The 51,198-nt window shown below is 43.3% G+C and overlaps 1 protein-coding gene and 2 pseudogenes across 1 annotated transcript in view; all 3 read right to left on the bottom strand.

Annotated features, from left to right (window-relative positions):
• The window catches only part of LOC115900300 (ankyrin repeat and SOCS box protein 13-like), a 25,322-nt gene extending 18,896 nt beyond the window's left edge, over window positions 1–6,426 (bottom strand). The window contains exon 1 of the mRNA XM_030940141.1: window positions 6,207–6,426. Within this exon, the coding sequence (XP_030796001.1) occupies window positions 6,207–6,426 (220 nt within the window). The remainder of the gene's footprint in view (window positions 1–6,206) is intronic.
• A 5,567-nt stretch (window positions 6,427–11,993) lies between these two features.
• LOC115900396 lies at window positions 11,994–37,897 on the bottom strand (annotated as a pseudogene).
• Window positions 23,393–24,261, bottom strand: LOC115900404 (annotated as a pseudogene).
• Window positions 37,898–51,198: the final 13,301 nt, after the last annotated feature.

Raw genomic sequence — 51,198 nt, 5'->3', positions numbered from 1 at the left:
GAAATGGATTCTACTCCAGATGAAGAAGCTGTGAGCATTGTGGAAATGACAAAGCATTCAGAATATTGTATACACATACTTAATTAAAGCGGTGGCAGGATTACAGAATTGACGGAGTTTTGCAATAAGTTCTGCTAGGGGTAATGTGCTATCAAACAGCATAATGTGAAAATATTTCAGGAAAGGAAGTGTCAATTAGTGCCGCAGACTTCATTTTTGCCTTAAGAAAAAGACATTGTCACAGCAGCTCCAACCTTATAACTACCCTAATCAGTCAGCAGTCAACATCAAGGAAAGACTTTCTACCAGCAAAGAGATTTTCCTTTGCTGATGGCTCTTTTGATAATAAAGTATTTCAAAATTAAGGTATATACATTTTCTTTAGACAGAATGCCATTGTAGACCTAATAGATTACAATAAACATTCTATGGGCACTAGGAATTCAAACAGTTTTTGCCACTCATTGGGTTATTTGCTTAATTGGGGTAGTCTGGAACTGGAGCTCTGCAATATCTAGTGTATGCCAATATTTAATGTCTTTTGTCACAGTTTTTGACTCAATTTTATTTTGTCTAATCCTAGTATAAATATCACAGCTCTTTGGGTTACAATTTCCATGGACTATCTACTTTTAAACTACTTGTCCTAAAATTTTGAGTTTCTTCTAGCGAGATATATAGTTTGATGCTATATTTAAAAATCTATTCTGCCAATTGATTTGCTTTTAGAATAGAAATTTAATCCATTTAAGCCCATGCCCCTCACAGACCCACGCGCCCCTCCAACCACCTCCCCCCTCAGATCAATGCCTGACTCCTCTTCTCCCCCATCAGACCCGAAGCCCCCTCAGTGGCCCTCCCTGCTCAACCCCACGGCCCTCTCAGCCCTCCCTCCTCCTCCGCCCCCTCTCCCGCTCCCGGCCCCACCCCCACCCCCACCCCCACCCCTCACCTGGACCCGCCTCACCACCTCCGCACTCAGCCCCACCTCCGCACTCAGCCCCACACACATCGGCCCCACCGCCGCACTCAGCCCCACCTCCCCTTCAGCCCCATCTCCCTTACCTGGACCGGCTCAGCCCACCTCCCCATCAGCCCCACCCCCCTCAGCCCACCTTCCCCTCAGCCCCATCTCCTCACCTGACCCGGCTCAAGCCCCTACCCTCCTCACTCAGCCCCACCTCCTCACTCAGTCCCACCTCCTCACTCAGTACCCATTCCCCACTCAGCCCCACCTCCCCACTCAGCCACGCCTCAGCCCCACCTCCCCACTCAGCCCCACAACCCCCCTCGGCCCCACAAACCCCCTCGCCCCACAACCCCTCGGCCCCACGACCCCTCAGCCCCACCGTCCCCTCAGCCCCACCGCCCCCTCAGTCCCACCTCCCCACTAGTCCCACCTCCCCACTCAGTCCCACCTCCCCACTCAGCCCCACCCCTCCCCACTCAAGCCCCTGCCTCCCCACTCAGCCCCACCTCCCCACTCAGGCCCTCCTCCCTCACCTGGACCCGACTGGGCCCACCTCCTCCGGCCCACCTCCCCACTCAGCCACCCCACCTCCCCACTCAGCCCCACCTCCCTCACCTGGACTGACTCAGTCCCACTCCCTACTCAGTGCCACCTCCCCACTCAGCCCCACCTCTCTCACTTGGATCTGCCTCAGCCCCACCTCCCCCTCGGCCCCATCTCCCTCACCTGGACGCGGCTCAGCCCCACCTCCTCACTCAGCCCACCTCTGCACTCGGCCCCATCTCCCTCACCAGGATCTGCCTCAGTCCGCTCCTCCCCACTCAGCCCCTTCTCCCTCACCTGGACCGGACTCGGTCCCACCTCCTAGGTCCCACCCCCACTCAGCCCCACCTCCCCACTCAGCCCCACCTCCCACTCAGCCCCACCTCCCCACTCAGTCCCACCTCCCCACTCAGTCCCACTTCCCCACTCAGCCCCACCTCCCACGCAGCCCACGGCCCTCACCGGGATCTGCCTCAGCCCCACTCCCCACTCAGCTCCACCTCCACACTCAACCCCACCCCCACTCAGCCCCACCCTCAACAGCCTCATCGCCCCACTCACCCCCACCCCCCCACTCAACCCCACCCCCCACCTCAACCCCACCCTCCCCCCCCTCCCACACCCCACCCCACCCACCCCCACAGCCCCACCTCCCCACTCAGCCCCACCTCCCCACTCAGCCCCACCTCCCCACTCAGCCCCATCTCCCACAAAGCCACGCCTCAGCCCCACCTCCCACTCAGCCCCACCTCCCCTTCAGCCCCACCTCCCTTACCTGGACCCGGCTGTCCCACCTCCTCACTCAGTCCCACCTCCTCACTCAACCCACCTCCTCACTCAGCCCCACCTCCCCACTCAGCCCCACCTCCCCACTCAGTCCCACTCCACACTCAGTCCCACTTCCCCACTCAGCTCCGCCTCCTCACTCAGCCCCACGGCCCTCACCTGGACCTGCCTCAGCCCCACCTCCCCACTCAGCCCCACCTCCCCACTCAACCCCACCTCCCCACTCAGCCCCATCTCCCCACTAGCCACGCCTCAGCCCCACCTCCCCACTCAGCCCCACCTCCCCACTCAGCCCCACCTCCCACTCAGCCCCACTCCCCACTCAGCCCCACAACCCCCTCAGCCCCAACCCCCTCAGCCCCACAACCCCTCAGCCGCACCACCCTCAGCACCACCTCCTCACTCAGCCCACCTCCTCACTCACCCCACCTCCCCACTCAGCCCCACCTCCCCACTCAGCCCCACCTCCCCCTCAGCCATGCCTCAGCCCCACCTCCCCATACTCACCCACCTCCCCTTCAGCCCCATCTCCCTTACCTGGACCGGCTCAGTCCCACCTCCTCACTCAGTCCCACCTCCTCACTCAACCCCACCCCACACTCAGCCCCACCTCCCACTCAGCCCCACAACTCCCTCAGCCCCACCGCCCCCTCAGCACCACCCCTCACCAGCCCCACCCCCCACTCAGCCCCACCTCCCCACTCAGCCCCCACCTCCCCACTCTCAGCCCCACCTCCCCACTCAGCCCACAACTCCCTCAGCCCCACCGCCCCCTCAGCCCCATCTCTCTCACCTGGACCTGGCTTAGCCCCACCTCCTCACTCAGTCCCACCTCCTCACTCAGCCCCACCTCCCCACTCAGCCCCACAACCCCCCTCGGCCCCACAACCCCCTCGGCCCGCCCACGACCCCCTCAGCCCCACCGTCCCCACGGCCCACCGTCCCCTCGGCCCCACCGTCCCCTCGGCCCCACCGTCCCCTCGGCCCCACCGTCCCCTCGGCCCCACCGTCCCCTCGGCCCCACCGTCCCCTCGGCCCCACCGTCCCCTCGGCCCCACCTCCTCACTCAGCTCCACCTCCCCACTCAGCTCCACCTCCCCACTCAGTTCCACCTCCCACTCAGCCCCACGGCCCTCACCTGGATCTGCCTCAGCCCCACCTCCACACTCAGCCCCACCTCCGCACTCAGCCCCACCTCCGCACTCAGCCCCCACCTCCGCACTCAGCCCCACCTCCCGACGCAGCCACGCCTCAGCCCCACCTCCCCACTCAGCCCCACAACCCCCCTCAGCCCCACCGCCCCCTCAGCCTCACCTCCTCACTCAGCCCCACCTCCTCACTCAGCCCCACCTCCTCACTCAGCCCCACCTCCCCACTCAGTTCCACCTCCCCACTCAGCCCCACGGCCCTCACCTGGACCTGCCTCAGCCCCACCTCGTCACTCAGCCCCACCTCCACACTCAACCCCACCTCCACACTCAGCCCCACCTCCGCACTCAGCCCCACCTCCCGACGCAGCCACGCCTCAGCCCCACCTCCCCACTCAGCCCCACAACCCCCCTCAGCCCCACCTCCTCACTCAGCCCCACCTCCTCACTCAGCCCCACCTCCCCACTCAGCTCCACCTCCCCACTCAGTTCCACCTCCCCACTCAGCCCCACGGCCCTCACCTGGATCTGCCTCAGCCCCACCTCGTCACTCAGCCCCACCTCGTCACTCAGCCCCACCTCCACACTCAGCCCCACCTCCGCACTCAGCCCCACCTCCGCACTCAGCCCCACCTCCCGACGCAGCCACGCCTCAGCCCCACCTCCCCACTCAGCCCCACAACCCCCCTCAGCCCCACCTCCTCACTCAGCCCCACCTCCTCACTCAGCCCCACCTCCTCACTCAGCCCCACCTCCTCACTCAGCCCCACCTCCTCACTCAGCCCCACCTCCCCACTCAGCCCCACCTCCCCACTCAGTTCCACCTCCCCACTCAGTTCCACCTCCCCACTCAGTTCCACCTCCCCACTCAGCCCCACGGCCCTCACCTGGACTTGCCTCAGCCTCACCTCGTCACTCAGCCCCACCTCCACACTCAGCCCCACCTCTGCACTCAGCCCCCACCTCCCCACTCAGCCACGCCTCAGCCCCACCTCCCCACTCAGCCCAACAACCCCCCTCAGCCCCACCGCCCCCCTCAGCCCCACCGCCCCCTCAGCCCCACCGCCCCCTCAGCCCCACCGCCCCCCTCAGCCCCACCTCCTCACTCAGCCCCACCTCCTCACTCAGCCCCACCTCCTCACTCAGCCCCACCGCCCCACTCAGCCCCACCGCCCCACTCAGTTCCACTGCCCCACTCAGCCCCACGGCCCTCACCTGGACCTGCCTCAGCCCCACCTCCCCACTCAGCCCCACCTCTGCACTGGGCCCCATCTCCCTCAACTGGATCCGCCTCAGCCCCACCTCCCCACTCAGCCCCACTTCTGCACTCAGTCCCACGGCCCTCACCTGGACCCCACTCAGCCCCGCCTCCCCACTCAGCCCCGCCTCCCCACCCAGCCCCTCCTCCCTCACCTGGACCCAACTCGGTCCCACCTTCTCCGTCCCACCTCCTCGGTCCCACCTCCTCGGTCCCACCTCCTCGGTCCCACCTCCTCACTCAGTCCCACCTCCCCACTCAGCCCCACCTCTCTCACTTGGATCTGCCTCAGCCCCACCTCCCCACTCAGCCCCACCTCCCCCTCAGCCCCCTCTCCCTCACCTGGACCCGGCTCAGCCCCACCTCCCATACCTGGACCCGCCTCAGCCCCACCTCCACACTCAGCCCCACCTCTGCACTCGGCCCCATCTCCCTCACCTGGATCCGCCTCAGCCCCACCTCCCCACTCAGCCCCACCTCTGCACTCAGTCCCACGGCCCTCACCTGGACCCCACTCAGCCCCGCCTACCCACTCAGCCCCGCTTCCCTCACCTAGACCCGACTCGGTCTCACCTCCTCGGTCTCACCTCCTCGGTCCCACCTCCTCGGTCCCACCTCCTCGGTCCCACCTCCTCGGTCCCACCTCCTCGGTCCCACCACCTCGGTCCCACCTCCCCACTCAGCCCCACCTCCCTCACCTGGACCCCACTCAGTCCCACCTCCTCACTCCGTCCCACCTTCTCACTCAGTCCCACCTCCCCACTCAGTCCCACCTCCCCACTCAGTCCCACCTCCCCACTCAGCCCCCACCTCTCTCACTTGGATCTGCCTCAGCCCCACCTCCCCACTCAGCCATGCCTCAGCCCCACCTCCCTACTCAACTCCACCTCCCCCTCAGCCCCATCTCCCTCACCTGGACCTGCCTCAGCACCACCTCCCCCACTCAGCTCCACCTCCACACTCAACCCCACCTCCCCACTCATCCCCACAACCCCCCTCAGCCCCACAACCCCCTCCACCCCAAAACCCCCTCAGCCCCACTGCCCCTCAGCCACGCCTCAGCCCCACCTCTCCACTCAGCCCCACCTCCCCCTCAGCCCCATCTCCCTTACCTGGACCGGGCTCAGCCCCACCACCCCCTCAGCCCCACCTCCTCACTCAGCCACGCCTCAGCCCCACCTCCCCCCTCAGCCCCACAACCCCCCTCAGCCCCACCGCCCCCTCAGCCCCACAACCCCCCTCAGCCCCACCGCCCCCTCAGCCCCACCTCCTCACTCAGCCCCACCTCCTCACTCAGCCCCCACCTCCCCACTCAGCCCCACCTCCCCACTCAGCCCCATCCCCCACTGAGCACCGCCTCCCCACTCAGCTCCATCTCCCCACTCAGCTCCATCTCCCCACTCAGCTCCATCTCCCCACTCAGCCACGCCTCAGCCCCACCTCCCCACTCAGCCCAACAATCCCCCTCAGCCCCACCGCCCCCTCAGCCCCACCTCCTCACTCAGCCCCACCTCCTCACTCAGCCCCACCTCCTCACTCAGCCCCACCGCCCCACTCAGTTCCACCGCCCCACTCAGTTCCACCGCCCCACTCAGTTCCACCGCCCCACTCAGTTCCACCGCCCCACTCAGCCCCACGGCCCTCACCTGGACCTGCCTCAGCCCCACTTCCCCACTCAGCCCCACCTCCACACTCAGCCCCACCTCTGCACTGGGCCCCATCTCCCTCAACTGGATCCGCCTCAGCCCCACCTCCCCACTCAGCCCCACTTCTGCACTCAGTCCCACGGCCCTCACCTGGACCCCACTCAGCCCCGCCTCCCCACTCAGCCCCGCCTCCCCACTCAGCCCCGCCTCCCTCACCTGGCCCCAACTCGGTCCCACCTCCTCGGTCCCACCTCCTCGGTCCCACCTCCTCGGTCCCACCTCCTCACTCAGTCCCACCTCCCCACTCAGTCCCACCTCCCCACTCAGCCCACCTCCCTCACCTGGACCCCACTCAGTCCCACCTTCTCACTCAGTCCCACCTCCCCACTCAGTCCCACCTCCCCACTCAGTCCCACCTCCCCACTCAGCCCCACCTCCCCACTCAGCCCCACCTCCACACTTAGCCCCACCTCCACACTCAGCCCCACCTCTGCACTCAGCCCCATCTCCCTCACCTGGATCCACCTCAGCCCCACCTCCCCACTCAGCCCCACCTCTGCACTCAGTCCCACGGCCCTCACCTGGACCCCACTCAGCCCCACTTTCCCACTCAGCCCCGCCTACCCACTCAGCCCCGCTTACCTCACCTAGACCCGACTCGGTCCCACCTCCTCGGTCCCACCTCCCCACTCAGCCCCCCACCTCCCCACTCAGCCCCACCTCCCCACTCAGCCCCACCTCCCTCACCTGGACCCCACTCAGTCCCACCTCCTCACTCAGTCCCACCTTCTCACTCAGTCCCACCTCCCCACTCAGTCCCACCTCTCTCACTTGGATCTGCCTCAGCCCCACCTCCCCACTCAGCCATGCCTCAGCCCCACCTCCCCACTCAACTCCACCTCCCCCTCAGCCCCATCTCCCTCACCTGGACCCGCCTCAGCCCCACCTCCCCCACTCAGCTCCACCTCCACACTCAACCCCACCTCTCCACTCAGCCTCACCTCCCCACTCATCCCCACAACCCCCTCCACCCCACAACCCCCTCAGCCCCACTGCCCCTCAGCCACGCCTCAGCCCCACCTCTCCACTCAGCCCCACCTCTCCACTCAGCCCCACCTCTCCACTCAGCCCCACCTCCCCCTCAGCCCCACCTCTCCACTCAGCCCCACCTCCCCCTCAGCCCCACCTCTCCACTCAGCCCCACCTCCCCCTCAGCCCCATCTCCCTTACCTGGACCCGGCTCAGCCCCACCTCCCCACTCAGCCCCACCTCCCCACTCAGCCCCACCTCCCCACTCAGCCACGCCTCAGCCCCACATCCCCCCCTCAGCCCTACCGCCCCCTCAGCCCCACCTCCCCCTCAGCCCCACCTCCCCCTCAGCCCCACCTCCCCCTCAGCCCCACCTCCTCACTCAGCCCCATCCCCCACTCAGCCCCATCCCCCACTCAGCCCCGCCTCCCCACTCAGCTCCATCTCCCTACTCAGCCACGCCTCAGCCCCACCTCCCCCCTCAGCCCCACCTCCCCCGTCAGCCCCACAACCCCCCTCAGCCCCACCACCTCCTCAGCCCCACCTCCCCACTCAACCCCACCTCCCCACTCAGCCCCACCTCCCCACTCAGCCCCACCACCCCACTCAGCCCCACCTCCCCACTCAGTTCCACCTCCCCACCCAGCCCCACCTCCCCACTCAGCCCCCACCTCCCTACTCAGCACACATAACAATATTTTGGTCAATGACAGACCACATATACAACAGCAGTTTCATAACTTAATAACTTATTTTATTGTACCATTTCCATGTTAAAATATATTTGGATATGTAAATACTATCCATTGTGCTATACTTGTCCATGCTATTCAGTGCAGGACGGTGCTGTACAGGTCTGTAGACTGGGACCCATATTTTTATTTTACAAATTTCTTTTTTGAGTCAGAGTGTCTCTCTGTTGCCCAGGCTGGAGCGCAGTGGTGTCATCTTGGCTCACTGCAACCTCCCCGGTTCAAGCAATTCTCCTGCCTCGGCCTCTCAAGTAGCTGGGATTATAGGCATGTATCACTATGCCTGGCTAATTCTTGTATTTTTAGTAGAGACAGGGTTTCATCATGTTGGCCAGGTTGGTCTCAAACTCCTGACCTCAAGTGATCTGCCTGCCTCAGCCTCCCAAAGTGCTGGGATTACAGGGGTGAAACACCGTGTCTGGCCCCATATTCTCTATCATAGCTTTAATGTATAGTAAGCTATGCCATCCAGGTTCATGTAATTATACTCCCTCATCTTTGTACAAAGATGTAATTGCCTAATAAAGCCTCTTTCAGAAGAGAGCCCAGGTGTGATGTGATGCACGATTGAATTAGTGACAGGGAAAATGTGACTTTTGCCATTTTCAGTTTTTCCTTTCTGTCTGTGGCTTTGTCTTTCATATCCACAGTTACTAATTTTTTTGGTGTGTATGATTTTTATGAGTGACATTGGGATTCCCATATGGTTTCCTCTTAAGTGAACTCTATTGTTACTTGTGGTTCCTGTGAGGATGACATACAACTTTATAAAGTTATAACAATTTACTTTGAATCAATACTAATCTAACAATATTTCATAAAAAACTTTCCTTTTCCACAGGGTTTCTCTTTACCTCACCTTACTTTTGTCAGTAAAATTATACATTATGTACATATTTAGTGTTATTTGCATACATTTATATTATAAATCTTGAGATAATTGGAGTACAAATGTGAATTATCAGAAATACATTTTTTTCATATTTTGTCCTATATATAGAGACTAGCAGTCTTTTTACCTCTTCATGGGTTTGAGTTACTGTCTACTTTTATTTAAACCTGAAGTACTGACTTTAGCATTTCTTTTTTTTTTTCTTTGAGATGGAGTCTCACTCTGTTGCCCAGGCTGGAGTGCAATGGTGCAATCTTGGCTCACTGCAACCTCTGCCTCCCGGGTTCAAGCGATTCTCTTCCCTCAGCCTCCTGACCAGCTGAGATTACAGGTGCATGCCAGAACACCTGGCTAATTTTACATTTTTAGTGGAGATGAGATTTCACCATGTTGGCTATGGTGGTTTGAAACTCCTGACCTCAAGTGATCTGCCCATCATGGCCTCCCAAATTGCTGGGATTATGGGCGGGAACCACTGCTCCCAGCCTCACTTTAGCATTTCTTATAGAAAAAAAATAGTGAAATGAGGAATTGGAGGTTATAGAATTTTGTTACATCCCATGTGTTACCAATTTAAGCTTTTAAAACATTCTAAGTAACTTTTTTTTTAAAATTTATTTATTTTGAGACAGTCTTGCTCTGTTGCCCAGGCTGGAGTGCAGTGGCGCGATCTCAGCTCACTATAAGCTCCGCTTCCCGGGGTCACGCCATTCTCCTGCCTCAGCCTCCTGAGGAGCTTGGGACTACAGGTGCCCGCAGCCACACCCAGCTAATTTTTTGTATTTTTAGTAGAGATGGGGTTTCACCATGTTAACCAGGATGGTCTCGATCTCCTGACCTTGTGATCCACCCACCTCGGCCTCCCAAAGTGCTGGGATTACACGTGTGAGCCACAGCGCGTGGCTTTTTTTTTTTTTTTTAATAAAGTTTTTGTAAAAATGAAGGATAAACAAGTGGAATAAGCCTGTAGCAGATTTACTATTTATAAATGACTGTTCTAATTATTGTTTCACATCTTGGGGAAAAAAATGTCACGCATGCTAAGAAAATCTGAAATTCTTTGGCATTACATACTTGACTAATAAGTTTAATTTTTAATTATGTCAATCAACTTGACAAGATGTGAAATAATCATTACTTAGTCTAGGAACATTGAGGTGGAACAGGAAGGCAGCAATCGAAATGAGCTTTGAGGCATGCTAAGTGTGAATGTCCATTAGGCACTAAGGTAGAGATGCCGTCAATATGATGATTCATTCTGAAGTTGTGGAGAAAAAGCTGAGCTGCAGATATTGGTTTGTGGTTTCTTGGCCTAAAGGCTGTATTTAAAGCCATGAGAATATTTGACATCAAGGAAATGAGTGAAGACAGAAAACAGTCCAGAGATCACCCAAGAGTTTATGGCCTCTTCCAATTTTAAGAAATAAATCATTTTAGGAAATATTGTAAACTAAGAAACTTGGCAGGATATTTCTCAGCTGAAATACGTGGCTCAAGGAAACCCCTCTAATGGGGTTAAGTCAGTGGAGGGTAAACGCATTGGAAATGTGCACAGGTCATAAACATCTGTCAGTCTCAAAGTGCTTTGGCCAGTAGCCCATGACATTGTCCCAACTTTTCAAAAAGTTGTCTGGAATGAAATGTTATGTTCTTGACTAACTGATTAAATTTGTACCCCTACAAACTAGATGAAGAATTAGGTGTCTTTGTAAGAATTATTCCTGAAAGTTACCAAAGTTTGAAAGCATCATGCTATTTTTTTTTTTTTTTTTTTTGAGACGGAGTCTCGCTCTGTCGCCCGGGCTGGAGTGCAGTGACCAGATCTCAGCTCACTGCAAGCTCTGCCTCCCGAGTTTACGCCATTCTCCTGCCTCAGCCTCCCGAGTAGCTGGGACTACAGGCACCAGCCACCTCGCCCGGCTATCTTTTTGTATTTTTTAGTAGAGACGGGGTTTCACCGTGTTAGCCAGGATGGTCTCGAACTCCTGACCTCGTGATCCGCCCGTCTCGGCCTCCCAAAGTGCTGGGATTACAGGCTTGAGCCACCGCGCCCGGCCGCATCATGCTATTTTACATACACTGTTTTCAAAAGATTTTTGAAATTTTGGATAATTAGATGTATTTGCAATTTTGAAATTAATTTGACAATAACATGTAATGGCTTTTGGATATTTTACATTAGTGTGCCTTTTTAAATGTACAAAATATTTCAAAAGACTGAGTAGAACAAATTAATAGTATACTTTTAGATGCTAATATTTGCTCTATATGGAGCTGGTATTCAGGAGAATGTGACCAGTCAATGGTGTCTTTGATGTCCTGCTCCACCACAGCCCAGCAAGGCCACTGCTGATACTGGGCACACAGGAGGTCAAGGCCTGGCTCTCAGCCTTGAAACAATGTGGGAAGTTTCCTTTTATGCACAAGACGTATTTTCCAAGCAGAGTCCTGCTCAACTCTCTTCTTCTAACCTCTCCCGTATCTGACTTCTAATTATTTATCCTGGATGGGTGCCCTCCCACCTCCCTAATCATGACCCCACAGGGATGCTGCATCCCTAGGTTGCTGGAGCTCCAATTTGCGATGATGGAGGGAGGCCATAGATTGTTGGTCATCCTCTCAGTATGGCTCGTGTTCAGGTTCTATGCTGTGTGGTTTCTTCCTTCTGAAAGAACTAAAGACAGACTAACCGATAAATACTGGTCACTTGCTCCTCCTCTAGAGGCTGCAAACTCCATCCACTCTCACCTCAAAAATATCTATAAAATATTTATCCACTCTGCCCCAAACTTATAGGCAAATCAATTTTTGGCCCTAATGAAGTAGATGGAAAAGAAACAACTGTGTAGAAAGGAGTAGGGAAAGAATCTTTAAGGAAAACATTCAATTACTTCAAGATAAAATTTATTTTCTTTGCTTTCTGGACTATGGATGTATCTAGCTAACTAGAGTTGCCAAGCAGAAGGGATTTAACCAGAGGCCATGTGTCCACCAGCATAGAGACATCCTCTGCATCACCATCCACACGCAGGGCCTTCTGCTAGATGTCGTGCAACACCCTCTATGCTAATATTCATCTAAAAATGGATAATCAGGGTGGTCCACAAGACTGAAAAGAGAAATGATGGTACATAATATAGATGAAATGACTATTAAAAAGCTGGTAGCAAAGTGCTTTCTATGACGCTGCCATTAGTGTGAAGTTTATTTTCAACTTGTAGAATCTGTCTTTCATGAACATGACTTTATAATGTGTTTTTTTTTTTCCCCAAAATAAGAGCATTTTCAACTTATATTCCCTTGCCTGGAATTTATCACACAAACTACACAGGGTCAGTTGTTCAAACATAGTCTTCCATATCTGTCAACAGAGCAAAGAGAGATTCTGACCTTTTCTATTTCAAATTCTCAATGAAAGCAGCAACTCATCCTGCATTGTTTTGAATAGAAATAAGCCAGCTATATGTTCATCACTAAGATTTGAGGGTTAAATGTTCTTGGTAGCAATCACATATCCTTTAAAGTATTCATTACTGACTAGCTACTTACCATATGGAAAATAGTTTCTTTGATTCAGACATGTAAACTGTCATATGTGATATGGGGCTCCATATCCAAAACTCTACAATATGCTAAGGGCAATCTTTAGGTGGAAATAACACAAAATAGAATGAATAAATGATTAATATTGAATAATTGGTGAGAATTACTGATGTTTGCCACTCTTCATTTCCTTTTCATGATTTCCTATTTTACTATTTTCCTCTAAACTAATAAAAATGTAAACAATGATATTTAAAAACGTTGAGTTTTTACGACGTGCTGCTGTGTTTATCCTTTTTAATACATTATCTCCTATTACCTGTTAACATCTCCACTGCAAGCAGTGACATAACTTGTTTTTTCCCCATCACGTGAGTGCCTTTCTGTGAATCCTAGAACCTTGGAGCATGTAGAAAGAGTAAGATCTTTTGTCAGCTATATATTATCCCCAAAGATGGGACTTTCCAACTCTTCCCTTTTTTTTTTTTTAAATGATGGAATCTTGCTCTGTTGCCCAGGCTGGAGTGCAGTGGCACAATTTCGACTCACTGCAACCTCTGCCTCCCAGGTTCAAGGGATTCTCCTGCCTCAGCCTCCTGAGTAACTGGATTTACAGGTGTATGCCACCACGTATGGCTAACTTTTGTATTTTTAGTAGAGACAGGGTTTCTCCATTTTGGCCAGGCTGGTCTGAAACTTCTGACCTCAAGTGATCCACCTGCCTTTGCCTCCCAGAGTGTTGGGATTACAGGCATGAGCCACTGAGCCTGGCTCTTCCCTTGACTTTTAATCTCTCTTCTCTAAAACTTCTTTATAGTCTGCATTTAGATTTCCATATTGCAAAAAACATCAAAGCCAAGAGTTCTAACGCCCACTAAGGGCAAACTTTCTGGAGGCAAAATGCAGTGTTTGGGTCATGAGCAAAGGTCTAAAGAGAAGGAAGAAAGAAATTTGAAATGGGTAAAGATACTGAATTGACAAGATCTAGTGAGCAATTACACATGGAAGAGATGAATTTCTGGCATGGACACCAGTGTTGTTGGAAATGTTTTTCTGATAAGGAATTGGGCAGATTTGGAAGAAAAAGCTGTAAGTACGGATTTGGAAAAACATGCAATCAAGCCATGTGAGCAATATCCAATTTGTCCACTAGGCCATAGCAGAAATGCCAGGCCAACATGAAAGGTGCAGATTCAGCAATAATATTGGCTGCTCTGGAAATTTTCAGGGAGTCAGGAGAGCAGAGGCACAGGTTGACCCATGCTGACCCTGGGCCCGCTCACCCTGTCAGAGAACAGAGCTCTGGAGTGAATCCAGAAGGAGAGTTCCAGAGTTCCTGTCTCACCTCTGACTCACATTGGCCTGTCTCCCTGGTATTGAGGTAACTTTTAACACCCATCTGACATTCCTCCTCAGAAATAAACTTGGCAACCCATTTTCCAAAGTTACTTACAAATCCATGACAACATATCGAAAATTTCTATTTAGGCCATCTAGAACTTTCATATCCTCTGAAGTCAACTGGAATTCAAAAACCTATCAAAGAAGTAGAAAATTTTTATTGGTAGATTGCATAATTGTCAACTTGGAATAGCCAAGTATATCAGAGCAGGGTGTAGAGGCAATATGTAAAATATTTGATGAGTTTCCAAAAGTTATGAAAGATCATCTCTAAACTCTCAAGTGATTAAAGAATATCAGGTAAAATATAAATCCATTCCTAGAATGGATATATTGAAACTGCACAAAACTGCAGACAAAGAAGATCTCAACAGAAACTGGAGATGGAATGAAGTTGACCTGGTGTGCGCATGATTGGTTCATGTACTTAGAAGATTTAGAAGAATCTAGAGGGAAAATTTTGAAACTTATAATTTAGACAGTTTGGTGGCGATACAGTTTGGATATTTGTCCCTTCCTAATCTCATGTTAAAAACGTGATTCAACTATGATGGAAGTGGGTCCTGGTGGGAGGTGTTTGTGCCATGGGGGCATCCTTCATGAATGGCTGGGTGCCCTCCCCATGGTAATGAGTGTTCACTGCATTAGGTCATATGAAATCTGGTTTAAAAAGGAGCCTGACATTTTCTTTTTTTCCTCTTCATCTCTTGCTATTTGATGTGCTTCCTCCTCTGTCACCTTCTTCCATGAGTAAATGCTTCCCGAGACCTCACCAAAACCAAAATGGTGCCATGATTTTTGTACACTCTGCAAAATGGTGAGCCAAATAAACCACCTTCTGGCATATTTTATCTGGCCTCAGGTATTTCTCTATAGCAGTGCACAATGGACTAATATGGAAAATTGTTACCAGGAGTGGGACATTGCTAAAAATGTCTGAAAATGTGGTAGTGCCTTTAGAACTGGGTAATTAGCACAGTTTGGAAGTATCAGGAGGGTTCAGAAGAAAATGGGAAGATAAGGGATAGTTTGGAACTTGTTAGGCATTGGTTAAATGGTTCTGACCAAAATGCTGATAAAAATATGGGCAATGAAGTCTAGGCTAATGAGGTCTAAGAACAACATCAGAAACTTATTAAAAACTGGAAGAAAGATCACCCTTGATATCCCTTAGGAAAGAACTTGGCTGCATTGTGTCCATTCCAGGACTTTGTGGAAGTCTGAACTTAGTGATGATTTAAGGGTATCTGGTGGAAGAAATCTCTAAGCAGGAAGACATTCAAGAGATAGTGTGACTGCTTCTAACAGCCTATGATCAGGTATGGGAGCAAAGGAATGACCTAATGTTGGAATTTAAAGCTTCCTGAAGCCTCTCCAGAATCTGGTGCTATGCTTTTTGTACAGCCTGTAAATTGTGAGCCAAATATAGCTCTTTTCTGTATAAATTGCCCAGCATCAAGTATTTTTTTTATAGCAGCACAAAACGGACTAATACAGATGGATATTGTTGGATTTCTATATTTGTCCCCATGACAAAAACACCTCCCACCAGATCCCACTTCCATCATTGATGATAACATTTTTTTTTTAAGTTCTAGGGTACATGTGCACAACGTGCAGTTTTGTTACATAAGTATACATGTGCCATATTGGTGTGCTGCACCCATTAACTCGTCATTTACATTAGGTATATCTCCTAATGCTATCCCTCCCTCTTCCCCCTCCCCACAATAGGCCCCGGTGTGTGATGTTCCCCTTCCTGTGTCCAAGTGATCTCATTGTTCAGTTCACACCTATGAGTGAGAACATGTGGTGTTTGAGAATGATGGTTTCCAGCTGCATCCATGTCCCTACAAAGGGCACAAACTAACCTTTTTTGCATTTTAAAATGAGATTAGAAGGAGACAAATAGCCAAACTGTATCATCATCAAACTATCTAAATCATAAGTTTCAAAGTTGTTCTCTAGATTCTTAATCTTATAAGTACATGAACCAATCATGTACACACAAGGTTGACTTGATTTCATCTCTAGTATCTGTTGAGATCCTCTTTGTAGAGTTGTACAGTTTCACATCAGATATAGAAATGCTGAAATCCAAATATATTCATCTGATTTCCATCTTCAATGAACAGGTATAATGTGAAAATTGTTTTCAACAAGATTCAAGACAGTAATTGTCCAAATCCTAACAACATCATGCTCAAAGAAAACAGGTAGTTGCTTGAAGAGGATCTCAGCATTCAAATTGGAAAGAATTTAAATATCAAAAGATGTCACTAATTGCTAGCATAATACTAAATTACTAAATTTTATTGGAATACTCTAATACAGAGAATAAGAGGAAAAGAGAATAAAAGTCATCAATTTAACAATTGAATCTAGGTAAGAAGCATTCATTGTATTAGAATATTTGCATAGATTAGAAAATTCTCAAGTTATCCAAAGACTATTAAAATTATAAGTTTTCTATGAATAAATCTAGGAAAACATACACAAATGCCTTAAGAATGCTATGTAACATAATTTAGACAGTACAGGAAAGTTAACTCTGAAAGAAGGGAAATGTCAGAAGTACTTATGGACACTTGATGACAGGATGAAAAATCAACATAGGTGAGCAAATATGGACTTTTCAATAATTCTTAGTGGGACATTTTAGTATCAAGTGAAAATTATATGTACATTTGCACCCTGATTTCACATATTAAAAATCAAATGATCCCAATTTATAAAAGTACATTAATACTTCTATAGGATATTAATAGAATATAGTATATTACTCTGTATTACTATATAATATTTTACTACATAATATGGTAACATATTGTCATGTTTCCAATATAGGAAAAGTCACGATATTAGCAACTACAAGACAATGTCATAAAGAATTTGACTACATTAAGAGTAGAAACTTTTGGCCGGGAGCGGTGGCTCAAGCCTGTAATCCCAGCACTTTGGTAGGCTGAGACGGGCGGATTACGAGTCAGGAGATCGAGACCATCCTGGCTAAGATGGTGAAACCCCGTCTCTACTAAAAATACAAAAAAAAAAAAAAAATAGCCAGGCGAGGTGGCGGGCGCCTGTAGTCCCAGCTGCTCCGGAGGCTGAGGAAGGAGAATGGTGTAAACTCGGGAAGTGGAGCTTGCAGTGAGCTGAGATCCGACCACTGCACTCCAGCCCGGGTGACAGAGCAAGACTCCATCTCAAAAAAAAAAAAAAAAGTAGAAACTTTTGTTAAAACTACCATAAAGATAATCAAAACACGGGTACATTTTGGGAGAGGCTATTTCAACAATACATCTGAAACTCTAAAGAATATCCAGAATACGAATTCTAGATTAATTCTGCAGAGCTGCCTCATTGCCCTGCACACACGTGAGACAGCCCAGCCAGGAACAGAAGGACTAGACTGAGTTCAGGTGGAGCTCAGGCTAAATTATAAACCATGAAATTGTCAGTTAAATAAATGGTTTTGTATTAAACCTCTATGTTTGAGAGGTTTTCTTTTTTATAATTTTACTTAGTATAATGTTTTTCTACACATAAAAAAAGACATGCAACCTAAGAAAAATACCCAAAGACTTCAACAGGCACTCAAAAAACAATTCTAAGAGAATGAATACATGAAATTTATACAGAATAAACGAGGACATGAGGAAAAAATCTGCAATGATTTGAAGACTAGAGAACACCTAACCCAACTCATTTCAGAAAATGAAGAAAAGGTGATGGCCCTAGCAGAGGGATACAGAGTAAGTTGTCAACTTTATGCCAAAATTCCTGGTTTTGGTCCCATCCTGATTCTCTCCACCCATGCTGCCCCTCCTATAGTAGAATAGAAAACCCTTATGATGCACACAAAGCATTTGTGCATAGGAAATGCCCAGGAGATGGACTTAGTCCAAGGGTGTCCTGAGAAGCTTACAAGAAGCACACACGTGAAGGACACCATGCAGGAGCCCGGACGCCCACTCAAATCCTCACCTGGACATTTTCTCTGATCCGCTGCTCATTGTAGCTCTTGGCCAGGACCACAACCCCACGCTGCAGCTGGTAGCACAGGGCAATCAGGGCTGGTTATCGTTTGTGTTTCTTTGCTAAGGCGCAAAGAACTGGGTCCTCCAAAAGAGCTGGGGAGTTCTGGTCCACCCTGGAAGGAAAGTCAGAAATGCTGAAGTCTTGAGGCTGGATTCAGTTTGGTAGGAGGCTCCCTAAACAGACTAAGGGGTTCATTCTGCACCAGAGCCTCTCAAGTGAGGCCCTTGAACAATAGCATCACCTGGGATCTCATCAGAAATGCAAATTCTCCCCATACCCTGATTCACTGAGAGTGAACTCCAGGAGACTGAGTAGGCTATAATTAAACTTCTTCATCAAAATGGCATTTTAGGTAAACTTCCTGTTGCTTTTATTACCATAGTTTATGTCGTTGGGTTCCCAGAGCACTGTGGGCAACCAGGACAATGTCTTTGGACTTGCAGAAATCCAGCAGTTTGCTCTGGTTGAGGTAAGGATGACATTCCACCTGTAGATGATCAAGATAGAAAAGCATCAGATAATTCAAAACATATGTTAATATAAAGAGTAAAATAAGCTGAACAAAGTATAACATTAAATTTGAACTGAGACTATTACTGTCAAGTAATGATCTTTTTAATAAAAATACATTTTCTATTGCTGTCCTAAAAGTATACATAGAAATGTGATTTCTGAGCATAAGCAACTCTATGAACCAGAGTCAGTTTCTAACAACCTTTGACCACTAGAATTGCACATGGCCAATTCCAGACTTGGGATAGGTTAAGATTCTGAACTTTGAACATCAAATGGTGCCAGAATGTAAGAATTTCTTTGACTTATGAGGTCAAGTTTAAAAAAGTACTGTTATAGGAATCTCAGTAATATTTGTGTATATTTGAGCATCAAAAACCAATAATGAATAAAATGAATAACAAATTATAGGAAAACAATCCATGTCTTCATAGTGTTGAGTGGTTAAAAGAGTGATCAAAAGTATTTGCCTTCACCAATGGTGATTGGTATGTCTTGGCTCTGTCCCCACCCAAATCTCATTTTGTAGCTCTCATAATTCCCACGTTGTGGAAGGGGCCCGGGGGTGATAATTGAATCATGGGAGTGGGTCTTTTCTGTGTTGTTCTCATGATAGTGAATAAGTCTCCCAAGGTCTGATTTTAAAAATGGGTTTCCCTGCACAAGCTGTCACTTTGCCTGCTACCATCCATGTAACATATGACTTGCTCCTCTTTGCCTTCTGCCATGATTGTGAGGTGTCCCCAGCCATGTGAAGCTGTAAGTCCATTAAACCCCCCTTTTCTCCCCACTCTTGAGTATGTCTTTATCAGCAGCATGCAAACGAACCAATATGGTAACCTCCTACCAGTAGAGTGGGGCGTTGCTGAAAGACACCTGAAAATGTGGAAGTGACTTTGGAACTGGGTAACATGCAGAGGTTGTAACAGTTTGGAGTGCTCAGGAGAAGACAGAAAAATGTAAGAAGATTTGGAACTTTCTAGAGACTTGTTGAATATCTTTGACAAAAATGCTGATAGTGATATGAACAATAATGTCCAGGCTGAGGTGGTCTCAGATGGAGATGAGAAACTTGTTGGGAACTGGAGCAAAGGTGACTCTTGTTATGTTGTAGCAGAGACTGGTGGCATTTTGTCCCTGCCCTAGAGGCTTGTGGAACTTTGGATTTGAGAGAGATGATTTAGGATATCTGGTCAAAGAAATTTCTAAGCAAAGCATTCAAGAAATGACTTGGGTGCTGTTAAAAGCATCCAGTTTTAAAAGGGAAACAACATAAAAGTTCAGAAAATTTGCAGTCTGGTGATGTAGTAAAAATTAAAAACCCATTTTCTGAGAAGAAATTCAAGCCAGCTGCAGAAATTTGCATAAGTAGTAAGGAGCCAAATGTGAATCACCAAGACAATGGGGAAAATGTCTCCAAGGCATGTCAGACACCTTTGTGGCAGCCCTTCTCATTGCAGGCCAGAGGTGGAGGCCTAGGAGGAAAAAATGGTTTCATGCGCTGGGCCCAGGGTCACCATTCTGTGTGCAGTCTAGGGACATGGTGCCCTGCATCCCAATCACTCCTGCTGTGACTAAAAGGGGCCAATGGTACAGCTCAGGCTGTGGATGCACAGGGTGCAAGTCCCAAGCCTTTGGCAGCTTCTATGTGGTGTTGAGCCTATGGGTGCACAGTAGTTAAGAATTGAGGCATGGGGCCAGGTGTGGTGGCTCACGCCTTTAATCCCAGCACTCTGGGAGGCTGAGGCAGGCAGATCACAAGGTCAGGAGTTTGAGACCAGCCTGACCAAGATGGTGAAACCCCATCTCTACAAAAGATGCAAAAATTAGCCAGGCGTGGTGGTATGTGCCTGTAATCCCAGCTACTCAGGAGGCTGAGGCAGAAGAATCACTTGAACCTGGGAGGTGGAGGTTGCAGTGAGTTGAGATTGTGCCATTTGCACTCCAGCCTGGGCAACAACAGCACTCTGTCTCAAAAAAAAAAAAAAAAAAAAAAAAAAATTGAGGTTTGGGAACCTCCACCTAGATTTCAGATTTCAGAGGATGTATAGAAATGCCTGGATGTCCAGGCAGAAGTTTACCACTAGGCCCATGCTCTCATGGTGAACTTCTGCTAGGGCAGTGCTCTGGGGTCAGAGCCCCCACACAGAGTCCCTGCTGGGGCACCACCTGATGGAGCTGTGAGAAAAGGGCCACCATCCCCCAGACCCTAGAATGGTAGATCCACTGACAGCTTGCACTGTGCACCTGGAAAAGCTGCAGACACTCAATGCCAGCCCATGAAAGCAGCCAGAAGGGAGGCTGTACCCTAGGAACCACCTCTTACATCAGCATGGATGTAAATGGAGTTCCATTGACTCCTGGATGTGAAACATGGAGTCAAAGGAGATCATTTTGAAGCTTTAAAATTTGACTGCCCTGCTGGATTTCAGACTTGCATGGGTCCTGTAGCCCTTTTATTTTCGCCAATTTCTCCCACATGGAACAGCTGTATTTACCCAATGCCTGTACCCCCATTGTATCTTGGAAGTAACTAACTTGCTTTTGAGTTTACAGGCTCATAGGTGGAAGGGACTTGCCTTGTCTCAGATGAGACTTTGGACTGTGGACTTTCGATCTAATGCTGAAATGAGTTAAGACTTTAGAAAACTGCTGGGAATGCCTGACTGGTTTTGAATTGTGAGGACATGAGATTTGGGACGGGCTAGGGGTGGCATGATACGGTTTGGCTGTGTCCCCACCCAAATCTCATCTTGTAGCTCCCATAATTCCCATGTGTTGTGGGAGATAATTAAATCATTGGGGCAGGTCTTTCCCGTGATGATCTTGAGATAGTGAATAAGTCTCATGGGATCTGATGGTTTTATAAGGAGGAGATTTCCTGCACAAGTTCTTTCTTTGCCTGCCGCCATCTGTGTAAGATGTGACTTGTTCCTCCTTGTCTTCTGCCATGATTGTGAGACCTCCCCAGCCATATGGAACTTTAAGTCCATTAAACCTCTTTTTCTTCCCAGTCTTGGATATGTCTTTATCAGTAGCATGACAATGGACTAATACAGTGATCATGACAGTAACTTTTTTCCAGGACATGAATAACTAAAGGGAAAGAGTTAAGCTTTTAGCATATCCAAGAGGAGTAATTGTTTTTTTTCTTGACTTAGTGAAAAAAATTTTTTCATAATAAAATGTAAAGTAAGAATAGTAAACTTGTAGTTAAAATTGAAAGTAATTACTTTAAAGCCCTCAGGAAAGAACAAATACAATAATAATGCAATACAAAAATTTAAAACACCATTGATGTATACTCAATCATTATGTGAAAATTTGCTGTGGAATATAACTTTCCCTTTTGATTATTTTCCCCCAGCAGATTACTAGTAATTGCAAAGGAGAGAACACGTGCCTCTGGAAATTAGATCTGGTTTCCACTTGTTTAACCAAGTGATCAAAATTAGCATCACTAATTGTGGGACAATCTGCCATTTCATGCTGCCTCCTGTGGTATAATTTCAGGGATACAGCAAGGTAGAGGCAGTTTCTCACCATAAATGTTGAACTTCTATGATATAAAGTATCCAAGTATAACTGCCAATCTACAGAAACTTACCTTCAAAAACTTGGAACAAGTTAACTGATCCAAGTACAACAAACTGAAAGTCACAACTGGATTTTTTTTTGTTTTCATGATATATCTTTTCTTTACTCTTTAACATTTCTCATTATTTTATAATTCTCTCTGTAGAGGTCATACACATCTTTTATTTGGTATAATTTCAGGTACTTAATCTTATTATATGGTATCTTTAAATTTTTTCATCTTCTATTTATGGTTAAAATAGAGGTATAAGAGACATTGCAATCAAACAATGGGAAATCCAAATACTGACTGGATAATCAATGATATGAGGGCATTATTGTTATTTCCTTACATATAATAATTACACTGTTACTGGGAGAATATCTTCATTCCTATGCCATGCTTTGAAAGGGCTGCAGAGGTGAATTGTGATCATTAGAATATATTTTGAAGAGATTCAACAAATACTACATGTACTGATGCAGATCTACTCATATATACCTATATATTTGCCAGGTTGGCAAAGTGTCAACAATTTTGGATGTAGATGGTAACATGTAGATGTCCTGTATTATCCCTTCAAATTTGTCTAAAATTGGAAAATTGTCATAATAAAACAATTGAGTAAAACTAATATTAAAACCACATTAATTCCTTCACTTTTTAATTGGAAATCAAGATTTTATATTATATTACCAAATACATAAATTTTAAATACTACATGTTTCAACTGTAGACCTGTACTCATTGACTCTAAGTAGTAAGAGTAAGTTAGAGAACAGAACTGTATGCAGAATAGATGCTTCTCAACAGTTGATTTGATGACAGAAAGCAAAGAGGTGCATCAAAATAAGATGTGGGCAGTCACAAGGTCGACTCAACGTTCTGCTAAATTTTCCTCAGTGTTGATTTCATCCACCACAACTAGTTATCTCCATAAATAGTTAACTCTCTTTTTTTTTCACTCTTTAAAGTTTTATTTCAACAACTTTGGGTCCAATTTCCACAGTTGTGTTCTGGTTAATTTAGTATACTTGCTTGACTTCCCAAAATGATAGTACTGAAATATTTGTGGGCTAGGGAGAAGAGACCACGTGAAGCATCACTGCATTTACTCAGCTTCCACAAAGCCACAGAGTTGGGCATCTGATTGTTCAATGAAACGAAGCTTTGATAGCACGCAGGAGGGCATACAGGAAAACCAGGCTGTAGACAGTCTTGCATTTGTCAAAATCAGACCAGAGGAAATCTATTCCACATATATAGAAAAGGTATCGTATTCATCTTTTTATATTACTGCAATATTTTTCTTTTCATTATCACATCATGGAGTTTCTCAAATCCTTTATTTCATGTCCTATGATTGCACAGGTAGGCTGCAAATGCCAAGGAGTTGATGAGCTCAGTTCAACCATTGCTAACAATTTCTCAATTTCTGAGAGAGACAAGTTCTTCGTTTCTTAGCACCCGTAAGTACAGGGACATCTTTATTTTCTTATACCCTATTTTATAAAGTTCAATTTTGACTTCTTCCATTTTTCAACATCAACAGAGTCCACAGCAAACACAATGCCATCTGTGCATCTTGCATATGGCTTTCTACAGTGTTCCTCATTTCTCTCGACCACCTACATCTCAGGAGTGAAAAGTGACTGTTTTAGAATTTTCTAAGGTTACCTTCATTTTTCAGTGTTAAATCCTTTGGTGGGTATGGTATTTACAAATTTATTGAATAGCAGCCTGTATAAGACAGTTCTTCCAGCACAGTCCAAACACGAAATAACAATGTGGAATGACTGAAATGAAGGGCAGAATGGATACTATGGTAGTTTAGTCAGTTAGTGCATTCCCCTATTTCCAGCTGCAAATAAGTGTTCCAAAATGAAAGCCTTTCTTTTTTTGTGCTTTAGAACTTTTCTTCCTAGGTGGTCCAGCTATAGGACTCCCGTTTTGGGTCTGGGTCTAAATGGGGCAACATTAGCAGGCTTTTCTACACGAGGCAAGGGTGGGGGTTAGCACGCCACGTCCTGTCAGCTTATCTCTCAAGCAGCTCTCATAAACAGGTAACTTCCTCTCCCTAACCTGGATGACTTTCACTGTTTCCAGTTAGTTCTTAGTACCTGCTCAAGAACTATGAAAACAGAGATGCCAATAAAAAGCATTCAGACATCTAAACTTTATTTAAACCCGTAGTACCTATCTTCTCTTATTCTCACTCTCTCCTGATTTATTATTGCTCATCCCATGCTTTTATGGCCTTTATAATTATACACATTATACTCCAAATCATCTTTACCAATCCACTCTCTGGTGGTCTTTTCAAACCTGAGAGATAAGTGCACCTTCTCCCTGAGTTCTGATTAACTACTTCAGTCCTCCTTGATGAAATTTACCTCCTCCAAAAATAGTATACAGAATTCAGCATGAAGGGCTCTGTACCTTTTTCACTAAGACTTCTCCAAGGAGAGGTACGATTAAGGGTCTTCCATGTTCTTCTAGACAGAGGCTTTGCTTTCTAGAATCTTCTATTTCACAAATGTAAGTGGAACAAAACAAATGGAAGCCAGGCAGTAGGACAGGAAGATGGGTATTGAAAAGAGAAAGGAGAGGAGCCTGAGGGCCCTCACCTGGTTGCAGATGGGCTTGTACTTGAGTCCTGGCTTGTTGAGGATCATCTCCAGCTGCCTGCGGTTGAAGTTTGACACCCCGATGGACTTGGCCAATCCTGCATCCTTACACTTCTCCATGGCCTGGGAAGGGGTTGTGAGGAATTATTTGTGCAGTTGGCTGCAGATTATGATAAATGCAAGACAGAACTGTTAAAGCAACAACTGTTAAGATATGACAATGAAAATAGCAGTGATTCTCAAGAGAATTACAACAGATAACAGAAAAGGATAGTGACAGCAAGAAGAATTTGGGTATCCTCTTTAGGAAGCTGGAGAGAAAAATACACATGGAGGGGGAGGAATACCTGTCTTCCTTGTCCCCAATTTATCGCCTTCATTTCCCACTATTCTATTTCAGTCATGTGTTCTTCCCTACCACTGAGGAAAACTTCCTTTGTCAAGCTCCTTAATTTCTAGTTCCAGTGGTGCATATTCCATTGGTTGCACATGAAAGCTGGGAAACAGGTTTACCTCTTGTCTTCCTTTTCTGTACTCTGTCCTCCTAGCACTTACCTCCCATATGGCACAGAGATCCACTGTGTCGAATATTACTTTTCCATTTTCATCTGTTGGTAGTAGCGTCTCACCTGGCTGAAGTAGAAGCAGTCATTTTAATGTCACAATTTAATTTCTCCACCCATAGGCCTGTTCCCATGTACATTTTAGGATAATACACCAGGTGCTGCAATGTTCTAGAAAGTGGTGTGGGCAAAGTGTCTCACGTACGGAGTTTTAAGGCATGTCTTTAGGAGACAGGCTTCCTTTAATCTCCTACTTCCATTATATATATAAACATTTTACAGGTTTTAATGGGGTTTCACAGTTGACTTTTGTTACTTTGATCTGCTCCTATAATTTTCTCTGGGGAAATGCCACTCTTTGACTCAAAAAGTCCTTGATATCCAGCAATAAGGGATTGTATTCTTGATCCAGGTGATACAATAAGAGTTCCTTATCCCCCTGAAGATTTGATAGTACATGAGCAGGATCATAAACCAAACATGGTCTCAAATGGAAGTTCTTTTCAATATGTATTTGAAAGTTGTAAGACCCCTGGAGGCTCTCTTATGTTAATCACCATGAGCCTTGAGCTGCCTCAAAGCTATCATTGCCAACAATGAAAAAGGCTGGGACAAAAATCCAGAAAACCTCTTGGAGTTCATAGATAATTATGGAGAAAAGGTCACATTTTTAGAGTCTAGGTCAGATCTTTATTCATGGCAGTGACTACCCATTTGCATCATGCAATAAGCTCTTTTTAAAATAAACTAGCCTGAGTTTTTCCCTATAAATCTTCTTCCATGTCACAATACCTACATCCTCCTAAGAAGCTTAATTCTGCCATCAATGTAAAGGATTGTCATGCTGGCAACAGAAGAGAAAAGTTTGATCTCAAAAACTGCCAACATTGAGAGCCACTGGAAAATGAATAAGATAAAGGTCAACACAGTCCAGTTGAAGTTTTTTTCAGCGAGCTTTCCAAGGCTGGTTGGACCAACTCTGGTTGGTGGAAAGTGCACCAAAGCTGCAGGGTAAAAGTAAAGAATTGTGTTGAATAGAAACATGACCCAGTTTTATTAGTTTGCCCCACCTAATATTTAGACATTTTTTCCCACTCGTTCAAAACTGATGACTGCTAGCAAAAAAATATTCACATTCTTGTTGTATTTTCTTTTGATATGATCTATCCACGTAAATTCTACTATCTATTGCAAATATAGTTAGTACAATTGCTAAACAATGGAATTAAAATTTTCAATAGGTAAAAATTGATATCAATAATGATGCTCATTATCTGAATGATAGAATTTATAAAACACTTCAATTGTCTAATTTTCTCATCCATTGAACCCAATGGACAATAGTTATTCCTGTTGCTTAGAAACTAAAGAAAACAATGTTCTTAACATGTTGACATTTGTGGAACTCCATTCAACATACTTATATGTTATTTAATACATATAGGGCTCCCTTATTTTGTACTCTCCCCCCTCACACACACTCTGATGAAAGGGACAATTGAGATTCAGAATAATAAGATATTAATGAAAGCCATCCAGGACCTAAGAAAAACTATAATATGATTATAGTTCTCTATGATTTTATAGCCTGATCTGAGATTTTTTTCCCCAAGATTGTGGATCAGAGGCAGTGTTAGCATGTCCCTCCCACTTGGAAGAACCAGCATAATGTGTAGATATTCACACTGTGAACTATTTTCCAAGAAGCAATGCAGAAACTTAATAGAAAAACTGAAAGAATTCACAGACCCTTTGAAAGAAGTGGCAGGCTGCAGCACACACTGTAAGACAGATGAAAAACTAAGTGCCCAGAGTGTAAGAAGAGGAGAAACTGCCTCCAGAATACCCTTTCCTACCAGGGACTCTGAAAATGTAGGCCATGGGGCCTAACTGATTGAGGGAGAGGTGAGAAGTAAAGTAGAAGCACCAGTGGGAAATGCCACAAAGGCATTCCCAATCTCCAGCATGGACAGAAGGAGGCCATTTCTTATTTTATCTCACAGAGGACCCTCAGTGAAGTCAGCCAACTAGTTCAGGCAGGGGTCGCAGATTGAAAGAAGCTCCCAACTGAATTTCATGTTATTATTTTGAGTGGGGATGAACTCCTTTGGTTAGAACTCTGGGGGCAAGCAAGAAGTGTGCTGCAGACACAAATGCAGAAGTCTTGTGCCCGGCCTTGCAGTTGGATGAGGAGGGGCATAGCTTGAAAGCCACAGTTGCTATCTCTACAGGAAAACTTTTGTCCCAGGGCACTTGAGCACAGGCGTCTTAGAACTTAGTCCAGTGCTCCTAGCACCTGCACTCAGCAGCCTGGGCAACAAAGCACTGTAGAACTGAGATCTGCCTTGCCAACTGTGTGGGATCTCAGTGAGGCTTACTGCCACCTGCTACTTCCCACTCCCTGTGTGAATGCTTCTGCGCAACAAAGGCAGTTATACTCCCTTCTGCAACATTACCCTATTGGCCTGAGAACCATGTCCTTGCCCCTCAGAGCAGCTGCAGCTAGCACCACTCCAGGAGAGTCAGAATGCAGACCTGCCTAACCCTGACCCAACCTGATTGTGCCCCTCCCACTCACCCTGGTAGCTTAACACAAAGAATGTAAACTTTTGGGAACTCTATGACCCTGCCCATCACCTGAGAAACAAGAATACCTCCCTAGGGAAACATAAGGCAAGCTCAAATCTCACAGCTGGTGCTCTTGTGCAAGAGCTGGAGGCCAACACAGTTCATTACAGCATCCCTAGGTAGAATAACATTGCACCCAGGAAGAAAACTTGTTTGTAATCTCAGCTGACCCCGTTGCCTGCATCTATCTTACTAAGAAGTCCTGAGTCTGTCCCTGAGACATGTTCACTATTATTATATCCAGCATTTGAGAAAGCCAACCCAAAATGGCTATCTACAACCAAGGAATCTCACAGAGTCTATGTCACTTCCCTGACACCATCATGAGAACTGGTGCTGGTACCCACTGCTGGGAGACATGAAGACAGGTCACATCACAGGATCCCTTTCCAATATTCCCCAGCACTAGCCCAGAGAGGGGCAACCCCATTGGGTCGCTAGACCCAGAAGAGCAATAGCAATCTATCACTGTAGTCTGGCTCTGAGGATCTTCTACTCGTAATGGAAAGAGCATCACATCAGGACAGAAATATCCAGATACCAGGACTTGAGTTCCAGATCTTTACATTGGTGGCAAGTTTCTTTCAGCAGACACAATTTCAGTGCTAGATTCAGTAGGAAAAGTCTAAACCTCTACCACCAACAGTCAAGTGGCCTTGGTGCTCATGAAGGGTCTTGGAGAAGGGGTCTCCTTTCCCCCTTTTCCATCAATGCAGACATAGCTACGGCTTCTCCTAAAGAAGCTCTGCATGGGTACACCCATACACAGCTTTCCTGGAACACTTCAGAATGACTGTGTCCCCACAGGAAGAGCACTCCCCAGGTTCAGGCTTGCATGAGAGGCAGTCACAATTTCTCCCTACTTGGAACGTCAACATTTCTACAGATGAAAAGAGGTACCTGTCTGATCTCAAGATTCAGAACACTGGGACAAGAGTGAGACTGGGAAGTGCATAGCTTTTCTGTCAATCTGGCACGGGAGCTGAGGTAGTTTCCATCCTTAGCATTGATAAAAGAGGTGAATCCAATTGTAAAGCTCTCCCAACCACATTGGGTACTTCATTTATCCACCTGCTTTAGCTACAAATGGTTCCTATCCAGAGATACCACCTCTACTGGCCTGCGGTGGTATCCCTGGGTAGGGGATACTCAATAAATAAACTCAATAAATAGTGGGAAAAAATTGAAGAAATATAAAAGTACATACAACAGGAGTATAAGATAAGCTTCAAGAGACTGCTGCCATTCCAATCCCATAGGAGACAGTGAACTTGCCCACACACTGAGTATATAGCTACTACAACCAACACCTGAGGAAGCCATGACACAAAGACTATAACCAAGGAACTCATATAAGTCTTCATACCTAATAGCACTAAGAACCCAATTAGGTTATTACAAACTATAAATATTAAAGTCAGATCCTTAAAAGGGAAAAAAAAAACAGGGAAATCAAAAATGAATTCAAGAATAATTAGAAGAAATAATATAGCAAAATGAGAGGACATCAGAAAAGTAATTATGGTAACATGACAAGTTTTTGTCAACACCAAACCGTGGGGTCACCCAAATCACCCCAAAAAGATCACACTAGCTCCCCAGCAATGAATCCAAACTAAGATAAAATATTCGAAATACCAGATAATGAATTCAGAAGATTCATTATTAAGCTACTCAAGGAGATATCACAGAAAGGTGAAAACCTAAAAAATTAAAAAAAATTCAGGATATAAATAAAAAATTTTCCAGGGAGATAAATATCACAAAGAAAAACCAATCAGAACTTTTGGAAATGCAGTGGAAAGTTTCAACAATAGACTAGAACAAGTAAAGGAAAGAATTTCAGAGCTCAAAGACAAGGCTTTTGAATTAACCCAATCAGACAATGATAAAGAAGAAAATCAGGCTGGATGGGTGGCTCACACCTGTAATCCCAGCACTTTGGGAGGCTGAGTTGGGTGAATCACTTGAGGTCAGCAGTTCAAGATCAGCCTGGCCAACATGGTGAAACCCAGTCTCTACTAAAAATACAAAAATTAGCCCAGCATGGTGGCATGTGCCTACAATTCCAGCTACTCAGGAGCCTGAGGCAGGAGAATCGCTTTAACCTGGGAGGTGGAGGTTGCAGCAGTGAGCCAAGATCACGCACCTGCACTCCAGCAGCCTGGGCAACAAAGCAAGACTCTCGTCAAAGAAAAAAAAATGAACAAATTAAGAAATATGAGATTATGTAAAACAGCCAAACAAGAATAACTGATGTTCCTGAGGGAGAAAAGATGTCTAAAAGTTTGGAAAACTTACCTGAGAGAATAATTGAGAAAAACTTTCCTGTCCTGGCTAGAGATTTAGATATCCAAATAGAAGAAGCTCAAAGAACTCCTTGGAAATTCATTGCAAAAATATTACCACCAAGTCACATAGTCATGAGTCTATCTAAAGTCAACATGAAGGAAATAATTCTAAGAGATGTGAGAAAAAAGCATCAGGTAACACAAAAATCTATCAAACTAACAGAACTTCTAAGCAGAAAACTTAAAAACGAGAAGGGATTGAGGTCCTATCTTTAGCCTTCTTAAACAAAATAAATGTCAGAAATTTTGTGTCCAGCAAAACTACGTTTCATGAATGAAGGAGAAATAAAGTCATTTTTAGAAAAACAAATGATGAAGGAATTTGACATTATCAAACCAGTTCTACAAAGCATGCTGTAAGGAGTTCTAAATCTTCAGACAAAAGATTGTTATTCACCACAATGGAACCTCCTGAAAGCATAAAACTCATGAATCCTATAAAACAATAACACAACAGCAACCAAAAGTATTTGGGTAACAACTGAACTGGTGAAAAGAACAGTACCTCACATCTCCGTAATAACATTGAACATAAATGGCCTAAATGCTCCACTTAGAAGATACAGAATGGCGGAATGGATAATAAATTACAAACCAAATACCTGCTGTATTCAAGAGACTCACCTCACACATAAAGATTTGGATAAACTCAAGTTTAAAAGGTGGAAAAAGATTCTTTGCAAATGGAAACCAAAAGTATACAGGAGTTGCTACTCTTATATCAGACAAAACAGACTTTAAAACAACAGCAGTAAGAAAGACAATCATTATATAATGAGAAAAGAACCAATCTAGCAAGAACATATTACAATCTTAAATTTATATGCACCTAACACTGGAGCTCCCAGATTTGTGAAACTATTACCAGCAGACTTAAGAAATGGATAGCAACACAATACAATAGTGAGGGACTCAATACTCCATTGTACAGCACTGGTCAGATCATTGAGGCAGAAAGTAAATAGGAAACAATGGATTCAACATACTCTAGAAAAACGTTTACTAAACAGATGTTTACAGAACATTCTACCCACCAACTGCAGAACATACATTCTTCTTATCAGCACATGGAACATTCTGCAAGATAGACCATATGATAGGCCACAAAACAAGTGTCAATAAACTTGAGAAAATCCAAATTATATCAAGTATCTCTTAGAACACAGTGTAATAAAACTAGAAATTGACTCTGAAAGGAACCCTCAAAACTATACAAATACATGGAAATCTGCTCTTGAATGATTTTGGGTTAACAATAAAATCAAAATGGCAATTCAGTAATTTTTTGAAATAAATGATAATAGTGACACAAGTTATGAAAACCTCTGGAATACAGCAAAAGCAGAGCTAAGAGGCAAGTTCATATCATTAAATGCCTACATCAAAAAGTCTGAAAGAGCACAAATTGACTAAAGATGTACTAGAGAAACAGGAACTAACTAAACCCAAAGATATTAGAAGAAATAATATTAGAGCAGAACTAAATGAAATTGAAACAGGCCGGGCGCAGTGGCTCAAGCCTGTAATCCCAGCACTTTGGGAGGCCGAGACGGGTGGATCACGAGGTCAGGAAATCGAAACCATCCTGGCTAACACGGTGAAACCTCGTCTCTACTAAAAAAAAAAAAAAAAAAAAAAAAATACAAAAAACTAGCCAGGCGAGGTGGCGGCGCCTGTAGTCCCAGCTACTCGGGAGGCTGAGGCAGGAGAATGGCGGGAACCTGGGAGGCGGAGCTTGCAGTGAGCCGAGATCTGGCCACTGCACTCCAGCCTGGGCGACAGAGCCAGACTCCGTCTCAAAAAAAAAAAAAAAAAAAAAAAAAAACAAAAAAAAAATTGAAACAAAACACCCCCAACAAAAGATCAATGAAAGATAAAGCTGGTTCTTTGAAAAGAGGAACAAACTTGCTAGACCATTAGTGAGATTAACCAAGAAGAGAGAAGATCCAAATAAGCTCAATTAGAAGTGAAACTGGACACATTACAAATGTATCACAGAAATACAAAAAATCATTCAAGACAACTAAGAACACCTTTATGTGCACAAATTATAAAATCTAGAGTAAATTGATAAACTGCTGGAACCATATAACCCTCTTAGATTAGATCAGGAAGAAATAGAAACCCAGAACAGACCAATAACAAGCAGCAACAATGAATCAGTAATAAAAAATTGCCAACAAAAAAAGCCAAGGATCAGATGGGTTCATAGCTGAATTCTACTTGACATCCAAAAAGAAATTGGTACAAATCCTACTGAAAATATTCAAAAAGATAGAGGGAACTCTGCCTAAATTATTCTATGAAGCCAGTATCACCCTAAAATCAAGACCAGGAAAGGACAAAACAAAAATAGAAAACTATAGATCAATATCCCTGACGAACATAGATTTTTAAAATCTATAGATCAATATCCCTGACGAACATAGATTTTTAAAATCCTCTAGAAAATACTAGCTAACCAAATGCATCAGAACATCAAAAAGATAATATATCGTGATCAAGTGGGTTCTATCCCAAGGCACAGGGATGGTATAACATAGGCAAGTCAATAAATATAACAGAGAACTGAAAAACCACATGGTTATCTCAATAGATGCACAAAAAAAAAAAAAAAAAGCAATTGTTAAATCCGCTATCCCTTTATGATAAAAACCTGCAACAAACTAGACGTAAAAGGGACTTGCCTGATAAAAACTATATATGACAAACCCACAGCCAACATCATACTGAATGGAGAAAAGTTTAAAACATTCCCCTGAGAACTGGAACAAGACAAGGATGCCCAATTTTACCACTTCTATTAATATTTAACTTAATACTGGAGGTCCTAGCCAGAGAAATCAGGAAAGAAAAAGTAATAAAGGGAATTGAAATTTGAATAGAGGAAATTAAAGTATTGCTGTTTGCCAGTAATATAATCATATACCTACAAAACCTTAAAGACTCATCCAAAAGTCTCCTAGATTTGATAAACAAATTCAGTAAAGTCAGGTTACAAAATCAATGTACAGAAATCAGTAGCACCGCCATAAACCAACAACAACCATGCTGAGAGTCAAATTAAGAAATCAAGCCCTTTACAACAGCTGTAAATAAAATAAAATCCCTAGGAATATACTTAACCAAAGAGATGAAACGTCCCTATAAGAAAAACAATAAAAACACTGCTAAAAGAAATGATACATAAAACAAACAAATGGAAAAACATTTGCATGCTTATGGATAGAAAGAATCAATATTCTGAAAATGGCCATATTCTAAGTTCATATGGAACCACAAAAGAGCCACAATAACCAAAGCAATACTAAGCAAAAAGAAGAAATCTGGAGGCAGTACATTACCAGACTTTGAATTATACTACAAGGTTGTAGTTAGGAAATGAGCATAGTATTAATATAAAAATAGGCATTTAGATAAATGAAACAAAATAGAGAACCCAGAAATGAAGTCAAATACTGACCTTTGTTGATAAAGCAAACAAAAGCACAAATTGGGGAACAGACCCTATTCAATAAATGGTGCTGGCATAACTGGTAAGCCACATGTAGAAGAATGAAACTGGATACCATCTCTCCTTATATACAAATCAACTCAAGATGGATCAAAAACTTAAGTCTAAAACCTGAAACCATAAAAATTCTAGAAGACAGCATTGCAAAAACTCTTCCTTACATTGGCCTCAACAAAGAACTTATCTTTAAGACCCGCAAAAGCAAATGCACAAACAAAACTAAATAAACGGGACCTAATTAAACTAAAAATGATTCTGCACAGCAAAAGAAGTAATCGTGAGAGTAAAGAGACAACCTACAGAATGAGAGAAAAATTTTGCAAACTATGCTTCCAGCAAAGGACTATTATCCAGAATCTACAAGGAACTCAAGTCAGCAAGATAAAAACAAATAATCCCATGAAAAAATGGGCAAATAACATGAATACACATTTCTCAAAAGTAGATATACAGTCAACAAAATATGAAAAAAGGTTCAACATTACTAATATGGGAAGTGCAAATTAAAACCACAGTGAGAGACCACCTTACTCCTACAAGAATGGTTATAATTAAAAAGTCAAAAAAAAAAAAAAAAACAAGTTGGCATGAACGCAGTGAAGAGAGAACACTTTTACACTGCTGGTGGGAATTGTAAATGAGTAAAATGTCTATGGAAAATAGTATAGAGATTCCTCTGAGAACTCAAAAGTAGATCTACCATTTGATCCATCAATCCCCACTACTGGCATCTACCAAAAAGAAAAGAAGCTTACATGAGAAAGACACATGCAGACACGTGTATAGCAATGCAATTCACAATTGCAAAAATATAAAACCAACCTAAGTGTCCATTGACCAATGCATGAATAATGAAAATGTGTTATATATACATCATAGAATGGTGTGTATGTAAAAAGGATTGAAATAATGTCTTTTGTGGCAACTTGGATGGAGCTTAAGGCCATTATTCTAAGTAATTCAGGAATGGAAACCAAACACCGTACATTCTCACTTATAAGTGGGAACTAAGCTATAAGGATATAAGGATGTAAAGACATACAGATGATATAATGGACTTTCGGGACTCAGTGTTGGGGGATGTTGGGAGTAAGGTGAGGGATAAAAGCCTACATATTGAGTACAATGTCCACTGATCACCTGATGGGCTCCCTTAAATCTCAGAATCATCACTATAGAATTTATTCATGTAACCAAAATCCACTTGTATCACCAAAAGCCATTGAAATTAAAAAATGAATGCATAAAAATATTTTACAGATCTGAGCTGTGGCTCAAAAAAATAAAGTGATTTTCACGTAACAAATTTGAACACAACAATCATGAGAAAGACATCATCGTTTGCCACATTTTAGTTTTAATACCTGAATATGTGTCAATAAATTGGAACCAATAAGCACAATTCACCCACAGCTACAGATCCAGTTACAGAATTGTCATCTCTACACTATCACGTTAAATACATGTGCATGCATGCTCATCATAGGCACAGTACCTTTGAAGTGTAGAATATGTCTTTTCACACTGCCATCTGCAATCTTGCTTCGGATGGCCAGTCCAACCTGCTCCTCCGTTATTATATAAATGAGCAGAATCAGTATGGCAGAAACCAACTTCTATTGCTAATTTTGTAACCTCCACAAGTCTATTCCTAGGAACCCAGAGGAGCAATGAAAAGTAGTATTTGGTGATGAATGTGCTCAACAGGTAGTTCAGGCACAAACAATGACCTTCACAAAAATCACATTATTCTTGCATCTTGGGTTAGTTCTATATATGTGGTGATAAATCCATCCCAATTTGCTTTAGTCTTTCGTGCTTAGTAATAAATGTTGGGTATCCCTGGACCTCTTCAATCCCAGGTCATTCCTGGTTGATCACTAGCATGGTGTTTCCCAAGAACAAACTCAGATTCAGTCATTTGTTGGACAAATTAACAGGACTCAAATTATAGTTACAAATAGTCTTTATTATTACTATTTTTTGAGACAGAGTCTCACTCTGTCACCCAGCCTGGAGTACAGTAGCACAATCTCAGCCGGCTGAAAACTCTGCCCCTCCCCCACTTCATCTCAGGCTGAAACAATCCTCTCACCTCCGTCTCCCCAGATAGCTAGGACCACAGATGGGCACCATGATGCCGGTTAAATTTTTGTATTTTTGGTAGCTATGGGGTTTCGCTATATTGCCCAGGCTCAGTCTTCTGAACTCAAGGGATTCACCTGCTTCCACCACCTCCCAAAGTGCTGGGATTACAGGCGTGAGCCACTGCAGGAAGCCTCCTAATTGTTTTTAATATAGTGAAATTAACACGTGGAAGAAGGCACAGGGAAGGAGCTACAGGAAGAATACACTGCAAGTTCCTATGATACCCTCTCAGTGATGTTGCATAAAGCATACCGACTTCCTCCAGCATCACGTTTTGACAACATAGGGGAAAGGTTGTCTACAGGGGATGCTGTTTGGACACTCAATTCCCAAGATTTTAACTGGGTACTGATTACATTGACCCAGTCTGTACACCACATACAAAACTCCCAGTCTTATAAAGAAAGCAGGTATGTAGAAACCCCATACATTGTACAAGTAGTTAATTATAGACAGCACCCTTATTAGTTAGGAAATGGTGAGAAATTCTGAGATACCAGCCAGGCTCCAACTTTGAAAATAGGTACATCTACGGGTGGCCGTCTATTGTGTTGACTCCTTTCTACAAAGCCATTAGCCATTCTGTATGCATGACAGAACTAAATATGAGGAGTAAAGACATACACTCCAAGGATGTAGATTTATACATAAGAAATTAACTGCAACCTGTAAAAGATTAGTAAAGTATGCTTTAGTCTTAAAAAATAAGGATAACTTTAGGAGACATAATTTCAGTGAAATTTAAAATTATAGACTTATCTATCAAATTTGGATAAATATTTGAAAGGTACATTTTCTAAACAATAAAGCCATAAATAGAACAATTTTCTATTTTAATATGAGTATTTCAGGAGTTTTTCTATTTCCAATGATATTAAAAGGAACTAGAGGCGAGGTCTCACTGCCTTCACCTGATACCAGCTCTGATCTTCTCCTTGCTATGCAGGCACTCAAGGTTTACCAAGGCTAAAGTTTCCATGTTGTGCTTTTCCTTACTTCCCCTTCATGCCAATTTTCATTACAAAGTGAACCTCTAGTGTTGATGTCTTCAAATGTTTCTCTGTAAATTCTTACAATGTAAAGTTGAGAAAAGTGAGACAAATTTTTATGTGACTAGTCCTTATTCACACACTTAGTAGCCTTGGAATACATGTTTTCTTCCAGTATAGAAATAGTTCAGTCTAGAAAATAAAGTCTCCATTTTGCCTACTTTCATGTCAGGGGAACCACCCATACCATTTTGATACAAATCTGATGCATATTAACATGGATCAAAAATTTTAAATTTCTCTTGTGAGGTTCTAGTTTTTTCTTACAATCGTTATTTTTCCTTTCAGATAATTTTCCTAGAGGTGAAAGTTGTACATGGGAAATTGTATTAAGTCCAAGACCAGTATTATTACTCTGTCATGCTCAAGGCCACACAGCAGCTCAGCAATACTCTCCCCAAGAATTTTCATACACCCCATCTCCAGACACTGTTACCACAAAGATTTTGTTTGATCATGTATGCTTGGAAGAATAAACAATTTCTTCAATTATAGAAAGAAATAGAGAAACCATTCCACTGCAGTCAATCTCCTACAAAAGGAAATGCCAGGCAGTGTTCTTCACTGTTGAGTTTTAAATATTCTGCAAAGCTGGGAACACCCATAAACAGAAGAAAAAAAAACAGTGCACAAAATAAAAGCAGTACATGACCATATGATCAGACCTCAATGCAGAACAGATTGACAGCCTTTTCTCATTGAACTTGGAATAGCTCTAGCCTATTAAAACAGACCAGGTGAATCATGCAGAGTAACACAGGAACACAAAGTTAAACCCAGGTCATCTTCTACTTATTCCAGCTTTGCTCTTTTAAATGCTCAACACTGAAAATATGATTATGTTACCTCTGGAGGTACATAGGTGCCAAATCCTAATACAGGCATGAAATGACCATCATTTAGCTCCACACGCTGATATTTGGTGATCCATTGAATGTCACCCTTTCGTTAAGCACTGTTTCCTTCTTCAACATCCAGCATTTATATTCACAGGTTATATAAACAACGGGCAGGCAATGCTACACTCCCCACTGTCTGGGGCTGACCAATGGCATGTAGGAAGAAGCAAGTGATGGTGTATTACACAGGCTATGAAGAAAATTGAATCCAGTCCACTTGGCTTTTATCAAAGAGAATTCTTAAGTACATTTTTATATAGTCAGAATAAAATTATTAATTTTTTGCTAAAGTAAAATTTTCCATCTGGAATCTATCTATCTGGCAATTTATTATCTATCTATAATCTATCAGCTGTCTTATCTATCTTATAAATTCCTCCAACAGATTTATAGAATGATTATCATATGTTAGACTATAAAACACTTCTAGCAGCAAGTCTCATTTTTGTTCATGCCATGATGTTTCATCTTTATGTCATATAAATGATCAACCATTTAACATCTTTCTGCCACATGACACTATTTAAAGGAGGGACTAGTAAGCATTTTTTAACAGGTGACAATAAAAAAATTAAACATTAAAACCAAATGAAAATTTCTCCTTTTACCTTTCCATCAGCAAATATTTTTTTTTAATTTGCATTGTAGAAGGAATATTCATTCCTGATGAAAATGCAGTCCTGATGACGCTGTAATCCTGACAAAGGTACAAAGCAAAAAGAAAACACAAATTCTGACATGATGTTTATTAGAGTATTAATTATTAACAATGTTTGGTCTTTGGACATCATTTCCAATATGCAAACAGTGCCTTATAGTATTTGTATCTTTCATCCAGTTTTGGAAGAAACTATCAAAAGTAACTTCCCAAAAAACTGGTAATTATTTTATATAATTTGTGATCCTGCTAATATTATTCATAAAACTGGAAACTAATTGCAATAAATTGGTGAATAATCCTCACATGCCTTAATTTTTACTTGTGTCTCTCTTTGGAGGGCAGATTTGAACAGATTGGGCCAGACACATTGGCTCACACCTGTGTAATCCCAGCACTTTGGGAGGCTGAGGAGGGTGGATCACTTGAGATCCAGTGTTCGAGACCAGTCTGGCAAATATGACAAAACCTTGTCTCTACCAAAAATACAAAAACTAGCCATGCAAATGTCTATAATCCCAGCTACTCAAGAGGCTAAGTAGGCAGAGGCTACAGTGAGTCAAGGTCGTGCTACTGTACTCCAGTTTGCAGGATCCATGATTAACATCTCTGATGAATCCACACCAATATCTGTTGTTTTTTGACATTTTAAGAATAGTCATTCTGACTTGTGTAAAATGATATCTTAATGTGCTTTGTTATGTGTATCATAAGTGTACATTAAATGTAAATGACTTAAATTTCCACATCAAAAGGAAGATTTGCAGAATGGGTTTTAAAAAATCCAGGATGCAATTATATGTTCTGAACCAGAAACTCACTTTAGATGAGGACATAAATAGTGTGAACATGAAGGACAGAAATAAGTATTTTAAGAAAATAGTAACCAAAGAAAAGATGTGATAGCTATACCAGGATCAAACAAATAAAATTTAGTCAAAAACTCTGACAAGAGATAAACAAGACATAAAACACAGGCATATTTTATAACTATTAAAAGTCGGGTTCCAGACCACCAATATAAAGCAAACACCACAATAAAATGAATGACATAATTTTTAAAATTTCAACTGTATATAAAAATAATGTTTACACTATTCTATATTAGATGAGCAATAGTATCTAAGGAAACAATATACATATCTTAATTTAAACATTTTTTGTTACAAAATGCTAACAATTATCTGAACCTTCAGCAGGATGTAATCTTTTGGCTGCTAGAAATTATTCCCTCACTAGGAGTCCATTCCAAAATGGCTGAATAGGAACAGCTCCCATCTGCAGCTCCCAGCGTGATTGATGCAGAAGACAGAGGCCAGCATCATCCTGATACCAAAGCCTGGTAGAGACACAACAAAAGAAGAGAATTTTAGATCAATATCCCTGATGAGCATCGATGGTGAAAATCCTCAATAAACTACTGGCAAACCGAATCTAGCAGCACATCAAAAAACTTATCCACCAAGATCAAGTTGGCTTCATCCCTGGGATGCAAGACTGGTTCAATATATGCAAATCAATAAACATAATCCATCACATAAACAGAACCAACGATGAAAACCACGATTATCTCAATAGATGCAGAAAGGGCCATCGACAAAATTCAACACCCCTTCATGCTAAAAACTCAATAAACTAGGTTTTGATGGAATGTATCTCAAAATAAGAACTTTTTGTGACAAACCCACAGCGAATATCATACTGAATGGGCAAAAACTGGAAACATTCTCTTTAAAAATTGGCACAATATTGGCAGAACCCACCCCCAATATTTCAATGTAGGTTCTTTCTATTTTCCATATGTGTCAGCTGGCTGAGAAATAGAGACAGTATAAAGAGAGGAATTTTACAGCTGGGCCACCAGGGGTGACATCACATATAGGTAGGACCATGACGCCCACCTGAGCCTCAAAACCAGCAAATTTTTATTAATGGTTTCAAAAGGGAAGGGCATGTAAGAACAGGGAGTAGGTTCAAAGATCACATGCTTCAAAGGGCAGAAAGCAGAACTATTAATAAGGGTCTAACAAAGATCACATGCTTCTGAGGGAAAAGGACAAAGGGCAAAAGAACAACTACTGAGAAGGGTCCCAACAAAGATCACAAGGCAAAGGGCAAAAGCAGAACTACTGATTAGGGTCTATGTTCAGTGGTGCACATATTGTCTTGATAAACGTCTTAACAGAAAACAGGGTTCCAGAGCAGAGAACTGTTCTGACCACAAATTTACCAGGGCGGAGTTTATCCCACCCTAGTAAGCCTGAGGGCACTGCAGGAGACCAGGGTATATCTCAGTCCTTATCTCAACTGCACAAGATGAACATTCCTAGAGTGGCCATTTATAGACCTTCCCCCAGGAATGCATTCCTTTCCCAGGGTATTAATATTAATATTCCTTGCTAGGAAAAGAATTTAGTGATATCTTCCCTACTTGCATGTCCATTTACAGGCTCTCTGCAAGAAGGAAAATATGGCTCTTTTTGCGCTACCCCACAGGCAGTCAGACCTTATGGTTGTCGTCCCTTGTTCCCTAAAAATCGCTGTTATTCTGTTAATTTTCAAGGTGCACTGATTTCATGTTGTTCAAACACACAAGTTTTACAATCAATGTGTACAGTTAACAGAATTATCACAGTTGTCCTGAGGTGATGTATATCCTCAGCATACAAAGATAACAGGATTAAGAGATTAACATAGGCCGGGCGCGGTGGCTCAAGCCTGTAATCCCAGCACTTTGGGAGGCCGAGACGGGCGGATCACGAGGTCAGGAGTTCGAGACCATCCTGGCTAACACGGTGAAACCCCGTCTCTACTAAAAAATACAAAAAGCTAGCCGGGTGAGGTGGCTGGTGCCTGTAGTCCCAGCTACTCGGGAGGCTGAGGCAGGAGAATGGCGTAAACCCGGGAGGCAGAGCTTGCAGTGAGCTGAGAGCCGGCCACTGCGCTCCAGCCTGGGCGACAGAGCCAGACTCCGTCTCAAAAAAAAAAAAAAAAAAAAAAATTAACATAACAGGCATAAGAAATTATAAAAGTATTATTTGGGAACTGATAAATGTCCATGAAATATTCACAATTTATGTTCCTCTGCCATAGTTCCAGCCAGTCCCTCCATTTGGTGTCCCTGACTTCCCACAAGCACAGGACAGGGGTGCCCTCTCTCATCACTCCTATTCAACACAGGAGCAAGAGAAATCAGGCAAGAAAAAGAAAGAAAGGGTATTCAGTTAGGAAAAGAGGAAATCAAATTGTCCCTGTTCACAGGTGACATGATTGTATATTTAGAAAACCCCATCATCTCAGCCCAAAATCTCCTTAAGCTGATAAGCAACTTCAGCAAAGTCTCAAGATGCAAAATCAATGTGCAAAAATCACAAGCATTCCTATACACCAATAAGAGACAGAGAGTGAACTCTCATTCACAATTGCTACAAAGAGAGTAAAATACCTAGGAATCCAACTTACAAGGGATGTGAAGGACCTCTTCAAGGAGAGCTACAAACTACTGCCCAACGAAATAAAAGAGGACACAAACAAATGGAAGAACATTCCATGCTCTTGGTTGGCAAGAATCAATATCGTGAAAATGGCCATACTGCCCAAGGTAATTTACAGATTCAATGACACCCCCATCAAGCTACCAATGACTTTCTTCACAGAATTGGAAAAAAAACTACTTTAAAGTTCATATGGAACCAAAAAAGAACCTGCATTGCCAAGACAATCCTAAGCAAAAAGAACAAAGCTGGAGGCATCACACTACCTGACTTCAAACTATACTACATGCCTGCAGTAACCAAAACAGCATGGTACTCGTACCAAAACAAAGATATAGACCAATGGAACAGAACAGAGCCCTCAGAAATATCACCACACCTCTACAACCATCTGATCTTTGACAAACCTGACAAAAACAAGAAATGGGGGAAAGGATTCCCTATCTAATAAATGGTGCTAGGAAAACTGGCTAGCCATATGTAGAAAGCTGAAACTGGATCCCTTTCTTATACCTTATACAAAAGTTAATTCAAGATGGATTAAAGACTTAAATGTTAGACCTAAAACCATAAAAACCCTAGAAGAAACCCTAGGCAATACCATTCAGGACATAGGCATGGGCAAGGAATTTATGACTAAAACACCAAAAGCAACAGAAACAAAAGCCAAAATTGACAAATGGGATCTAATTAAACTAAAGAGCTTCTGCACAGCAAAAGAAACTACCATCAGAGTGAATAGGCAACCTACACAGAATGGGAGAAAATTTTTGCAATCCACCCATTTGACAAAGGGCTTATATCCAGAATCTACAAAGAACTTAAACAAATTTACAAGAAAAAATCAAATAAACTCATCAAAAAGTGGGCAAAGAATATTAACTGACACTTCTCAAAAGAAGACTTTTATGCAGCCAACAGACACATGAAAAAATGTTCATCATCACTGTTCATCAGAGAAATGCGAATCAAAACCACAATGAGATACCATCTCACACCAGTTAGAATGGCAATCATTAAAAAGTCAGGAAACAACAGGTGCTGGAGAGGATGTGGAGAAATAGGAACACTTTTACACTGTTGGTGGGACTGTAAACTAGTTCAACCATTGTAGAAAACAGTGTGGCAATTTCTCAAGGATCTACAGCTAGAAATACCATTTGACCCAGCCATCCCATTACTGGGTATATACCCCAAAGATTATAAATCATGCTGCTACAAAGACACATGCACACATATGTTTATTGCAGCACTATTCACAATAGCAAAGACTTGGAACCAACCCAAATGTCCAGCAATGATAGACTGGATTAAGAAAATGTGGCACATATATACCATTGAATACTATGTAGCCATAAAAAAGGATGAGTTCATGTCCTTTGTAGGTACATGGATGAAGCTGGAAACCATCATTCTGAGCAAATGATCGCAAGAACGGAAAAAACCAACCACCACATGTTCTAACTCATAGGTAGGAATTGAGCAATGAGAACACTTGGACACAGAGCAGGGAACATCACACACCAGGACCTGTTGCAGGGTGAGGGATGGGGGCGGGATAGCATTAGGAGAAATACGTAATGTAAATGAGTTAATGGGTGTGGCAAACCAACATGTCACATGTATACATATGCAACAAACCTGCACGTTGTGCACATATGCCCTAGAACTTAAAGTATAATAAAAAAGAGAGAAAGAAATTATTCCCTCACTGTTTGATTGCTGTTGACTGATCAGGGTCATGGTTGCTGAGTTCTGAAATGACTGTGGCAATTTCTTAAATAAAATACAACAGTGAAATCTGCCTCATTGATAGACTTCTTTCACGAAAGATTTCTCTGTAGAGAGATTTCTCTGCTGTTTGACAGCCTACAGTGTAGACTTCCTCTGAAAGTGGAAGTCATTTCTCTGTAATCTAGCCACTGCATCAATCAACTATCTTTCATAATATTTTAAATTCTTTGTTGTTATTGGAGCAATATTTACAGCATCTTCACCATCTCACAATGGCTAAGAGTAGATTTCAATCCAAAAACAACTTTTTGTGCATTCATATGAAGGAACTCTTAATCTCTTAAAGTTTTATCATGAGATTACAGCAATTCAATCACATATTAAAGCTCTACTTCTCATTCTAGCTTTCTTACTATTCATTACACTCTGCAGTTACCAAACCTAACCTCCCGTTAAATCATCCTTGAGAGTTGTAATTTACTTTTTCCAAACTTCTGTTCATGTTGATATTTTGACATTTTCTTATGAATTACAAATTTTCATGATTGGCATTCAGAATGCTGAATTCTTTCCAGAGGGCTTTCCATTTACTTTTCCTGGATTCATCAGAAGAATCACTATCTATAGCAGCTATAAACTGATTGAAATGTATTTTATGAACATAAGACTTGAAAGCTAAAATTACTCCTTTATCCATGTACTGAAGAATAAATGTTGTTGAAAGCAGTCATAAAAACAAAACGCAATCTTTTGGTACCTCTGCATTAGAACTCTTTGTTAACCAGGTGCATTGTCATTGAACAGCAATATTTGAAAGAAATCTCTTTTTGAGCAGTAGGTTTCAACTGCTGCTTTTTATTTTAAGCAGTAGACTTGAAATATTCAGTAACCATGCTATGAAGAGCTATGCTGTAATAGTCTTTTTCTATTTATAGAGCATGGTTTTGAAATATAATAAAGCATTGGTTTTATCCTGAAATCACCAGGCACAGGAGCTACTAACACAAGAGTCAGCCTGTCTTTTGAAGCCAAGCATTGACTTCCTTTTAAATATAAAAGTCCTAGATGGCACCTTTTTTGATACAACACCCTTTCACCTACATTCAAAATAAATTGTTTATTGTAGTCCACTTCATTAATGATCTTACATAAATCTTCCTGGTTGACCTGCTGCAGATTCTCCATCCGTACTTGATGCTTTTATTTTGTATTTTTTTGTTATAGAAATGGCTTATTTTATTCAACCTATGCACCAACCTCTACCAGATTCAACATTTTCTCTGCAGCATCCTCACCTCTACGCGCCTTCATACAGTTGAAGAGAGGTAAGGTTCTTCTGGATTGGGCTTGGCTTAAGGGAATGTTGTGGCTGGTTCATCTTCTGTCCACATCATTAAAACTTTCTTCTTAGCAGCCAATAACACTTGTTTTTGCATTCTAACATTTTGTATTCAACTGGAGTAGCATTACAGATTCCTTAAAGAACTTTTCCTTTGCATTCACAACTTGGCTAATAATTAACAATACGACCTAGCTTTCAACCTACCTCAGCCTTCAACATGCATTCCTCAATAAGCTTAATCATGTTTATGCTTTTGTGCTTAAATGAAAGATATGCTATTCTTTTTCATGTGAACATTGAGGCCACTGGAGGGTTACAATTTGACACTAGTTTTCACATTCTTGTGTCTTAGGGTATACCTACGGCCTGAACAGAGGAAGGAAAGAGATAGGGGGAGAACCACCTGTCACTGAAGGAGTCAGAAGACACACACTTATCTACTTGCCATCCCCTGTCTTATATGGGCACAGTTTAGGGTATCCCAAAACAAGTATAGCAGTAACATCAAGATTACAGATCTGGTTAGACCTCTGGTTGAGGACCTAGGCTGCTTCCACTCATGGCAAAAGGGATGTGGAGTTAGCATGCACTGAGGTCAGATGGTGAGAGAGGAAAGTAATGGGAGGAGGAGTAAGGCGTGAGGCTCTTTTTAACAAGCAGCCATTAAGAAAAGTAATAAAGCAAGAATTAACTTACTACTGCAGGCAGAGCACCAAGCCACTCATGATGGATCTGTCCCAATGACCATAACAACTCCACTAGGCCCCAATTCCTACATTGAGAACTCAGCATATGGTTTAGAGGGTCAAATATCCCAATTACAGCATTCTGACCCCGGTCAACGAACTCACACCCTTCTTCCAGGCAAATGTAACCATTCATCCCAAATTAGTCCCCAAAAGTTTTAACTTGGTCCAGCACCAACTTAAAATTCCAAAGTACAAAAGTTCATCTCAGACTCAAGGCAAGTTTCCTGCCAGTCATGAGCCTGTGAAGTCAAATACAAGTTATTTACTTTTGAAGTAGAACATTGTTATCAGTTGTGAGTAAACATTCCTTTTCCAGAAGATAAAAAAATTAACACAAACAAAACAAAATGGAAAAAAAAAAATGGTGTGGGTAAGGTCAGGAGAACACAGGACCTGTGGAAACCAGAATCCCAGCAAGGCAGACATTAAACCTTATAGCTCCAGATAATTTCCGGTGACTTTTGTGTCCTGCATCCTGGGCACATTGGTGCAAGCAGCCAGCTCTCAAGCATTTGGGGAGCACTTTCTCCATGGTTTTGCTGGGCACAGCCCACATGGCTACTCTTACAGGTTGGAGTTCTATTCCTGTGAGACTTTTCCAGGCAGAAGTTTCAAAGCTGCAAAGGGTCTGTGATTCTGGGATGTGGGAGGGCTGTGGTCCTGCTCCCACATCTCCACTAGGCAGAAACCCCATGGTGAATTCTGACCCTCACATTTCTGCTTAGCATTGCCCAAGTAGAGACTGGGTGGGGCCTCCACCCCTGCATAGGCTTCTGCCTGGCTCGGTGAAGCTGCCAAATCTCAACTACTCTTGTGCCACAGAGATATCTGATTTGAAGCTCCCCTCCTCTTTTTTTTTCCTACTCAGAATTCCCTCCAATGACCAGGTATGAGGCCTCTGGCTTCAGAAGACTCAAAGGACTAAGTGGCTGCTATGTGGGGGGGACTTCTGCCTGAAGAGTGTGGGTTCGTGGGGTTGACAAGAATTCAAAAATTTTCCCAGATTGTATACAATCTGGCTGAATGAGAAAACTGATCTCAGGAGGCCAGGAGAATGCTCAGTAGTATAGGAGATAGAGAGAAGTTTAATTGGCTCACGGTTCTTCAGGCTGCGTAGGATGCATGGCTGGGTAAGTGTCAGGAAACTTACAGCCATGATGGAAGGCAAGGGGAAGGAGACACATCTTCCTGTGGCCAGAGCAGGAGGAAGAGAGTGAAGGGGAGATGCTACACATCTTTAAACAACCAGATTTCATGAGAACTCACTATCACCAGAACAGCAAGGGTAAAGACTACCCCTATGATCCAATTACCTCCCACCAGCCAGATCCTTCTTCCAATACTGAAGATTACCATTGACATAATATTTGGGTGGGGACACAGATTCCAAACCATATCAGACCTTTTGTTTAGAAAAATCATGAAGGAAAAATGTGTCAAATGATAAAGTATCCTGTAATGAAAAAACTACAGATCATTTTTGTTTTGTATTCTTTATTTTTCAATTTTTTAAAATTTATGGGTATTACTTTTAACAATCAGGAAAAACATCTTCCTGTTAAAGTCTTCATTTCGTAAAAGAAAGGAAAGGCAAGCAACCTGCCAACTTCAGATCCTACTTCCTATTCCTCTATCAAATACAGAAATCCTCTCTGTGTCACCTAAAAAGGAGGAAATTGTGGTGGTAATGTTCAATAGCTCCATGGTCAATATTCTTCAGAAAATGGAAAATAATGGGTGATTAGCAGCACTGAAAGAGAAAAAAATAATATTAATTTAGTAACTCTTTTTTCCATTCTGTCAAAGAGTTTTTTTCTGAAGATGCACTAGGATGGGCTAAAATTCCTGAAATTTACCACTGAGTCCCTACTTGTACCTCGGCAACACAAGTTAATCTATGGAGGGGGACGAGATGCACTCCTAATACCAAACCACCTAAAAAACACAATTAGGTCTTACTTAAAATATAATATAAAGATACTTTGTCAGTTAGGAATCATAAAATTACTGTTTGTTTTCCTTTTCATGTTCATTTTCTTTTTGATTAATTTGTTCTTTTTTAATTGAGTGACATTAAAAGTACCTTCGAAGCAGTTAGTAAATGTTGCCAGGAGGTCATCCTGACATAGGGCCACAGACAAGAGTAGGACAAGGCGTTCACAGTCTCATAAGGCAGATCACAGACTTATACAACAGCCTTCGGGTATAGAAAAGTACTTCCTAATATTTTTCTCATTGAAATGTTTCCTCTCAGAATACTGGTGTGGTTTTTGTAAAGGAGAGGGATTCTTCAGATCTTTTTGGAGACTTGAGTCTTTATTCTGGCAACCAAAATGGTATTTCCCGTTTCTGAACTCTCTCTAAACTCCTCTCTATTTAGCCTTCTCTCTCCTTAGTCCTGAAATCCTGCAGCAGTTGAGCAAATGGAACATCACGTTTATAAATAAACCAGTCAAGGGATGTTGGGTTCCTCAGAGGTGGACTTCAGGTGGAACAAATATGACACTGGAGTAAGAGTCATGCCTCGAGGATCCAGAGAAACTCCAAAGGATCCTTATCTTGGTAAAAGCCATTGACACACCTCCCGTCACTAGCATTTGAGGGTCTATGAATCTCATAATTCATTCACAATTCAGCATGGTGAGATTATATTACCTGAGGAAATGGGAGTTTGTGGTAGGTAAAGAAAGCCAAGAAAGACATAAATTTTGGCAGAAATAGTTTGGTATCCTGAAGAGGGAGTACCACATTAAGGCTTCCCTAGGACATAGGCACCTTTGCCTTCGGGGGGCCCATCCTGCCACTAATACTTAATTATGTTTTCCATTATCATGATGCAAAACACAAAGAGCAGGATGGAGTCATTATTACATATGCATTATTATTGTATTCATTTTCTTCTGATTTTAATATAAATTAAAGAGCACATTATGATGGGCCCCTATAGGTTTGTAGGTACTACACACTGAGCCTTCTAGATTCACAGGCAGTGCGCCCTGAGTGCTAGACCCAGGCACAGATAGTGAGGGCATTCAAGAATTGGATATTCACAATGGTGCAGACACTGGCAGTTTCACTTACAGACACATTTCTGCTGGGTCAGAGATTGAGTCCTGGAGGAAACCTCTGGTCTGAGGGCTACAGGGCATCTCCTATTTTATCCCATGCCTGAATTTGGGCATGTCTTCCTGATGGGGGAACATTTGTTCCCCCATTTCCCTGCATACTACAGAAAACAGCCTGTGAAAGAATCTACAAGCACCACTTACAATTGTAACTTATCATATCGGAGATTTCTGTTGAGGCCATCAATGGCTTTCATGTCTTCTGGAGTCAACTCAAAGTCAAAAATCTGAAAGGAAGAAAACACTCACATTAACCCCTCCCCAAGGCAGCAGCTTCTACAGGGGAATACAAGGACTTTCCAGGAGGCAGAGGCAAGGACAGCATTAGGGGAAGCATGTTCTCTCATTGGCTTCCAGATGCACTTGGCCCGAGACCTCTTCCACCTACATTCTGCCTCTTCTCCATCCCACCCCTCTCCTACTGAGCTCCACTTCTCAAAAGAAAGGTGTGCACTCATCAATTTAAAATATTTATTGAGAATTGCTTGAGACAGAAAAAGGAAATCCTTTATTTTAAAATAGAAAACAAAGTGTGCAAAATAACTGCCACCTGGACATGTCCACACTTGGTCAGGCTTTTGTTTCCTCAATTCCTGGAACTTGATCCATCCTTGGGATGAGAAAGCCTTAGAACATAGGAAACTCCCACTCAAGAATCTGTTTACCCCAGAAAAAGCATTTTCTGGACAACTGTTCTACTTGCTCACCTCAGGACCCCTAAATAGTGTCTATTTCCAGCAGTGTTTGCTCTTCCTTATAAAAAATGCTTACTAATTGATCTTTGAGACACTTACATCTTATGTTCAAAGAGTTCTGCATTTTTAAAATCTCAAGTCCAGAGAGGTTCATTTGTGTCAACACATAGTCCCTGATGAGGCGTCCCTTAATAGTAAAACAGATATTTTTGGTAAAAAAAAAAAAAAAAAAATACTAAGTTTATTATGTGATCCAGGAGACAATTTCATGAAAGACTCAGATACCTCCCTATCTATCTAATGTATTTATCTCTTTCTCTGTATATATCTGTCCATTTTCTTCCTATCTGCCAACACATTTATTCACAACTCTTTTTAAAAATGTACTTCAGAAGTTATATGGTTGTCAAGAGAGCAGGTATTAACATTTTGATTTGGATCAAAAAATAAAACGGATATTTTTTCCTTATGTTGTGACAATGAGATTTAGATTTACCTATTTAATTTTTAAAGTTAATATATTTAATCTATAACTTATTTTGAAATAAATACATTATATATAATATGACTCAAATGTCATCTCTCATCAATATTAAACTCATAATAAAATTTGTAGCTGCCATTTTAAAATGAGAAACAGCTTACATATTTTTCAAAATTCTTGTGGGATTCAAAACAAAATAAGTTGGAGACCTGTGATTAATATAAGGTCCAGAGTGTATGTGGAGAAGGGTTTACAAAATAACTTCAACTCATCAATTTCTTAGTTTGGTTAGTCTGTAACCTTATACCTAACTTCATACCTGCTAGGGTCACTGCCAGGGGAAAGGTAATAAAAGATCATCCAGAAGGAGTCATTGTATTTAGGTTCTCCCAGTCCAGAGAGCACACTGAAGTATTAGCAAATGATGTAAAATTAATAAAGAAAAAACTCACTAACAGAGTCATGCCAGGGGCTTTTGTGGTGAAAACTGGGCTGGGGTGTCCCAGTAGTTTAACAGAGCAGCTAATTTATTTGGGTTTGATTTTAAAATACAAATAGGCATTTGCAGGTATAGAAGGTGAAGGAGAGGAATCAGGGTCCTTAAAGTTCATTACCATGTAGAATTCCTGAAACGGATGAAATAAGAAATAAGTTGAAATTTGCCTAGCGTCACACAACTAGTAAGCGGCAAAGCCAGGCCTAGAGATGATAAACCTTAGGCCTCTGAGTTCAGTGCTCTCTCGTTCGATCCTTCCACACTGCCCTCCTCCCTTAGCACATAGTGGAGAGAAGCACAGGAATGAATGACACGTGTTGCATTTTCCCATGCAAGGGAGATAACCCAGACCAGTGCCCATGGCTCACTCTGGAGTGACTCTGCTCAACCTGTACCTGGAAGTTCTCTTTGATTCTCTTCTGAGAGAAGCTCTTGGCCAGGACCACAACTCCCCGCTGCAGCTGGTAGCGCAGGGCGACCTGGCCTGGGCTGCAACTGTGTTTCTTAGCAATGGATTTTAAGACTGGCTCCTCCAAGAGATAT

Source organism: Rhinopithecus roxellana, chromosome 11 (assembly GCF_007565055.1).
Source record: "Rhinopithecus roxellana isolate Shanxi Qingling chromosome 11, ASM756505v1, whole genome shotgun sequence".
Taxonomy (NCBI): domain Eukaryota; kingdom Metazoa; phylum Chordata; class Mammalia; order Primates; family Cercopithecidae; genus Rhinopithecus; species Rhinopithecus roxellana.
Note: the sequence above shows the minus strand (reverse complement) of the source record. Positions and strands in the feature narration are given on the sequence as shown.